General features: G+C 29.1%; 2 protein-coding genes across 5 annotated transcripts; one reads left to right on the top strand and one right to left on the bottom strand.

Annotated features, from left to right (window-relative positions):
• Window positions 1-18,095: 18,095 nt before the first annotated feature.
• LOC129988056 (uncharacterized) lies at window positions 18,096-23,051 on the bottom strand. 2 transcript variants are annotated; one of them, XR_008785623.1, is made up of 5 exons: window positions 22,791-23,051; window positions 22,217-22,339; window positions 21,970-22,037; window positions 19,095-21,615; window positions 18,096-18,400 (listed from the first exon to the last, which is right to left on the bottom strand). XR_008785623.1 is itself a non-coding variant. In XM_056096157.1 (4 exons), exons 1-4 carry the CDS (start codon window positions 22,896-22,898, stop codon window positions 20,997-20,999), a joined length of 918 nt encoding a protein of 305 aa, XP_055952132.1. In that variant the 5' UTR covers window positions 22,899-23,051; the 3' UTR covers window positions 18,854-20,996. The 2 variants fall into 2 exon arrangements, 1 of the variants encoding a protein (XP_055952132.1); XM_056096157.1 differs by lacking the exon at window positions 18,096-18,400 and having other exon boundaries at window positions 18,854-21,615.
• Window positions 23,052-23,059: 8 nt separating this feature from the next.
• On the top strand, window positions 23,060-31,110 carry LOC129988057 (gastrula zinc finger protein XlCGF7.1-like). Of its 3 annotated transcripts, none has more exons than XM_056096159.1 (2): window positions 23,060-23,466; window positions 29,587-31,110. In XM_056096159.1, the coding sequence occupies exon 2, from the start codon at window positions 30,070-30,072 to the stop codon at window positions 30,919-30,921; it is 852 nt and encodes a 283-aa protein (XP_055952134.1). In that variant the 5' UTR covers window positions 23,060-23,466; window positions 29,587-30,069; the 3' UTR covers window positions 30,922-31,110. The 3 variants fall into 3 exon arrangements, with proteins under 3 accessions (XP_055952134.1, XP_055952133.1, XP_055952135.1); XM_056096158.1 differs by having other exon boundaries at window positions 23,060-23,496; XM_056096160.1 differs by lacking the exon at window positions 23,060-23,466 and adding an exon at window positions 23,506-23,679.
• The last annotated feature ends 40,979 nt before the right edge of the window (window positions 31,111-72,089 follow it).

Genomic DNA, 72,089 nt, shown 5'->3' with positions numbered 1-72,089 from the left:
TAACATTACCAAATAAATGTATATGTTTTTTTAATTATATAGTTTTTATTATATTTTAAAGCTTTTATTTTATTTTTATTTTTCAAATTTAAACTTTTTTTTTCTTTAGCACCTGCAGTCTTCTTTTAGTATAATTGTTGTTAGATGTCATTTTCAATCTTTTATTTCCTGATTTACATACTTCAACAAGATATTGTATCATGATATAGAATTCTTATCCTATATTATATTGCTTTTACAATTCTGATTAGTTCAATATGATTTTCCAGTGATGAAATGTCTTAAAAAATAAAACGCCATATTTGAGAAGATTTTTTTTATTTTGAGCTAGTTGCTTCAGATGATCAACTGGCTTGCCAGGAATATTGATTACATTTGTTTTCAGATAAATTGTTTAAATGTAAATTCATGATTTTGCCAAATTGTTTGACATTAGAATCGTATTATTTTAATGTCTCACTTTAGTTTGATTTTTGAATATGGGAACCTTTCTGATGGTGAGAAGTCCCATAACATCATAGGACTATTAAAAATGTAAATATCAGGTTCATCTATCTTTTTAATTTCACGATACTGTAATTCTCAATTTTTTTATTTGTCTTGTTAACAAGATAGGATTAAACACAATCCTACCTTTACATTCACCACTGGAAGAAAATCAAATTATTAACTGTTAGATGAAAAAAGGTAAATGATTTGAATTTCAGAGCAACAATGTAATCTGTTAAAAATTTGGCAAAAAATATATTTTTTAAAAATTACCCAAATTGAACAAAATTTTTTACTATTATTAAATTGGTAAAATTAAAAAGATTTTTTTTTTTTTTTTTTTTTGAAACAGTGTAAAATTCATTTCTGTACTGTAATATCTTGTTTTTATTGCAGAAAAACACCAACCTTCAGTTTAATTTTTAATTAATTTAAATTTTAAAATTGGTAGTTAACTGTAAGATGCTCTTGTCTTATTTTTGCAATTTGGTAGCTGTATGTCAAAAGGTCTGGTCTGTAGATTGTGCATGTGCATGACCAATACAAACATGCACATACACATTCTTCTTTTTTATTTGTTTTGATTTAATCTACCAGATTAATTTATGTTTATTGGCACAGTTTATATAAAAAATTGATCTAAAATGCTTTGATGTAATTCCACGTTAACTTGCTTTGTGCCCAGAATAAGATTGATCATATGAATTCTGAAGGAAATTTTGCTCTAGAAACTATCTTTGTATGTTGGGAAGGGGTAACCTGTTTTTTTTTATGATCTAATTAATAAATTGATTTATTAAATTCTGTATTTATTTAGGGATTCTTTTATTTGTTACATATGTATTGCATTATTAAATTGTTTTAAAATATCACCTATAAATGTCATAATTTTATTATCTAAATATCAGTTTTTCCTATTTTTCTCTGACATGTTAATATAACTTGAATTCTTCTTTGTTCTAAAGAATTTTATGAGAAGGGCATAAACTTCAAATTATATGTTAAATTGCAATGTTGAATACTTATTGCTATTTTAATAAATCCAAAATATTTAGAAATAAAAGCTAGCTATTAGTTATCTGGTAATGAAATTTATGTGATATTTGAAATTCTAGTGGATTTAATATATATATATATATATATATATAATACTTTATTATTTAATGAATAATTGTTATTATTTAATGAATTATTTCAGTTACTAAATCTTTGTGTTGCAATGCATTTTTATGGAAACCAACAAAAAATATTCAGTTGAATTTTATCGTTTCCTCTTTAAATTTATTCTCTGATTATTCATTGATATATTTCCTTTGTAATTGGGATTGTACACAGTAAAATTATTAGTTGGCTGAAAATATGATTGCTAAAAAAAAATCTAGAATGGCAATATTATATTTTATCTTATATTTTTTTAATGTTTACAAGAAGCAGATTATTCTTTCTATCATATATAGACATTTAAAATTAATAATACAAATAGGGAATAATATAAGAATGATTGAAAATGATATTAAATCATGTTACAAAACCCATTCCAGTATTTCTACCCCTCTTTCAGCTTTTATCTGAGCAGGTAACAAGTAATACTTGCTTTGAAATTCGTAATTGACCATGGTAGCTATTGATTTGTGTCACTCTTTGATTTCAATGGGGAGTCATAAATCAATGAGGAAAGCATTGTTCTGATCCAATTTTGCATGCTGTGGTTTGCATACTCAAGCCTTTCTTAGATTATGGGTAGTATATTTGTCAGAAAATTAATCAGATATTAAAAGCACATATAAGCATTTTTAGTCTATATGCTTAGAGCTGTTGTAGAATATCAAAAGTTGTAAATAATAATAATAATAAACATTGAGACCAGATAATGTGGTTTTAACAATCAAATGAACTGCCAATTAATAGATTTTATTTTCAGATAGTAGGATGGCAACATTTATTCCTGACAAGGAAATCGTTGCTCCCATCAAATTTTTTTATGAAACAAATATCTAAATGCATCAATTTCTTGTTGCAAATCTTGATTTAATTTAAACTTCCCTTAATTTTAATTACAACTTATCCAATTAATTAACTAGGCAAATTAGGTTTATTTGTAAAGCTTTATTCAATTGCAATCTCAAAAATATTTTGATGTATCAGTATTTCGAAAATTGTAAAGTATTAATTCACATTATTGGTAGATGTTCGAGTTAATAAAACACACTGGAAAAATTTATTTTTCAGTTAGTTTAGATTTTTTTTTTTTTTTTTTTGTTACAGGAACAATTTAATTAAAATATTCTAATATATTATACTATTAGGAATATAAGCCATTAGTTTTATTTATTTGAAGTTAAAAGCAAATTTTAAAACTCTGAAAAGCTTGAGAATTAAAAGGTACTTATATTTAAATCATTAAAATGCAAATGATCCTTGTCAGAAGTCATCCTTTCTGGAAGAAAAAAAAGTTATATGATATTTTACACTAAATAAATTAATTAATTAAATTTTAGATATGAATAGTAAAATTTAATGAAAATAAGTTTTTAATTAAGAAAATTGCATATTATTGTTATTAATTAATGAAAATTATTGTTTTGCTTATATTGTTAAAAAAATTGGTAATGTCTTCTTGAAAGTATTATTATCAATATTGTAAAAATGATTTTTTTTTTTTCAAAATTGTTTATCACAATTCACAGAAGGAATACAAATCTTTATACATAAGATAGATGGCAATATAATTGATGTGGAGATTATAATTGACGTAAAAGCGACAATTAATATTAAGAGATGAATACCAAAAATGCATCTTTTACAGTTGAAATACTGACAAGGATGTGACCGCTAGGGACAAAAAAACTTTTCTCATTCATTCATGAAGAGCGTATAAAAAACAAAGACGAGTTGTTTCAAATAAATAGCTTATCCGTAATTGGAGTAGTTTTGTTACCATGACTTTTCCAAAATATTTCTAACCGTAAAACTTTCTAATAAAACTAACCGTAAAAAAAAAAAAAAAAATACTGATGCATTTTTTTTCTTTCTTGTTAACATTTTTGAAGGCTTTGATTTCTAGAGAATGGCCGAATACGACAAGCAATTGTAAATTTGTGATCCCAATGTACATTATTAAAATGCGCCACATTGACTTTTAGGATTTTTTTTTTTTTTTTTCTAAACCTACTCGTTAGAACTTCTCGATTGAAAAGCTTCCCTGCAACGTGGATAAAACTCGCATAACCTCCATTTCCCAGCAATAAACTGGCAAATTTTGGAGACTTGGAAAGGACATTCATTCTTAAGCATAGAACGGTGCGAAAATAAAAGCTCCTTTTTTTGTTTTTCAATTGATTTGGGGCACTGCCACTCTATGCCAAAATTAGCATTTTTTTTTGTTGTTGTTGTTGTCAAATTTTGGATTTTGCAAGCGACTGTAGTTTTTGACTCTTAGAAAAATCAGTAACAAGGGACTGCAGAATCAAAAATTCTCCAATAAGTAAATCTAATTGAGAACAACACACCAGATATATGACATATACACTGAAGAATCAGAAAAACTGGTACACCATTCTAATATCGTGTAGAGCCCCCACGAGCGCGCAGAAATGCTGCAATACGGCATGGCATGGTTTCAACTAATTTGTGAAGATATTGTTGAGACAGTTCACACTATGATTCCTGCAAGGTAGTCCATAAAGCCATGGAAAAACGAGGTGGTGGAGATCTCCTAAGGACAGCACATTGCAAAGCATCCCATATATGCTCGATAATATCCATGTGTGGAGAATTAGGTGACCATGAGAGGAAAGGAAATTCAGAAGAATGCTTCTCGAGTCACTCGGTAGTTCCTGTAAACCTTTGGGGTGGCGCATTATACTGTTGGATTTGTCCACGTCCTTCGGAATGCATGCAGGTGATCAGAAAGTATGTTAACGTACCGCTGATTATCATGGTTGTGTCTAGACGTATCATCAGTCTCACTTCATACCAACTGCAGAAACACCATATCATTACAAAGCCTCTACCAGCTTGAACAGTTTCCTGTACGCAAGAGGGATCCATGGGGTTTTCTCCACGTCCGTGCACTACCAATCGCCCTATACAATTGGAAACGTGATTCGTCAGACCAAACAACGTTTTATCTGTCATTAAGAGTCCAATGACGGCGCTTGCGAGCCCAGGCGAGGCGCAGAGTTTTATGCCGCTGTGTCCACAACGATGCACGAGTTGGTCTGCGGCTACGAAAACGCCTATCAATTAGGGTACATGGCACAGTACATAAACTGACACTTGTTGATGTTCCTGCATTCAAATACGCAGCAATTTGAGGAAATATTGAATATCTATCTCAAGTATCGATTCTTTTCAGCCGTCGATGATCAAGTTTTGTCAAAGTCCTTTTCCGGCCGCACAGCTGTCGGAGACTTGAAGTTTTCCTAGAAACCTGACGTTCGCGGCACACCCTTGAAATGATCGTACGCGAAATTCCAAATTCCATCGCTACTTCGGAAATGCTATGCCCCATCTTTCGTATGTCGGGGATTAGTTCCCGTTGAAAATCGTTTAACTCTTGATAACCTGTCTTTATAGCAGCAAGAACCGATGTAATAGCCTCCTGAGACACCTGTTGTCTTATATACACACTGTCGACCGCATCGCATTACGCTGATTGGGTGCATATACCACTATTATTTGCTTGCGATTGGCAGTACCAATTTTTCTGGTTCTTCAGTGTAAGTCATACATCTGATCTCCGATGAGGCGTACGGAAAAATTACTGGATGACCGGACCGCCGCTACAGCAACACTGATGGGAACTGTGGTTGAGTCCTAGGGGCCATCCCCGGCCACGGTACAACCCACCCCGAAGGAAATACGTCCCGTCATCGATGGGAAAAGCCAGATCCCCCATCTATTTGTGTACCCGCCAAGGTGGCGAGATCTAACCACCATGCCGGAAGCTTCTCATCCTCATTTCGAGGTGCCACCCACCCGGGGGTTGGTTCTGCAGTGTAAGTAAATAGTCGTTCCGTAGATAAAAAGGGAAGCTTTTCGAGACTTATTACGAAGAGAGAGTTAAACTCAACGATAATAGTTGGTAGCAATCACATTACATATAATGAATTGGACAGATTTCCGCACCACCTGATATTTTTGAAAACTGTTTGACACTCCTTATATTCAGTTGAACATGCACTTCATGAGATCTTAAGAAATATGGCGCTTTAAAATTGCATTACTCGTAAACGAAGCAATTTGTATGCTAATTACTTGAGACTACGTTACATTGGTCATCGAAATTCTGATATTCTGTATTCCTGTCTGCAGCACAGTATTTCTTCAGAATCGCTTGTGTAGTGCTTACCTTCATTTGAATGCAAGACGAATGCCTAAAATGCATTATTTAAACCGTGTAAAGATAGAAGCGCCCAACATTTGCAAAGAGACTTCTATATTCTTATACATTTGTGTTTTTCTGTAATATTACGTCAAAATTTGAAACTATTCCTTTAAATCCATTCTCAGCAAAGTTCTAGAAAAAGAAATCGTTTCTTAGAATTTCTTAAGATATTTTCAAATCAAATTAAATAACAACATTTTTTTTGTGTGTGTGTGTGTATAAATTACATTACGACATATTTTGAAAAAAAAATATCAATGCCGAAAAGAATGTAACTATTAATCTTGCTAAATAAATTAGACTTTACAACTTCTCGCAGAAGTTCTTTTACTGAAATAAACTCTTCGATTTGTTTTGTTGCGGGAAGTCGTCAATGTAGTTGCCACACTAATTGTTGTTGATCTGTTTTCATCTTTGCACACATTTGATTATTTTCAATAAATCCGAATGTAAAATTTATATGAATTTTTCATGTTATTTAGGTTTTGAAGCTCATTGTGAGGAACCTTGATGAAGGGAACAATTTCTCGGAAGTGTGTCCTGACAATCAAAATGGTTACAGGGAAATAACTTGTTTTCGTCAGAAAGTTGCAACAATGAGAATGTAACATCGATAGAAAAACCATAGATCTGGACTGCAATATTTCTTGGATGGATTGCTGGATCACAAAATGAAAAATTCCAATTACTCAAGTATATGTGTCTACAATATTTGATTTACACGATTTATTTTTGAGTTTGTGAATATTTTTATTTGGATAAACAAAAGAGGGAATTTATACTCATATCTCATTTAAACTAAGAGGAAGTTGTATTGCTGAATTATAAATTCAAGTTTTCGCCTAAGGAATTGCTAAAAATAGACATTACTTAAAAAAAATTACAAAATGGAAAAACCGTACGCCTGTGGTTTATGTAATCAAGCCTTTTCTCAGGTGAAAAATTTAAGGGAACATTTAGTGACTCATAGAAAAAAGAAACTGTATGCATGTGGCATATGCAATAAAATTTTAACTCAACGGAATCATGTAAAGCCACACTTGCGAACTCATACGAAAGAAAAACCCTTTGTATGTGACGTATGTCATAAAGCATTTTCTCAAAAATGGAATCTGAAAACACATTTACGTATACATTCGAAAGAGAAACCGTTTGCATGCGACATGTGCGATAAAACATTTTCTCAGAAATCGAGTTTAAAAATACATTTACGTACTCATTCGAAAGAGAAACCGTTTTCATGCGATATTTGTAATAAAACATTTTCTCAGCAGCCGAATTTAAAAACACATTTACGAACCCATACGAAAGAGAAACCTTTTGTGTGTGACATCTGTAGTGACAAATTTTCTTATCCAGCAGCTTTAAAGCAACATTTGCTGGCACATACCAGAGAGAATGATTAAACTGTATACTTGAAGCCTTTACTAATTCTAATACAAACCAAAGGGAACTATATATCTGAAAAATATGTTATTTAAAGATCTTTTCATGAATCATTTGTATAAAACGTAACATAGTTTTTAAAATGAAATAATTTATAAATTAGTAGATTTCCATTTTTCCTTTCGATAATATGACATGAGGGCGCTTCCATCGTTCTATAGCATTGCAACCTGCATCATTTTGCTGCCATGCATTTCATTTACCTCAAATAATATAACACATTGTGAAGTGTAAATATTAAAAAACTGGCTTTATTTTTTCTTTAATTTTTAAATAATTTCATGCCAGGATTTTCTGATTATGCATTCATGAATTGACTCTGGATAAAAACTAAGCATCTGTGACATGTGCATTTATAAACTTTTCTCGCGGGAAAGTAGTGAGGGCCAACTGAAAGAAATTTTGTGACAGATGAATATTATATGAAATTTAGGCTATTTGAAGGAAGACATGCAAAAAGTGTTTCCATTAATATATGTTTGCTGTACTTAATTCCTTCTGCGAAATCTCTGATTGAAAATTTCTGTGCTAAATATTTAATTTTATAAAAACCAGTTTATTGAATATTTTAAAATTAAAAATGTTTTATGCGTATGGATTTACTGCTATGTAAAAAGGTTTCCTTCTCTGGCATCTTACACCTCTGTGATCTATATTTTACTATAAAATAAATAAATGTAAGATTGGATTGGATTTTGGGATTTTTATAGCACAAGCTAAATTTTTGTAGGATTTCCCTTAGTAGGTTCATAACATATATAGGATAAATAAAATGGTTTTATGTTACAAAATATATTTCGTTTTATTAAAAAGGCAGATGATGTAACGGTGTTTATTGCTATGAATTCCTTATTATTTCTTACTTTTTTTGTTCTTAGCATTTTATCTTACAAATAATAGTATTATACGTATCTATTTTACCTCTTTCACATTTATTCCCTGTTTTATGCAAAAAATTTACTTTAAGATATTGTCAGCTTAGTTAAGAATTAAATTTTTGATTGTTATTCATTAAATATTGAAGATTGTCTTGCATGAATGTATCCAAACATTATTTGATACCATGATTACTAAGCGGGCAAGTCCAAAAATTGTATGAAGAATTGATTCACCATTAATTCACTGGAAGAGATAATAATATTTAATCGAAGTTTCAGATTCCACATTATTAAAATAAATATAATATCTGAATTATCAGTAATAGTCCGACTTTAAAGAGTTAACATCTAGCTATACCGAAAAGTCGACCGATGGCACTGCAAGCATCACTCATCACATCATTAATGTGTTTAAAACTCAATGGCTGTTCTTCACTCGCCTTCTGTTGTGGGTCTTAACTTGTGAGAATTAAATTTCGGTTATCCCCATTAAAATAAATCCAGTACAAGTTAGATACTAAGAGTATCAGAGAAATACAGATATCTCTGTTTCTACGACTCGAGGTTCGGAAAAATTACAATTCAAAGCAATAATTGCAATAGTTAAGATTGTAATAAATGTATTCATTAGAGTAGTCAAGCATTGATGTATTTCTTTCTTTGTTTATGCAATATTTTTTAGAATTGTTTTTTTTAACTCTAAGTACTTTATATGTAAAGAGTCTGCCTCACTTTATGCTGGATATCAATTTGTGAATGTTTGTATTATAAATATTTCATTTTTGCAATAAAGGTATCTTTAGAACAATTCGTTTCCTTTTTGTCATTTTTTTTTCTTTTTAAATAATATTCTTGTATGGAGTCTTTATTAATTCTTATTCTAATCAATAAGAATGGCTTGTAATTAAAGAAAATTACTTTTGTTTGTACTATTTGTTTAATATATATATATATATATATATTTGCTTTTGTTAGTCCCCTTTTTGCGATTAGCTGGTTCGTCAGAATCAATTGTTACTTAAATTTTTAATTAAATATTTTATATAACTTAGTAATGACTTTTTCAGCAAAATATTTCTAAGTTTCAATAGCGAGACATATAATTCTCTCATATAGGTTTGTGACTGACTCATAATTCTGTCCAGATGGAGTCCGCTTTACTAAGTCAAAATGATGATAAATTGTTTTTGAATGAAGTATTGGGAGAAAACACGAACTTTTAAAATTCTCAATTCTATAATAAAATTGAATCATACAACTATGTTTGTATTGTTGTGTTTGTTTGCAGCACGAATATATGCTGTTGTTTGAATTGGTGTCCACGCGACGAATGTAAAGCCGTTTTTAGTATAATTTTATGAGTATAAAAAGTGTAAATACAATTGAAGTTAACCTATTCAGAACTTTAACACAGGTTATTAAAATAGTATATATCTATAGCTATATACTTCAAATAGTATATATCTATAGCTATATACTTCAAATAGTATATATCTATATCTATTCATCTGAGATTTATGAAATTCTACACGTTTCTTAATGAAAAGATGCAAAAGACATTTAGCTGAAAAAGAAAATTCAAATTGTAAAAATAGCCACCAGAGGACGTGTTATTAACTGTTAGAAAAACTCGGCAATATTATATTGTAGAATGAGATCTAGGTAAATTGCACTCGGCATATTGGCCATTATTCTCAAGAAATCCTTGAAATCATAAACATTTATTCAACAGTCATTCTCAGAAAATTTTCGGATATATTTTGTGAATGAAATATGGACCTTGAGTTCAGGCAAGGTTTTTGAGTTGTTGCAACCGACCAACTTTTTTAAATGTTCACAAAACTAAAAGTCAACGGGATCCGTATCTATGGATATATATACTATATATCAGGAAAATGATAATATATTATTCTGTAAATTGCCTTCAAGCTTAATTTTAGCTCAAAAATGTGGGAGCTCCGTCCTCCATGAAGATGGTTCTCTCAAAACATTCACGCGCTTGCAAGGACAGGACGATGCATTACGTTCTCCAGCTACGGATATGTCGATAGGTTTCTCTAGGTTAATATTTTAAAGAAAACGGATAGGTGTCAATGCTAGGGTGAATTCATAACATACCTCTCAGAATTCAATCGAGTAAGGATTTTCTTCGCACCAGTTGTGCCCCATCCAGTGGACCGTGCGCTTCACTGAATCAGTAAATTATTTCTTCATCTATTCAAGGAATTGCAGTCCGAATATTAGACGAGTAGGATAGTTAATAGACCGCAAATTCGAAACGTGTCAATTCGCTAGCATAATATTCGAAAGTCCCTAACGAATAGTAACACTCTGCCGATCCAATTCTGTTCTAACGTTGCGGGTGCTTCTGCTTTTTCGCCATTAAAACATCTTCATTGCCCTCTGCTGCTCTAAGCTCCAGTTTCCTCGAATTTTTTTTATCAGTTTTCTTTATCCGTATGAAATTATTTTACTTCTGCAAATGTGCATCAAATTTAGAAACAGTTCAAAGCTTCTGTCGCTATAAATGTAATTTTGAAAAAATAAATAAATAAATAAAATAAAATTGCAGTTAAAGGGAAATTTTGTAAATTGCACTTTTTTTTTTTTTTTTTTTTTTTGAAAAGGGCAGGGAAGTGATAAAATATTCACTGCTGTTTTTGTTTCATAATTTTTTTACTGAAACCGCGCAAAGTGATTACTACTATGTGCATGTTTTATCACAAAATGTCTCTTGATGGCAGTTTTTGTAACTAAAAAGGTTTTGCAGCTGAGTGTATTTCTCATATCTTCGCTAAAAAGCTTGCCAATTAATTAATTAGATTTTTTCACAATATAAACTGCTGGAAATGGTATCACAAATTAATAATATGCCTTGCCTATCATACTCTTTAATAAATTAAAGGAATATGACATGCAAGACACATAAAAACATATAACTTACTCAAAAATATTAAACAGAATTTACTCCTAGATTCATTCTTTTTATGTAAATTAAGCAAAGAAATTCCAGTTTTTCTACATTGACATTCACAAGGCAAAAGTGAAATTAATTTTTTTGTTACATATAGTTAATTTTTACAGCTAATTTCTAAATTATTTAGGTATATAATTCTAATTATAAGGATCTATTAGAAGAAGTAATGGAATTTATAAATTAATGCACATATTTGTAAATAATGACACTGTCCTTTAAAACATGAATATTTTAAATAAAAAATTAAAAATATTATATTTATATGCAAGCATAGAGGAAAAATATACACATGAATACAAAAAATACCTCTTCCTTAAACTTGTTAAATTCTCTCAGGAATTCATATTTTTAACATAGTTTTAAATAATATTTAACTTAAACCTAATGATGCTGCTAAATTTAAAAAAAAAGCATTATAATAGGAAAGAAAAATATCAGATGATTATATTGGAGGAGTTCATGACTAGTAACAAATTAGTTAAAAAATTTGCTGTTGAGGATTTTGCTTCGGTCTTTCATTTTTTGCTATAAATTTTTTTTCTGTTTATATGTTTGTTTAGTGGAGCTTTGGATACTTCTAATATTTCCTTTTCAATTATGAGAAGAAGTAATTGAAGTACATATAATCTAAAAGCTTTAATTTTTAATTCCGTTTTTGGAGGAAGTTGTTGGGTGTCTCATTCTAATATTGTTGACTCTCATTCCCTTCAATACTCTATCATTCGTCTTTTCCTAACGTTTATGTGTTCAAGATTTTGAAGAATTGGAACTATCATATTTTTTTTCTTTCACAAACCTGCTTTTCTTTTCATTCTTCTGTATGATTATTAAATTGCCTTCAAGGTTGTTTCTCTTTATTATTATTATTTTAGATTTATCAAATTTTTGTGAATTTGAACATAATGAATATGCTTGCAAATTAAAAAAATACAAAATAATCAATGCAGGTGCAATATATAAAGTGTATGGATACATTACATTTATCATATTTTATCGGGAGCGTTCTGTAGCATTTACCTTTTCTACATTATGAGGAAAAATTAATTCATCAGTTGTTTTTGTAATTTAAATATATTTTTATTTAATTGAACAGAATCATCCTTCATTTTTGTACTGCTAGCATGTCCGTTTCGAATTAAAGCTAATGTTTGTGTCAGTTTTTCTCTTTCTCTTGATATGCCTCTTGCCAAAAGTTTCTTTGTAACGGCATTCCTAATGATTGAAATAGATTTATCCAGTATCTTAATTACAATTCACTACTTTCTTCATATTTTATCATTTTATCTACGGGGGCCGCTTTTCCAATTTCATGTGCAGTATTAATTAGCTTTTTCTATAATTATAGGTTCACTTTTCTTGTTTTCTTTGTAGGTCGTTTGAAAATATTGTACAAAAGCTTTACCAATTTCTTGTTTAAAATTTTTAACTATGGCATTAAAAGTTTTTAATGTCAGTTTTCTGCTAATATATCAGTTAATTCCGCTTAAATATATGCCTTATTTCCAGTTTTCACTTTTGAATGCATATCCTGATTGATATTTCTATTCACGTGCCAAATACATAGTAGGTGAATGGGTTTCCCTATTAGCACAAGATATTGTATGATAATTCTTTGATGGTGATAGAGGTTTTGAATGCCGGCCAAAGTCGGGAAGATATTGTAACAATGTTGTTCAGCAAATTGTGCTAATAGCGTTATCTTCAAAAATGGATTCCTAGGTTGTTAAAAACAAATGCGCTTATCATCTTTCAACAGAATTTTGGTTATTAAATTTAGAAAGTGTTTTTAAATACTACAAAAAAAAATATTGATTGCAGTTTCCGAATGAAATAATGCAACTTCTGACAAATCTTCGTGTCTTTTATTGTGCACTACTATCGTTTTGAGCTGAAAACTATATTAGTTCTGTAAGTGAAATCAGTCATTATTCATGTATTCCCATTCATTTCAAGCAATTTTTTGGGGAGCATCCTTCATCAATTTCAGTAAAAACAATTCTGATGTATAGAAGTAATATATCCTTTCAGATCTTTTCAACTGCTTTATAAACGAGTACATGATTGTTCCTGTCATTTCTCAGTTTTTTTTTTTTTTTTGTTTTTTTTTAAATCCAGTATGTCTATATAGTTAAGAAATGAATGGATGTAAGATTACCTTGGTGTAATTTAAAAACTTTAGTAATGTTGTGCAAATTTTTCTGGATTGTCAAATTGCGATGTCTTGGAGGAAAGTTATCTTTGTTATGTGTGTCCCGAGATGAAGACGTCACAAGATTTGCTTTTTCTTCCTTTGACAGATGCAGTCGCTCTGTCTTTAATTCATATCCAACCAGAGCAGATAGATATAGTAATTTATATCTGGAATACCGATGACATTTTGCTTGAGCTTTCATGATTGGAGTAATAGTGTAGCCAGATTTAATAGATCCAGACACTTCCAGTAGTCGAATTCTTCCTTATCTTGATTTAAAGCACTCACTATAATGACAGATATAGCAGAACAGGTTATATATATATATATATATTTTCGAAAGAATTACCAAATACATAAAATGATCGAAAATAGCAATCCAACAATAGAACTGTTTTATGTAATACAGCTAGATGTTATGCAAATTGAAACGTAACTTTGTTATTAGAAAAGTTTTTCTGTGTCAAAATCTCTACCTACATGAAAGTTCATCTTTCAATGGACTTGTCTGTCTCATACTCAGTGACGCAGCATGGTCATGGTCAGGTTTGGCTTTTATGCGCTTAAAATCCACTTTCAACTCCATCTCATACAAGATGTTATTGAGAATTTAAATTACTACTCAGCATTAAATGCTATTTAATGAATAATTGTTTCACTAAAACTTTCTTGAAAACTAAGATTGCAAGCAGCATCGATTATTCATTGTTCTTTAAATTCACTAATTGTATTTCTAAAAATATCATGGAAACTCTGAAAATAATTAAAAAGGTGTAAGTAATGAGAAAAAAGTTTTGAAAATATGAGGGGAAAAATCTTTTTCACCTCCAACTTATTTAGATAAATTTTCATTTAATAATTGTGAAATCGCTCTACAATGTATGAACAAACACTAGCTCCTTTAACGAATCAAAAACCTTTAAACAATGTGGAAAGGAAGCATTTGATTGGACCCAAATAGCTCGACATAGTAAAATTCGATTCTTTTTTTGTTGTTCGTTCCGGTTAAACAGCTACTGTTCGCCAACGGATTCTGAAACGACTCATTTCGAGGATTCCATCTCATTAAGGGGTGAGACGCAGAATAATAAGCGCATTTCTGTTATTTATCTTTGACCTGAATTTCCCCCATTAGATACTTTTTAGTTCAATTTTTTTCCACATGTATGTGAGTGTTGTGCTATTTCTGACAGCATTTTATTTTAACTCAAAATTTCGTATTGATATGGGTAGCCAAAAGCGGTAAAAAAGCGTTCAGGAATGGTACGAAGAAAATTTTACATAATATCATTAAATATTGTGATCAAGAAGCAGAAAACGGAGAATTAAAATATTGCTGAAAACGTTTAATAACACATAAAAAAGAAGCATTTTATTATAAAAAAGAGCATTATTATTTTGTAAAAAAGAGTTTACCAAATTTTAAGAACAAATCTTTCATTTATTCTTCATAATTAATGTTTATACCCCTTACATTAAATATAAATTGCTCTGAAATATTTTACTGTACATTAGGACCTTTTTCCTTATGTATTGATAATTATCTGTAATGTTTACGTCTCATAATACAGCGAGTCTTCATTGTTAAATGTAAACATCTCCTCCTTTCATTTTTCCTCTCACTCCTATTTTATCGAATGAAACCCACCCTAACGCATGCGCAAAAGTGTAGAGGGTTTTACAATCCATTGTCAAACAGTAATTCAGTCCCCACAGAAAAAGTAACGTAATTCCATTAAACTTCTATTTACCACAAAAATAATCTAAATATTATTTTAAATTAATAATTATAAAGTTAAATCTAATAATTCTACCAAATTTCATGACGTTAGAGCTTTATTGCGCTCGTCCAAACTAGTTTAATTAAATTTAACTTTCCCTAAACTTACAAATTAAAGTAATTATTCCAACTTATGATGTGGAGGTGCTCGTGACCACTTTGTCACACCGTGGAACTCCGAAACATCACATCGTTGCTGTCGCGAGTTCGCAAATTGTACAGACTAAGTCTATGGCAAAGGGTACCGACGTGCTCTGATTGGTTTAAGCCTTGGCATTTTTTTGGCAATGTTTTGCACTCATAATAGTGTAGTTATCGCTTATTTGGCTCACACCTTGTACCTTTTATTAGTTTTATAGAAGATACGAGTGAATATCAACCCGATCTAATTTTTGTTAATATAATTGTTTTCTCTAAATATTTGTTTTTAATGAAACATTATTTCAAACCAAATAGAAAACTATTTCAATCGTGAAAAACGTTTCTATTTCTAATTTATGAAACTAGTAATACAAGTAACTAATGTTATTAATGCACAGAAGTATAAAAACTATATGAACGGAATTATTCAACATATGATGCAGCAATTGAATTATTCTTATTTTGCTATGATTTTCGTGCCTTTATTAGATAATTTATGCAGTCATTGAAACTTGTCGCTGAACGTTTGTTACTTTCCCATCAACTACATATGGGGAGACGATTACTTAATGCCCAAAACGTATAAATATGTAAGCTTTAACAGAATATGTGATATCATAGCTAATATTTTTAGTTATATCAAAATAATATTAAGAAGAAACACACACAAAAAAATATTTTTAATAAATTGTAATTTTTATATTTCTTGAATTTAGATTTCAGGATTTGATCTTTTCAGCTGTATATGTGTTCCAGATTAATATTACATGTAAACCGTAAAAAATAGGGGGGGGGGATAATTTTACATATTTTATTTATTTTTATAAAAATATATTTCGGAGTAATAAATAATATTAAGAAATTTAATATAATTTTCAAAACTTTTATTAATTATTCCAAAATTTTTATTAAGAGATGTTAAAAAGAATTGTTTTAATATTTATTTTGCAATAACTAAAGTCATATATCCCCAACTCCATTTGAAAACAATTTCTTTGGACATTCAAACAATTAAAATTTTATAAACATGTGTCTTTAGTATTTGTAACTTAAATATATTAGTTAAGTTCTTACAATATTTTTTCTATTTCCACAAGCGAATACAGTTTGAATTTTATCTAGAGCAAATAATATATCTTCATTCCCTCAACAATGAAAACAGTTTAATAAAATTACAAAAAATGGCATAACATGGCATTAAAGTCATTGCTATGTACTTTAAAATGAAAAATAAAATTTTTATTTTTTAGGAACTTTTTTAAAAACTCTTTTCAATTGGAAATTTTCTTATATTTTGCAATTTATTTATTTCAGTTGGAGTAATAGTAGATACTAACTATCAAAACAAAATAGATTTAGTACAGATTTTACTGTTCACATAAATTATTTTATTGAAAAAACATATGCTGACTTTAAACATGAATATTCTAAATACTTAGTCTATTTTTGCCTCCTTTGTGAACTATATTTATGGAGTATATCTAAAAACCTCAAAATGAAAAACTTATTTAGGACATGATCTCTTTTTACAAATAAATTAAAACATTCATTATAGTTTGAAGACTTTTGTACCCATTTATGTTTTTAAAAATGATTTTTTTTTTTTTTTTTTTTGTATTTCTCAGTAAAAATAATTCATATGTATAAAATGTTGATGGTAGACTTGCTTTTTAATATCTCATAATAATAGCATAATACTGATTATTTTTACAATTCTTAGAATGAAAGATTTTGTGGATTAGGAATACATTTTTCCTAATGCTTTTTCTCTCTTTGTTTAATTGATAGATTTATAAATGATATAGAAATACAGGTTTACAGAAGATAATAAAAACTATAAATACTTCATATATTTCTTTTTCTTATATTTGAAATTTAAAAAAAATTAATATTCTCGATATTCTAATATAAAATGTTCTTATCATTTTTAAGTTCAGGGGCTATGTTAAATCCCTTCTTCATTTCACTTTTCATCCGTTGGCATGACTAGTCAATTTAATTATATGGATAAAAAATTTTTTAAAAAAACTCTAACCAATTACATTAAATAGATTTTTAATCATAAATATCTAGTGTTTTATATTTTAAATAAGTACAAACTATGTTTTATGTAAATAACTACTTCAATTTTCAGCCGGAAAGGAAGATGCAAATCCTTTCAGGCTATGTGCTTCCTAATGCTTTTTAATCCCTAGGAACTAATTTTTCAACTTCTATTTTTTATGATAAAAATTAGTCTCTTTTTTTCTTTGTTTCTTCTATACACTGCTTAAAATCATGTACTTTGAAAACAATTTATTCCAGAAGTTTGAAGTATTGCAGAAAATAATAAAAACTAAGGAAAAGAAAGTGCAGGAGTAGAATGAGTAAGTTTGTGAATGAGTTCAATGCATAGGAGTAAGTTTTAGAATGCACATGTAAATAATTACTTTATGAAAAGTTTGATGTATAATAATTTTATGAAAAGTTTGATATATATGAATACATATAACATCAATAAAAAAATTCAGGACTCTTTGGTTTTAAAGGTATGTTTTATTCATCTTCTAAAAATGTTTAAATATACAACAGAGCAACTTGTTAATACTTTTTCAACTTCTTTAGTATTTAATATATAATAAGCTGAAAAATATTTAACATACAACAGTTTCATGGAAGTGCTATTTAATACCATAATAACATTAAAATTTTATATCATATTAATACTAATTATTTTAACACCATACAAATCCTGTTAAAATGTTCTGATACATTTTTAAAGCATGTACAAAAAAAAAAAAAAAAAAAAAAAAAAACAAGGCACATATTTTTTTAAAAGCATGATAGTAATAAAATAAATATAAATTAATTTGGAAGAGATACATTCTTTTCAACACAATGCGTCAAACTATGTTTTGTTTTTCGATGTTTTTTTGGTAACTCAGAGAATATTCCATAAGTATGTTCTTTTAGGGCAGGTGGTAATGCTCGTTTAACTGGCCTTCCACCAACTTGAGTTTTCCTACCAGAATAAATAGATTTTCTTCTTGCAATTGCTGTAGGTTGAACAGGAATTTGATTGCCTCTCCTTCTGCTGCACTTCAAAACTCTGCTTGAGTAGTTAAGGTTTCTAAAAGGAGGGGAAAACAAAAGAAGAAATCTAAGTAAATTTCTGCCAACTTCATCATACAACCGAAGAGTTTACTGGAAGTAAGTCCTACATGACATTTTAATAAATTAAAGAAATTTAGCTTTAGAATGTATAAAAATATCAGAAAGATACTTACAAAACGCCTTTTCATACTGAAACTCTCTTATTAAATTTTCTATAGAATAATATCCTACCATATTATAAATGATGAATGTATAAGTTTTTAAATTGTTATTTGACACTTTCTTTCGCTAAACTCTTTAAATGTGGTGTAAAAAAAGTTGTTAGTATTAACCCATAACATAAACATTAATTATACTTTAGAGAACATTAAAATAAAATTAATAAAAACCCATACACTGTTTAGCTAAAATTTTAACAATACATTTTTAGATTCTTGTATTGAATGTATATTGTAGTAAATCTATCACTCTTTCAGTTTCAATTTTTACAGCAATAAAAATTATTAGAAAAACATTAAACAATTAAGAAATCTAAAGCTAAACACCCTTCAAAACTGGATTTAAAAAAGTTTAGTCTTTAAAAATAATAAAATTAATTTGCTACAATATAATATAAACATTAAATTGTTACACATTAAATCTTATTTTCTATCTTGCGAATTTTCTAATGTAAACTTAACAAGCCTACAAAAATAAGTTTAAAAAAGTACCTTCCAAAGTTATGCAAGGCAGACACCAATCCAGTTTCTGTTTTTCCAAACTTGTTAACATTCTACACCATTTTTTTTATTGCTGGCTTAAAAACATCAGGATTATTTTTGTAACCGGATGTAATCCGATTAATTATATCATCAAATTTTTGTAAATAATCACCATCATCATCATCTGTTTCACTGTCCGAGTTTTGACATGTAGCTGCAATGGGCTGTGAAGTAGTGTTCAGGGGTGTTTGTGGGACCCCAAAAAATCCCCTGAAACTTTTACGGACTTACTACCGACATTTTGGAGTTTCGAGAAGGGGGGGGGGAGAAATGAAAAATTACGATTATGAAGTATTGAATGACCTAATTATAAAAGTTCAATGAATTACTTTTTTGCAAAATTAATAACCATTAATTTTGCAAAATTAAGACCTTTGAACCCAGGTCACGTGATCGCACATCTGGTCGAACGAAGTCTCTCCCTTTTTTTTCTGCCGCGCCTACTTGCCGAAAAGAATCCAGAAGAGAATGTCCGAGAACCGGGGGAATGAGTCATAACTCGCAATAAGGAAAGAACAAAAAAGAAGTTTTTTCCCCCTTTTCACGCATTATCACTGCCTTTGGAGAAAGAAAGGAAAAGTTTTCACCACACACACTGACCTTGCGTTTTCTGCTTTCAAAGCAAACAAAATTACCCAGATCAAAATAAATAATTCATTATTATTCCTACTTCCTTTTGAACGACGATCCCCGGAATTTCCGGGTATCGAAGTTCAAAATCCCCGGAATTCCGGGGTTTCCCCGGAGCACAAACACCTCTGAGTGTTTATAGTTGGTAGAACCATGTTATATGATTGCAAGGCTGTGAAAATGTGTCAATATCTCTAGGTGAAAGCGTGTCATTTGAAGAATGTTTAAGTGTATTATTATTAAATTGTGAAAGTATATCGTTAGATGAATTTGGAAGTACCGTAGAAGAAAATTGTGGTTGTAGAGCATCATCAGACTGAGAAGAAGGAAAATTGTGTGATGGGTTAAAACTTAAAGGTAGCAAGAGGGTGCTATTTGAATCCAATTTTTTCCCAGTAGCCACTTCATACATTAATTTTCTACTTTCTAGACAAATGTTGATTGTTTATTTTGTTCCAAAATCACAGAACTTAAATGCTTGCAAAGCTTTTCATTCATGCCAACAAAGCAAGTACAAATGGAACTTTCCAAATCAACAAAATGTTGATCAATTTCAAAATAAGTGTTATCTTTATTTAGTGATCTGATGTTCTGAATTATTCCTTTATCATCAGGCAAAAACCTTTTTACTAGTTTTTTGTTAGAACGACCAAAACTAAAATCTAAATATCTACTATGTAGATACTTCTCAAATTTTGTGACAATGAAGTCCAATAATTGAACTGAGCTAAATGCTTTCACTCGTCCAAGTATGGTCTCTTTTAAAACTTTGAACAAACTTTCAACATAGTTTGTTGTATTGTTTCCCCTGGTTAAAAGCATTTTTCTATGACAAGTGCACCATAAATGCTTTTTGGAGAACAACTTGCTCAAATATATGATGAACTTGTCATATTTCCTGACTGTACTATTCTCCAACATATTTTGAAACAACTCTTTCAGTTGCATTTCAGTTTCTGCATACATCAATGATTTAAAGGAAAAATATAATTTTTGACGGTGCTCTTTTAGAACTTTATTTTCACTGTTCATAAGCATCGCCACACTGCTTTTAGCACATGAAACTGACAGAGTAAGTAAGTAGAATTCAGCCATATTTTACTCAGAACTTCTCTTTCCTTCAGATCATCATCTGTCATTACAATCAGTGGCCCATTTTGCAATAAACAGCATTTCTCAGGGAAACACTCACAGAGAAGTTTCACTCCTTAACGAAAAATATTAGTTAACTTCTGCATTTGTGATAATGCAGCCAATAGGTATTCCACCAGCTACACCTGGAGAAATAAAAAAATAAACACGATGATTTAGTCTGTCCATGTGGCTAGATGCATCAAGCATTATCATTTCTTGAACATTGCTAAGTAAATCTATACTTCGCTTCATTATCGGCGTCACTACAGCAATCGCCAAACTGTTCTTTACTTTTGGAAAAGCAGCTTTACAGAATGGCTGTTGATTGTATGAGGAAATATATTTTTCAGCTTCCCTGTCAATATCACTTTCTCTTCGAGATCCATAGATTTTCCTAAATTCATTATTTAACAAGTGATTTACGACAGATAATGAAGGTAGCTTAGAACTGTCCATGCATGCTTCTACATAATCTTCATTACTCTGAAGCTCTAATTCCATTTGCAACATCTGTCTTGCAGTAGCTGCAGTATGTCCTAATTCAAACAATTCTATCAGACGCTTTTGCGTTAGGTTTGATAATGGCCTGAACTTTTTAACAGCAGCACTGTCAAGCAAATGATTATGCAAGTACAGAAGCTCACATAATGCAGGAAACTCTATAACTTCTGGGAGTGGATCTTTGTGTTTTGGCAGTGAAAAATACCTGTAATCAAAATAATTTGAATATTTTACCATGGATATATTAAACATCTAAAATAAAAGCAAAGAAAATATATAAGCTTTCCAAAATATGATAATTCATAATAATATAAGAAATAAAAAATTATTATTGAAAATATAAGAAATAATTATTGATACTGAAAAATAAATAAGTAAATGAAGATATTAGGTACTGACACATATAAAGAAAAATGTAATCTATTTTTTAAATTAGTTTTATAAGTATGTAAGTGACAAATAAATCCAACAATCACACTAAATAAAAATATTTGATTACACATTATTATATATGTTATTTGTTATTATTATTAATCAAATTTAAATAATTAAAACTTACCTTTGAATAGTAATTTTAAGAACTGCAGGGCATCCAGTATTTTTACTTTCTTTCACATGTTTTGATACCTGTAAAAATAATCTTTATATAATTATCAATAATGAGAGCACTGTGCCAATGAATTTCAGTAGAAGCTAAATAAACTTTAAATCTAACCTTGTCATTATATAAATGATAAAACATAAAGTGTCTAAAATAACACACATAATGCATTTGAAGCAGTAAAATATAAAATATTAGTTATTACCTGTTGCACATTGTGCTGGCATCTAAAGTCACCTTTATAAACATTAAGGCGTCCAGTTGATTTATGTGTTCTCTGAACACGCCAAACTGTTTCCGATCTTTGTTCATATTCTTTAATCCATTCCTAAAATATGTGTTACAGAAATGCAAGAAATAAGTATTCAAAAGAAATGTATAAACTATTTACATATTTATAAATCTTAATATTAAGTTAATAACAAATATCAAGATTAATAATTAGATTGTTAATAACTATGTGAATCTAAATATCTTAACAAATATAGCGCATTTGCAGATAGACATCTAATGGTAATAATTTGAATACAAAATTAAAAAATAAATATCTCCTTGTGTTATTTTATTTTACATGAATATTCAATAAGAATTATAATGATTTCTATTCTGTTTAATGTCATCTAAATATCTTAATAAATATAGTTCATTTGCATAAAAATATTTTATAGTAATGATTTTAACATGAAAATTTAATTAAAAAATTGGCCGATCATTTCCCGTAAAATGAAAGCTTGATTTGCAAGTCTTATTTTAATAATACTTCACAGAAAAATTGCTACCTGAGCTGATTCTTTATTTACAAGATCAGAAATGCAAAAAATAGCTCTATTCTCATCAATCTCAATTATTTTATAACTGTATTTCTCTGGAAGATTTAATTTCTCCATTTTGAAAATTGGCAGGCAAAAAAGTACGTACAACTAAACAACAATGTAACAGGGTTGCTACAGCATAGAAAGTCTGTGCGAAAGAAATCGACCAATCAGAGCACGTCGGTATCCTTTGCCATAGACTTAGTCTGTACAATTTGCGAACTCGCGTTGCTGTCGTTCCGGTTAATAGCTTCTGTTGATATTATGATCCCATACTGTTTACATTCAAGTTCAAAATCGCAGAAGTAACTAAACATAATCATTTTAGACAGCATAAATTGTCTGACACTAAAAATACTTTCCATATTTAATTCCTAATATCATTACTACATGCAACTTTATGCCAATGTGGAAGTACAAAACTGGATTAAAGCGAAGGCAAATAATAATAAGGATCTATTTACTAAAACGGATTTAAAAGAACCGCATCACACCTAACAGATCAACGGATCATAACTTTCACTTCTCTGTGATAACTTCATAACCCTCGCAGGGAAGAAACGAATGGGTAACCGACGTCGGTGAGTTATCGCTGGTTTTGTTTCCTATTTGGCGATAACTCTTAGCAACCATCCTCAGTAAGGTAAAAACACTCGAATAGTCTATAAGACAGGTAATGGGTCTTATTTTTCTTACATTTTGTGTCATTTTACTTATCTCTCGAAAATTGAAACACCTTTTTCTAAACTTTCCCATTGTTTATGTATAAATAAGTAGAGAAGTAAAAATAGTTAAAAAAAAAAAGATTTAGTGTGTCATTATTAATGAAACTGAGGTACCATTCTACCGAATTCCGGTTTGTACTATGTTTATTTGGTTATTTTTATTATTAGGACTTTGTTTGGTAATATATTGGTTATATTAGACATACGTACGGAGTACTTTTGTATGCGTATTGAAGTGCGTAACGTAATATTACAATTGAGCAGAATATTACAATAGAATAATATTATTCAATGTTAGATTTTCGTTAAATCAAGATCATGTACTAACCACCATTAGATCTTCCTTTTCTTTCCTTCTTCTTCTTTGTTTAGTTATTATTTTATTTAATTTCTTGAATGTATTTTAAATCTTGAATATCTTTCTTGTAATAAGAAAAATAAACTTACTCATTTATTTAGTAATGCAGCTTATTCTGTCAATCTTCGTGAATAAAATATAACTATTGAAATTAATGTTTCAGTTGTGCCCTAATAAAAAAACTATCTTTATTGAAAAAAAAAAAAGAACATCCATAATGGTATTTTGATATAGATAATGATTGAATTAAATTCTGTAGAAGGAAATTCTATTTAAATCTATACAAAGTAGTTTTTTTCTTTCTTCCCTTTCTCTTATTTTTTTAATGAAAGTATTTTTCTGTTTTTATTCATCATATTTTTTTCTTATTAAAATTAATATCTGAATTCTACAAAATTCCAATTTTAAAAACTTTTTATATCATGAAAAAATTTTGAAATGTTTAATGAAAAGTTTATTTATTATTATTAAATTATGCGTTATGATTCTTTACAATTCGAATTGAGTTAAATTTCCATCGCACTATGCAATGATATTTTGCATAGTATCATAACATTTAATTGAATTACTTAATTTATGAACCTTTTGTGTGTCTGAGCAGATTTTCTTGTTTCTTATGTTCATTTCCAAGGAAGATGATATATATATTTCATATTTAGAATTGTCTTAAGAATTTAGTGATTGATTAAATGAAAAAAAAAAAGTGCAGCTTAATCACTTTAAAACTTTTAAAAACTAACTTTTCAGACCTTAGGATTGTTGGATTAACTAAGTACTTAGAGAAAATATTAATATTTTATATAAGAACTCGTAAGTTTTGTATTATTGCAAACATAACATAATTTTTTTTTTATGTATGTTCATTTTAATAAAATACAAAAACCATGAGAGGACAAAAAGAAAAGAAAAAAATCAAACTTCCTATGGTTTTTAAATTGTTATATGTATTGCTTTATTTTATTTTTGTTGTTTGTAATATTTAAGTAATAAAGATAAAAATATTTGATAGTTGTAACTTGTTTACAAAGGAGCTGCTTAGTGTGAACTCTCAAATAATAGCTTTATGTTACCAACATTTTCAAAATGATTCTGATTTAAGAATCTAGAGATTTCTTTTTATCGAAGCAAAAGAAACAAACTAGTGCAACATATACAATATAATTTTTACTTTTCAGATGACCTAAATCTGAAAATGGAAAGAAATATAATTAAATTTGAATGTATTTGAGGAACAATCAAATTATTTGCATATATTCTTATACCATATTTACACTTTTCTTTAGATACTCTGTATAATGTATATTTAGTTTAATCATTTTCCTTTTTCATTTCATAAAGTATGTGTGTGTTTTAATGGAAACTAAATTATTATATAAGAAAAGTATAAAAACCATTAAAATAGAGGAACTCTTAGAAATGTTATGAGCATAATAAAAATTGTTAATTCCTTTATAAATTCCAATTTGTGAAGATAATTTAAATATGCAACTGAGAAGATAGAGTTCCTATCCTCGGACATTTTCAAGTATTTTATGAAGATAACTTAAATTCCAATTTGTTTAGAGGTATTTCTGTCAGCAACTCAGTTTTTTTTTTTTGTCTGTTAATTTTTAGGATACTTATAATCATGCTTATAATTTTATTTATTTATTTTTTCTTATGAGAATTGATGGCTATTTATTTATGAAACATATTTGATTTAAAAAAATGTTTCATAAGCTTTGAAACAACAGGATCAGTTGTTTTAATAATTTTTTCATTAATTTTCTTAACACATAATGTAACACACACACACACACACACACACACAAAAAAAAAAAAAAAAAAAAAACTTCATTTTATTAAATATTTTAGGGTAAGTAGGATATAAAGTGGCTCTAAAAATCAGTTTTCTTTCCCAAATGAATTCTGAAAATTATCAGATACAATGAAAAGACAAAGTTTTCTCTGCATAATGGTGCAAAACAATGTGCTAATCCTGCACAAATGAAAAATGGTTTTTAGTGGGTAGTTATTGCAATCAATTTAAACTTTTGTTTTAAAAAGCAACCACTTTCTATCATAGAAGGTAGATGCATCTTTCATGGGAAATGGAACTCATTTAGTTTATATTTTGTTGAAGATTTGTTATAGATTTCAATATTGCAATTCAAACTTATAACATACGACAAACATTTCATGCCTGCTGTTTATAGTAAGTCAATCAGTTTATAGTAGTTTCTAAAAAAAGTTAATTTAAATAAATGCTATTCCACTTATGTAAAAGGAAAATACTGTACAATAAAGAAATTATTAAAAATGTAACTAAGATGACCTTGTAAAATGCTTTATTCTATCCAAATGCAAATTGACATTTTTGCATTTTCACAAAGTGAAAAATCTTATTTTTGTGATGCATATAGGACATTTTTTTAAAGAAAAGTAATTTATTTAAACACTAAATAATATGCACAAATTTTTTTTAAAAAAAAACTTTTTATTATTATTATGTATGTAGTGAGGTGTTTTTCTCAAGAAGTGTTATTTAAATAAGCAAGCCTATTTTCGTTTCTTATTCTCATGAAATATGAAGTAAATATTTTTCCTGAGAAAAGTGATTTAATCAACTTTTTTGCACTTGTTCATATAAAATATATAATTCTTTCAATATATGTACTTAATAATTTTCTCTGAAGAATAATTGAAATAAACATTTCCATTTTCATACCAAGAACAATCTGTGGTTTGCGATATGTATCATGTGGCATTTTCACATAAAAAGAAAATTGAATAATATGTACCAATATTATACAAAGAATAAACGATTTTTTTGGTCAAAGAATTTAGTTATTGATATAATTTGAATAAGTCTTCTCCTACTACAATTTTCTAATCTGTGTTCCAAGTTTTTATAAATGATAATTTTGAATTAATGTTTATGAATATTTTGCTATTTGAAAGTGTTATGATTCCTGAATAATTTTATGTTCAAAACTTGATTGCTGCATGCATTTAGTGATCTTGCATTCATTATAGAAGTCTTAATATTTGATTGAATTGATAATACTTGTTCTTTTAAAAAATGAGCTTAGATACTTGTACATTTAATATTGACTTTCCCACTATTCCCCCCCCCCCGTTCCTTTATATTAGAAATGACATGGTTGTTCGGATGGCTGCCCAGCTTTGTTAAACTTTGTATGCTTATTATTATTATTTTTTTCCCATTCCTTCAACACAATGTTCGCGTTTGCTCACTTTATTCGTTGTTCGTTTTTTCTCTTTGATTATTATTTTATTCTGGTTTTGTTTTCACGTTGTTCCGGCGGAAACTCGCTTGCTTTAATTAACTTTTATTTTCTTGGTTTGATGTTTCTAAACGAAAAAATATATGTTGATGATTTTCTGAAATGCACTTTAGCGAATTGCAAATAAAATGTTTGGTCTATTAGAAGTAAATTTCTTTTCTTTTTTTTTAGAATTGTAATTTCCGTGAAATATTTTTAGTAGCAATGCTTGTTTCTGAAAGTCGCCACTGTTTATATCTAGAGCTGATTTAAATGACTGTGAATCCAAAAAGTGCTGATGGAGGATAATTAATTTATTATAATATTTTTTAAATGAATGATTTTATTAAAATAATCCTATTTAATTTTTAAATCTCGAGATAGTTAAAACTCTGTTCATAAGATAAAATTATAAGTTAAAGTAATATTCCGTCACATTCCATTGTATGCATTATGTTGTAATAAGGTGCTGAAAGGTGAAGTTCCTCTCCGTCTATTTTGGCGAAATGTTTGTTTTGGATATCAGCTTGGGCATTTATGTCCCATTTTAAACTGATTGTGTTAGCAATTTCGTTTATTTCGTTTTTTAAAGAATTTTTTATTGGAACTGAGCAAATGACTTGCTCTTTTGTGTTCTAGTCATATTGTGCCAAGATACCATAATACATGTGTTGGTAATCATTTGGATTTGTCAAAATTTGTGATTACGAATACAAATTTCGCTTATACGAATGAATGAGAACTTAGTTGAATCTTTTCTTCTGAAATAGTATTTTAGTACCCTCAAAAGAAAAGCTGCTAAAAGGGCATACAGTTAAATTAAGTGTTTGGTTGTAGGATATTGGTGAAATTTCTCTAGATATAAGCTGTGGCATGTAGGTTTACGTTGCTCTGTTAATGAATTATATATATTTTTTACGTTACATTATACATGATATTCTTTTTATATTATTCCAAGCGTATTCTTCCTTTAGAGTCTTAACTATCCAGTGATTTGCTTTAAATAACATCGATTGTGAAATAATGAAAAACATTGGAAATTTGATTATTTGTAGCTCATGGGACAACAATAAAAATTCGATACTTAATTTTTTAAAATTAAAATGAGATTTAAAATTCAGTATGCTAAATTTTTAATAGTTGAAGATAGTTTTTAAAAAGAGAAAAATTATTTACTAAATGAACGCAAATTTTAATAAATAATGTGATAAAAAATAATTATATATATAATATATATATATTTAAGAGTAATTTCAGCTGGAAGACCAATTTCCTCTTAACGGATTTTGGTCGAAATTTGATAGAAATCTACAAATTTGGTACCTTATACCAAATTTCGTCGTCTAGCTCAAAGTATTTTTGAGTTATATTTGCCACATGCAGACAGACATAATGTGAAAATCTCGAGTTCCAATTTTTTAGAGATTACAATACTTTCTCTTTTCTAGGCACGAGAAAGTAAAAAAGCTGATCTAGGATAATCTCAGTTTTGTAAGTTTCTCTATTGTGGGGAGATCGTTTATGAAATCAAATTGGTGTTAGTTGCAAATCTGTGTCTGTACTGAGTTTAGCTAACTAAATCGAATCAAGCCTGTAACTAATCGTTTTGTGTATTTTCTTTCTTTCTCCCTCTTTTTTCGAAAATCGGAAAGTTATTGTTTTGTACTCGTAGATTGTGGTTGAGTTTTAAAATGCTATTCATGCTATTTGCTAATATGAAAATCATTTTAATAAAAAAAATTTCTAATCATCATTTTGTTCATGGTTTGCCCTTTTTTGTAGGCTTTTATAAAAGAACACATGGTTTCAGTTATTTTTAAATGTTTTAGTAAAGATTTTACATTATAATATTGAGATTTTTAGTTTTATTGATATATTTCGATTCTCCTGTTTATCCGACCACCATGCATTTGTGTCCTCCCCATCCCCTTCCGTAATGTCGAAATTTTTGAAATGATTTTTTTTAAATTTACATTAACTTAAAAGAAAGAATAAGGAAAGAGACAGAAAATACTAAGTATGCTAATTAAATTTTTAAAGACATTGAACCAAAGCAACTGCATATTTATATACATCGAAGTACGGATCAAAATTTCAACAACTTGAAATTTTTAGGGGAAAAATAAAGTAAAAACAGTAAAACTTGTCATTCAAAAGAACACTCTACTAACAAAAAAAAAATCTTTATTATGAAATAGTACTTTGCAGTGTTTCTCTTAGAATGATTTGTATTAATGAAAACTAAATTCTTTTGTTGTAGGGTTGTACATTTTCAAATATAAGGCATTCTTTTTTTAATCACTAACTAAGCTCTTGTTACTAAGCTCTATTACTCTATTTAATCATTGGATATATTTGGTGCTTTTCAGTAACTTGGAATGAAAAATTGCATTCATTTATTTTACGCATTTTAGATTTCAAAGTTGCATTTTGAGGAGGGTTGACGTAAATCGAAGTGTGTCTTGACAAGAGTGGTTCAAATCACCTTTTTGAACCGAAGGTGAGAGTCATTTTGGCTGCAACATAAAAGATATCTTGAATGGAATCCAACATTCTGTAATGGGAAAGGATATCTCCTATACATGTATTAAAAATCTCCAATTCATCTTGTGTTTTTCATTGTCTATTGATATATATATTTTAAGTTTTATATAAATGCACAAATAAGAAATTTTATGTTTTCTGAATTCTCGTATAAAAGCATGTTTCTTTTTATCAAATTTAAAAACAAGTCTTTTGATTCATGAAAAATGAAATGATATGTCTAAGTACATGCTACAAGAAAATGAGTGATCCTGAACCTTTCAAATTTCAGTTGCTAACTGCATGTGACTAATGAGCTGAAGATTTTTCCAGAAAGAAATGTTTTAAAAGAGGCATTTTCTTATACTTGCGCAATGGAAATGTCATATGAAAATAATTTATGTAGCCAAGTATTTTCTCGGCAGGAAATTTTAAAGGAAGATTTAATTGATACGAAAGAGAAATTGTATGCGTGCGACATTTGCACCAAAGCCTTTTCTCAACATTCTTATTTAAAGTCACATTTACTGGCACATGCAAAAGAGAAGCTGTTTGCATGTGAAGTTTGTCATAAAGCCTTTTCTCAAAAGTCGAATTTAATAACACATTTACGAGTACATACGAATGAGAAACCTTATACATGCGATGTTTGCAGCAAAACATTTTCTCTGTTTAGTTACTTGAGAGTACACTTACAGACGCATACACAAGAGAAACAACATGCGTGCCACATGTGCAATAAAACATTTTCTCAAGAACCGAATTTAAAAAGACACATGCGGACGCACACGAAAGAAAAACCCTTTACATGTCATATATGCAATAAAGCATTTTCTGTAAAGTCGAACTTAAAACAACATTTACGTACACATACGAACGAGAAACCGCATGCATGCCCTACTTGTAATAAAGTATTTTCTCATTCGCCGAATTTGATAACACATTTGCGGACCCATACGAAAGAGAAATCATTTGTATGTGACGTCTGTAAAAAAGCATTTTCTCATAAATCGAGTTTAAAAAGTCATTTACGCATTCATACGAAAGAGAAGCCGTTTGCATGTGATGTTTGTAATCGAACGTTTGCTCAGCAAAATCACTTACTAACACATTTACGGACGCATACGAGAGAGAAGCCGTTTGAATGTGACATTTGTAATGAAAAATTTTCTTATCCAGCAACTTTAAAAACACATCTACTGAAGCATGCCGTAGAAAAAGTATGAACCATATTGCTGTGAAATTCGGTATAGTGCTTTCTCAACAAGAAAATTTCAAAAGACTTTCTTTCACACTCCAAAGAGAAGCAATTACATTTGTGATACATATAATGTGATGAATTCTTTAAAATAAATCATTTGTATAATATGTATCATCTGTATATTACATTTTTTTAAATAAATTATTTATATGAATTTTATCTTATATCTTTGTATAAAAATAATAGATAAAATTTAAAACGAAATAGTTTATAAAATGATTCAAATTTCATTGCATATTTTGACTTGACAAACTACAAGAGACAAGTGGCATCTTGCTGCTACCACCATTGATTTGTTTAAAAATAATAAAATATGTTGCCAGACACAAATTAATGACATTTTTTTATTATTTTTAAAAATATATGTTGCAGCATTTTTTTTTTTTTTTTCAAAATTTTCAACAAAGTATTCACAAAACCATATAAGAGAAAAACCAAAACCTTTAAAATGTGCATAATAGCATGCTTAACCATTTATTGCCAATTTTTTAAAAAAAAAATTTTGGCTGGATAAATTATATGTATGCGCAAAAAGTTATATAATAATGTAATTATATTCATTTTATGTTTTGTTTCGAAATTATTTGGTATTTTTGAAAAAGGGTATCATTATAAAATGATCAATAAAATCATTTCACTAAAAAAAAAAAAAAAAAAAAAAAAAGACTGAGTTAGTAACAGATCTTTACTGTAATCGTTAAAGTACATATCTGCGTGCGGTATTTCATTATAAACTATAACAAGTAATATAAAAAAAAAATTAAGTCAATTTCTTCTTTTGCAAGAATTGAACTCGCATTCTTCACCTTCACGTGAAAAATACTGAAATCCTAGCATTTTACCGATTGAGCTACTGCCTGTTGATTTCAATTTTTATTACAAACTGCTAAAATTCTATTTAAAGTATTAAAAATTAATTAAATTTAATAATTAATGAATTAACATTTGAAAAAAAAACTGTATTTACATTAAGTGTCATCCACTGCAAGTTTAAAAATATGTATTTGAACTTGAGTGGATGAATAAAAAGTATTTTATTAACGATTGAAAATTTGAACAAGATATATAAATATATATGTCAGAGTGCAAACTAAAAGAGGGAATTGAAAAAAAAAAAAAAAAAAAAAAGCAAACCAAAAGTATAATGCTTCAGATATGACAATTCCGTTCCGTTCAATTTAGTGACGAATCTCAAATTATTCGCTTGTAAAGAAATAAAACACAGAATACACGCTTTCTGCTATATACAATATTGACTGATATATATACAGAATGAAACTAAACTGTCAAGCATATAAAATATATTTTTGGCGCCGAGTGTGTAAATGAAATTCTTAAATCCCCTAATGGGGATTGTGACAGCTAATGGGTTGATGAAGGATAAATGATTAGCATGAAATTTTTTTTATGACGTATGAAAAGTGCAAATTTAATTTTAATCTATATAGTTAAAATGAAGATATATTTAAAATTAATAGATATGACTCAGAATAGGAAATTAATTTATATTTTAGTGATTTTTTTCATCAGTGAAACGGATATTTACAAGTGGACTGGAGATGAAAATAGTGTTGCAGTGGCGTGGTCCATTTCTCTCTCACACTCATATATATATATATAAGTATATGTAAATCGATAAATTAATATAATTTATTCCCAATGTAAAAGAAATGTTAGATATATCCCTATTTACTGTATGCAAATACTATATATATTTGCGGATGTAAGGAATATCGAATATAAATGCAAATTAATATTGAATTTCAAATTAGTCTTTGATAGGTGTGAAGCTATATTGTTAGCTTGAGATTTTTTTAATTCAAGTTTAAAATAAAGTAGAATTTATATACCAATTTTAATATTTTAAAAGAAGATTTTTTATTGTTGGGAAATTAGCAGCTCAAAGGTACTGAAGTATATTGCATTAAGAAGCATTTTAGTTCTCTTGATGTTTGTGCAAAGCTACCAGTAACTGTTTCTGCTTTCAAATCATCCAACAATTCCCTTTCACTTGAAAGCAACGCATAGGATTTCAATTTCTCAGACAATAAATTTTACTTATGATCTTCAGAACTTAATGATCTTCAACTTTGAAAATGACCTACCACCGTGCACTTGAGTGACAGATAAGTTGCAGACGACTTTATAAAATTCACATTGGTTGCTATATGCTTTATCATGAAGCTTGTTTGATGCTAAAATCCTCAAGATACCTGCTGTGTAAGCGCTATAGTTTTCAAAGTTATTGCAACTAAGATCCATTATGCTCTCGATGCATTTAAACTTACCAATATCCGCATTTTAAATCCACCTTAGAGAACCACTCATTCCTGTAAAGTGAGTCCAAGATATCATCAATTCAGAGAAATTGATAATTGTTCTATTTGAAATGCCATTCAATAGTTTACACAAAATCTTATGAAGCCTTCCTTGTATAAGATAAAACGCTAGAAGACCTAACTTTTACCATTACACGTATCAAAGGAAATGGAAGTAACGTCCAAAAATGGACTCGCTGCAAAAAATTTTCGCGATCACTTGATTCTGAAACTAAAGCTTAATTGTAAGTAGTGGAGAAAAAAAAAAGCAAATCTAAAACCTATTCAACAGAAAAAGAAGCCGAATTTTCGCATCCTGATCATTAACAGTAAAAAAAAGAAAAGCCAAGATGAAATGTAAGTAGCCATAATGGAAACTATTTGAGCTTCATTTTAACAATATATATGTTAATGCCAAAGCCCGAAATCGGCCAATTTGCGTTTTGGCCAACGTTGCTGTAAATGTACCGGCCAATGTCCGGTCTTTTCTTGATTTCGGGCTTTGGCCGGCCAATTCGCCAAGTGGCTTGGGACTATCGGCCTAAGTAGGAAGAAAGAAATCAAGAGCAGATTGTTTTACACACTGTTAAAAATGAAGTATTTAAAAATGAGTACTTCTGTGTACTGTTTTTTTTAAGTAAAGTTTTTTTTTTTTTTTTTTTTTTTTTTTTTTAAAGTAAGTAAGTAGTATTATTTCAGAAACGAGTTTAAATATAAGTGATACCTATGAGTTAAAAATAAACTTGTAATATATAAAAATATGATCTCGTGTTATTCTGTTCTCATATTATTCGGTGAACGTATATGCTGTAACAACGTGATAGCGTGAAGATTATATTTGCGTCCTTAAAAATGACGAATTATATCTTGAGCAAATGCGGTGCGTATCGTGTATGAATACAAATACAAAATGAGTATTCAATTTATCTACTACCTTTAAGGGTGACCCTTAGTCTTTTTCTGTTCCATAGACCTAATGTTAAAGATTCTAGATCACATTGTCTCCCGAAATATCGCTTCAAAAAATATGAAATTTGCCGCCTAATGGTCAATCTACAATTATCACATCGCACTTGGCCAAGGATTCCCAGCCACTTCACGAAATGGCCAGCCAAAGTAGAATATACAATATTAATTGCAAGTACTTCGGACTTTGGCCAAAACGCGAATTGGCCAGCCAATTCGTGAACTGGCCGAACTTCGGGCTTTGGCCGTAACATATATAATTGTAAAAAATGCCTGAAAATATTTTTTAAAGTTGATTAAAAATATTTTTAAAAAACGCTGAGGAACTTGTATCAATGAAGAGATGATTTTTGATTTATAAAATGATGCAATTTTTATTATTGTGTTGTGATTATTTTTTGAAGTTATGGGAACAAACGCCAAAATTTTGTCTCAATCTGTTAATAATAAAAGTTTTCTAAAAATCGCTCCGAGGTGCACTCCAAAGGCATGTGAATAATATTCGCCATTACTTTTGCATTGTGCCCATTTACTTCTATGTTCGATCATTTTATTGTTATTCCGATGCGATATTATCCGAATTCCACCGTTTTAATTTCTTTTGTTGCCGATAGATCATGACTGCTCCATTGGAAATCTGCTCGAAAGAGAAACAACAAGCAGTGATTCATTTCCTCTAAAAAGTGGGTGTCAAAGGTGCAGGCATTCATCCTAGAACATCATCACACTCTAGTGATGATGTTCTAGGACAGGGATGGCGAACCAGTGGCATGGCACGCGACACAATATTTTGGGCACGCAGCCGGTCTAAACGGTTTGCATTTTAGTTCAAAATAACAAAGTTCATTATAAAGTATTACGAACAAACGCGAGTGATCGGACGCGGTGCGCGAGGGAACTGTTCCTATTCCCTACCCTATTTCATGTATGGAAGAAAATCGAGCAATAGCATTGGTTCGCACCGTCACGCAGTCTTCAAAGATAGTGTGTTAGGCTGAGAGGTTGCTAAAAATTCGCTTGCTGAGAAAGGAATTGATTTGAAACGAATTGTTTTAGTAACAACTAATAGTGCTCGAAATGCGGCGTTCAAAAAAAAAGGGGGAGGGGCTTTATTTGTTTATTTCAAACAGACGTAGGACATTCGATTCTTGAATTTCACTGTATTATTCACTAACAAGCCTTGTGTGCTAAAAGTGGTTTAACATCTCATAATGTAATGGCGTTAGTCATAAAAATAGACAACCTCATGTCGTCACAGGCTTTAAATAAGCGAAAGTTTAGTGCTTTGTTGGATGAAGTCAATTCGGTGTATGATGACTTAATGGTCCAACAATAATAATGTTCGCTGGTTGAGCCGCAGGAACTTGCTTCAAAGATTTATTGACTGCTTGGAAGAAATCAGACTGTTTCTGCAAAATGATAGGAAAATTGAACAATACCCACAGTTGTTGGATGTTATGTGGCTATCAAAATGGATGTTTTTTACAGACATGTGTGTGAACTGAACATAAAGCTTTCAAATCATAAATAAAACAATTATCGCCATGATGGATCTTTCGCGCTTTTGACGCTAAACTGTATGTTTTCAGAAACGATATTATTACAAAAAACTACGAGGACTTCACAAATCTGAAAAAAAAAAAATATTTAGATGTATACATGAGAAATAAGATTATGAAAAAGTTACTAAAGAATTTACTTTCGTAATTGATTTTTCAATCAAGAAATTTTCAGCAAGATTTTTTTTCAGTTCAAAGAATGATCGGAAACGCTCAAATTTATTATGCGCCCTGATATGACTTCATTTGATAAACTGAACTTGTACCAATTCGGTTAGAATTTGAAGTGTAACTAATTGATTTCCAGATTCAAAAACGTATTGAAAAAAGGAAAAAAATTAGAATTGATTGAAACAAAAAGATTAACTAGCAAAATAAGTAAAAATGCCAGTAACGAAATTTTGGGAACGTTCGATTCAAACATTTAACTGTTCGAAGAAGCCGACTCATGCTATTTTAACCATATTTTCGTCTACCTATGCCTGCGAATCATTATTTTCAGAGGTGAATAACCTTAAAGACTCGTTTAGAAACCTTTTGGCAGATGACTCCAATGCAGCATGCATTCTGCCAAAAGTAACATCTTACAACCCTAATATAAGTTATTTGTCATCTAATCTGCAACAACCGAAATCATACTAATGTTACGTTAATTCGACTTACACGTACAATTAAAACATTTACTACTATACAGTGCGGCACATCTATATCTCATTAAACATTTCTTTAGAGAAAATGGCGCGTTGATCTATAAAGGTTCGCCACTCCTGTTCTAGGACGACCAGAGACTTGCCGACGGAGTGGGGGGGGGGCAAAACAAACCCGACAGGGGGCAATCACTGTTTCTCTAATTTGATTTCAAAATAACTCATACTAATTAGTTTTTACATTTAATTAAAGGAAATTAAGTATTTTTTAGCTTCGTTTTTGTTCAGATACTGGCTTTTTCTTTTATTGCTAAAAATTTACGAAAATATTTGTAAAAAAAAATTTTTTTCAGTGTTTTTTTTTTTTTTTTTTTTTTTTACACCATCAAAAGATTGTCAATATTTGAGTCCATTTTTTATGAGATTCTTGAAATTTTCGTGCACTAAGATCTAATTTTGGAAAAAATACAATTATATTTTATTCTAGATTGCAGTAGATAGAAATACAGATTACGCCAGAATGATATGTCATGTTAATTGAAAAAAAATGATAGTTTTCATCGTGGAAGTTATATAAATGGAATGTTGAAATTATATTCAAAAAGTTTTATAAACGAAATTTTTTAGAAATCTAGCATAATAAATAAAAAAAATATATATATTCAGTGTTTTCGCCAAAAATCGATTTTTTTTTTTAGTATAGTCTCCTATAAGAATTGCAATAACGAGCAGGAATTCAGATATATTTCGAAACCGAAGCAAATTATATATTGTTTTCTGTTGTATATTTGTTACTGTATTTAAATTAAACATTAAAGGAAGTCAATATTTACGAATAATTTCCTTTACCAAGTATTATAACTGATAAATTTAGAATGCGTTAAAAACGGACTTGTACAACAGAAAGAAGTTTTTGCTAAAAATGCTGAAGGTAGATCATTTTCCGCCACACACTACTAAAAAATATGCCAATTAGTGAAAATTGGTTAATTTATTTGCAGCAGGTTAATTTATTTGAAAACGCAAAACTCGACATTTTTTTATATACTATTTTCAAAAAAAAAAAAAAAAAAAAAAAGGGAAATGAACAATCTACACTATTATAAGTGGCTATAATAGCTGGAGAAAACTGTCAATTGTAATTCAAAATCATGAATGTTTTATTTGTCATTTTAATTCCTTTCTTGGTTGGAAAGAATTACGAAATAGATTAAAATTGTGTTTTACTGTGGATGAAAACCAAACAAGTAAATATAAATAAAAAAAAAATGGAACGACTTAAATTACTGAGAATTGTTTTTATGATTCTATATTTTTTCACTTCGTGGAAACCATGAAAATTATAGGAACTCCTAATAATGGAAATTTTTGTTTGTTTAATCGAATAATTTAGTAAACGACTTTGTGCTAATAAATCATATAAACAGAATAAAAAAATTCGAAAATTAGAATTGGGCATCATTTAGCACTGCGATCAAATGAACAAAGTATAAAAAAATCCTTAGCAAAATCAAAGTCTATTCAAAATCATCCACATACAGCAGTATCCAGATGTATTATAATCTTGATTTTTCCCATTAAGAACAAACGCACTTCAGCCATTATTAGGTATGAAAATATTGAAGAGAAAAGATTAAATATAAATGAGTCGTTTATAGAGTTTATGAAAGTAATCAGTGTGACTGGAGAAGGACTAACAAAACCTCTGTTGGAAACCTTAAGTGAGCTAGATTTAAATATTATGAATTGTAGAGGATAGGCGTAAGGCAAAGATAGCAACATGAAAGGGAAGTACAAAGCTTTGCAATTTAGAATAGTTGCTCTAAATCCACATGCAATTTATATGTCTTGCACATCATACTTTTTTAATTTATTAATTTGTGATACCATTTCCAGAATATATATTATAAAAAATTTTTTTTTTGGATATTGCAACTTCTATATGCTTTTTTATACCTTTTGGGAAGTCAGAATGGAGCAATGTATACACAGCAAGCAATGTATACACAGTTTGAAAAAATTTGTAATATCCTAGGAGAATTTATTGAAGCAAATAGAGATAGTACAGCGGTATCCGAAGTTAAAATATTTGATTCAATAAAAGAAATGCCATTTATTTTATACTTAATACTATAGTTTTCAATATTGCCCAAAATTAACACTACCAATGAACTAATTCAAGTAAAAGCAGTTGTTTTTTTATTCGACTTTTAAATTGATCAGTAAAATTAAAACTGAAGTTCAAAATTTAAGTACAAAATTCAACACATTTTTAGACGAAGCAAAAGTGATGGAATGCAATTTGAATATTTCAGAAAATTTTCTTAAAACACGAATTCAAAAAAGAAAGATTATATTCCGAAATAAAAGAAGATGAAGTTAAAGAATTTGAGTATTAAAAATACCATAGTAATTGATACTGTCATTGTACAGATAGAAGATAGATTTATTAAATGTGTCAACTTAATCACTGATATAAGAAATTTCAAATTAAATTCAGCAAATTAAAAGTAAGGAAGAATTGTGGTTGGTCAAGGTGTGAAGAAGCTTACAAGCATTTGCTATACAAATCATCGAAAAAAAAAATTGTGATTTTTTTGAAGTAATTAAAAGCAAAAACAAAATCATTTAACAGATATACACGCAATAGTATTATATATTATGTTTGTATATATATATTTTCTTTTTTACTTTGCAAAAAACTTGGGGCTACAAATGGTTTCTTGCACCCAATCTCCTTTATAGAGAAGGCCGGCTCTGATTATAATTCAGAACTTATGTACCATATATGAAGAAGAATTTTAGAAATTTTCTAATCAAAAATATTTCGCAGCAGATATAGTTTTTAATGATGTAGTGAATGAAGAACAAGTACATGATTATGGCAAAGGCATTTCAGGACATAAACCAGAAAATGTTTATAGATTAGTAATCTGGTCTGCAGTCAATGCATTATTGAATAATTACATGATAGTTTGGAAAGCTCTTCTAAAACCGGAAAGGAAAGAAAATTTGATAAATTTAGTAAAGATATTTCTAACAAAGTAATGATAAAATATATAGTTAAATAAGAAGGCTCTTCTTTCTTGGAGTTGACGTCACGGCAAATATTCATAAAACCATTTTTGTATGGAATTGTTTTGAAATTAATCAACAATTTTTTCATTCAATTTTTGCTACATAAATAGTTTTATATCTAGGGGAGATACACCTACTGGGAAATCTGCCCTGCACATGATGCAAAAAAGGTAATGCATACCAAGCGCCGTACCTCCAGGATGATGTGGAAAGCGACTGCATTTTAATTATTAATGAATTCTGCAATATATGTGTGTTGAATTGCATGATATGGAAGCATATGAAATGATATTAACAAGTGAAAAGTAATTTCTCCTGACTCTCTAGCGCGCAGGGACTAGGGATGACGAATATTTTAAGAGCGGTTATTACGTAACCAATATCAAAAAGTCACGAATACAAGTGATCAATACTTTTCAAAGAGGGGTGTGATTCAAATCCTTGATACGATCTTACTGGTGATATTTCGATTACAGGTTTTGGATCACGTTAGAAAGTAACAATCGATACGATATCACTGAAATTTGCCGGAACGGTGACTTTACTGGAAAGTAACAATCGATACGATCTGCCCAATGGAAGCTCTCGAAAGAAATCTGTGATTGGATTGAAAAGTGAACGGACCGGTTATTGGAATTATCGTATCGTATCATTGAATTGCATATCACTGAAATTTATCGGAGCGGTGATTTCCCCGGAAAGTACGAGGCTTCACTGGAAAGTGCGAAGTCACCGCTCCACTTTACGGGAGTGACCGATATTCGTATTTGATGATCCACTATTCCATACAGATCATTTTTAATTGCTCGTGACATGATTGACTTTGATTGCATGTATTCTGCTTACTTCTGGCGCCATCTATTGGTAGAATATAGGACTAAAGTAAACATTTTATAGAAATGATATATATTTTTAACTCACCTTTTCCTGAAAATGGTTCGCTATAATAAATAAATTAAATAAATAGTTTTGAGAAAAAAAATTTAAGAAGTAAGCTGAAACAGATATATTAATTCAATCACACTTTACTTAAATTAGTAAATTAAGTATTAATTACAATTAATAAATTTTATACTTAATATTAAGTAATAATTATTAATTAATAATATGATTGAAATAACAGATATTTGGAACGCATATTTAAAAATAACAATAGCAATATTATTTGTTATCCAAAAAATCGAGGATTATGCATCTCTAGCAGGGACTTACATTAAGGGAATGAAGTGTACCGTCTCGTTGTGACGTCACGGAAGCCCTCAGAGGCCTTGTCTATCGAGGGTTGTGGATTTAGCCGCTAGTCTAAAACCCGTATGCACGGAATAATTTCTCGATGAACTCGTTATGGGCTGCACTTACTACTTGGCGATTATTTGACGTACTATGTAAGATTTGGCGTAAAGGAGACATGGCGCAAGAAATGTTTTGTTTACTGAATGAGAACGACTGGAGTGCTTTTAAGTAAGGTTTAAGCAAATCATATTTTTCTTTTGTTTTAAGAGATGAGTATCTTTTCTATAAGTTGTGAGTGTTACATTTTATACAACAACTAAATTGTTCAAAAGATTAATAATTTAGACATTTGTATCATTCCGTTACGAAATAGAAGGGGGAACGACAAATATAGTTAGTAGGGAATAAAAATGTTGTTATTTTGAGTGTTTGACGTCTCTGGAATATATATACAGAAGATGCCGAGATATATTTAAAAGTATATACGACGCAAAATGATTGCTACTGCTTTCATATTGAAATTATATTTAAGGCAGTATAATCAATTTATTCCAGACATATATATAAACTGTTTTTGAATAAATTGATTATATTGTTTTATGAAATTGAACATTTTTGTTATAGTGAAAATTTATAGTTGATTTATTGTGTATTTTAATGTTTAATTGATTACAGTATTTTTAAAAATAAATGTTTTTGCTCTAATGAAAATTTATTTATTGTGTGTTTTAATGTTTATTGCAAGGGAGGCAAAATTTCTCAGTAAGCTGAGAAATTTCATGATAAAGAATTCTGTAATAACTAATTAAATAGATTAATTATGAGCAATTTATTTTAAAATTTTCTTTTTTTACTTTTGTCATTTAAGAACTTTTTGAGATGAGATGATACAATTAAATATATATGTATACATTTGTTATAATCATATACATATACATAGTGTAGGAATATTGCATTATTGCTATGTCATTTGAATTATTGTTTAGGTTTTTATCAGTTGCCATTTGCATATATATATATATATATATATATATATATATATATATATATATATAAATTTGAAATCCTGTTGACTCATTTTCAAATATTAAGAAAATATGAACAGAATAATAGTTATATATAAGTTTTTATGAACTAAGTTAGAAATTCAGTTTCTCAAAAAAAGTGACATTAAAAATTATTATTCTAAAAAGTCCAAATAAATATTATTAAATATGTTTTTTTAAACTTTTATTCATCCTTTTCAAATTATTTTACATGATTTTTTTAATTATGCAGTTTTTAATATATTTTAAAGTGTTTGTTTTTTCAAATTTAAACCTTTTTCTCTTTAGCACCTACAGTTTTTTTAGTATAGTTATTAAGCAAGATATTTTATTATGACATAAAATTTTTGTCCTATCTTGCTTTCATAGTTCTGATTAGTGCAAGATGATTTTCCAGTGATGCAATGTCTTAGTTAAAAAATAAAACACCATATTTGATAAGGTTTTTTTTATATTAAGTTAGTTGCTTCTGATGATCAACAGACTTGTCAGGAATTTCGATAACATTGTTTTGAGATAAATTGTGTAAATGTAAGTTCATGTTCATTATTTTGCTGAATTATTTGACATTAAAGTAATATGATTTTAATGTCTTACTTTAGTTTGATTTATTGTATATGTGAATCTTTCTGATTGAAAGAAGTCCCGTAACATCATAGGACTATTAAAAATAGAAATATCAGGTTCGTCTACCTTTTTAATTTCATGATACTGTAACCTCAATTTTTTATTTGTTTTGTAAACTGCTTAGATATTAAACACAATCCTTCCTTCACTTTCACCAAGGGAAGAAAATGAAATTATTAATTATTTAATAAAAAAATGAAAATGGTTTGAATTTCAGAGCAACAATGTAATCTGTTAAAAATTAGGCAAAAAATGTGTTTTAAAAATTGCCAAAATTCAACAAAAAGTTTTTTCATTATAATATTCACAAAATTAAAAAAGACAATTTTTCATAGTTTAATATAATGTGAAATTTATTTCTGTGCTTTAATATTTTATTGCTATTGCATGAAATAAATAAAAATAAAAAAAATACCACACCTTCAGCTTAATTTTTAATTAATTAAAATTTTAAATAATCTCTAAGATGCTTACTTCCTATTTTCGAAATTTGGTAGCTGTAAGTGAAAGGATCTAGCCTGTAGATTGTTAACACATGCATGTACATAGGCAATAGTAATATGCTTTTATGTAGTTCTACATCAACTTGCTTTGTGTTCAGAATAAGATTGGTCATATGAATTCTGATGGAAATTTTGTTCTAAAAACTCTCTTTGTATGTTGGGAAGGGATAACCTGTTTGTTTTATGATTTAATTAATAAATTGATTTATTAAATTCTGTATTTATTTAGGGATTCTTTTATTTATAACATATGTATTGCATTATTAAATTATTTTAAAATATCACTTATAAATGTCATAATTTCATCTAAATGTCAGTTCTTCCTATTTTTTTCTGACATATTAATATAACTTGAATTCTTCTTTGTTCTAAAGAATTTTATGTGAAGGGCATAAACTTCAAATTATATGTTAAATTGCAATTTTGAATACTTTTTTAATAAATAAAAAATAAAATGATCCAATAATAATTTATTGGATAATCCTTTTTTTGTCAATATTTTTAGAAATAAAAGCTGGTTTTCTAGTAATGAAACCTATGTGATTTTTGAAATTCTAGTTTATTTTAAACATTGCTATATTACCTTATTATTAAATGAATGATTGTTATTATTTAATGAATTATTTCAATGATTGAATTTTTGTATTGCAATGCATTTTTATGAAAAGAAGCAATAAATATTCAATTGAATTTGATCATTTCCTCTCTAAATTTATTCTCTTATTATTCATTGATACATTTTCTTTGTAATTGTGTGCAATGAAATTGTTAGTTGGCTGAAAATATGATTGTTGAAAAAAAAAAAAAAATCTGAAATAGCAATATTATATTTTATCTTATATTTCTTCAATGTTTAAAGAAGCAGAATATTCTTTCTTTCATATATAGACATTTAAAATTAATAATACAAATAATGAATAGTATAAGAATGATTGAAAATGATATTAAATCATGTTACAAAATGCATTCCAGTATTTCCTACCCCACCTTCAGCTCCAGCAAATAACAACAAACACAAACAATTTAATTAAAATATTCTAATATATTTTCCTATTAGGAATCTAAACTATTAGTTTTATTTATTTGAAATTAATGGCCAAATATAAAGCTGTGAAAAGCTTAAGAATGAAAAAGCATTTACATTTCAAACACTGAAATGCAAATAATCTATATCAAATGTCATCCTGGGAAAAAAATAAAAGAAATTATATATTTTACACTGAATAGTTTTTGTAAAATTTAATGACATTAGCTTTTAAAGAGAAAAATTGCATATTATTGTTATTAATTAGCCTAAATTATTGTTTTGCTTTTTAAAAAAAAATTGGTGATGTCTCTTACAAATTATATTTTTAATAATATAGTATTTGAGTTGATGCATTTTCTTCTAATGCACGTGAATCCGTCTTGGTTACGTTTTTGAATCTAATATATTACTTGTAGAGAAAGAGGTTGTCACATCGCATTTCTTTGTGAAATAACGAGCATTTAGATTTTTAGTATAGCATATATAGTTATATTTCTCCGTTGATTTAATTCATTTTATTTTTTTTTGTCGCATTGTCAAAAAGTTATTTTAAAATAATTTTAGTAGCGATTAGTGATAATCTTTTTGAATTTATTTTACCAAAAAGCTAAAAGCTTGTATTAAAGCTAAACAATATTGTAAAAATGAATTTTTTTTTTCTTTTTTCAAAATTATCTTTCAGAATTTATAGAAGGAATACAAATCTTTATACATAAGATAGATGGCAATATAATTGATGTGGAGATTATAATTCCCGTAAACGCGACAATTAATATTAAGAGATGAATACCAAAAATGCATCCTTTACAGTTGAAATACTGACAAGGATGTGACCGCTAGGGATAAAAAAACTTCTCATTCATTCATTCATGAAGAGCGTATAAAAAACAAAGACGAGTGGTTTCAAATAATTAGCTTATCCGTAACTGGAGTAGTTTTGTTACCATGACTTTCCCAAAATATTTCTAACCGTAAAACTCTGTCACTGGTGTGGTAAGTGATCTGCTGCACTCTTTTTTTTTTTTTTTTTTTTTTCTTGTTAACATTTTTGGAGGCTTTGATTTCTAGAGAATGGCCGAATAGGACAAGCAACTGTAAATTTGTGATACTAATGTACATTATTAAAGTGCGTCACATTGACTTATAGGATTTTTTTTTTCTAAAAAAATATTTACTATTAAGAAGTTTTCGATTGAATATCTCCCTTGCATCATGGATAAAAGTCACTTCATCTCATTTAAAGCTGAATTTTTACGGGCATTAAAATGTGTTATGTAACATTCGTCCCTTAATTCATTTAACAATATGTCGGAAATATTTTCAAATCTGTTCATTGAAAGTGAAATAACTAAAAAATGTACGTTAAGCTATACTGAAATGTTGCAACTTATTTGTTACGGATTAGATCCGTTATCTTCATGAAACTGATGGCTTAAATTCTACATAAATATATGCCCAAATACTTGAATTTGCAAAAATGAATAAATAAGTAAATAAAAAAAAATCTTGCTTTGTAATGTTTTTTGTTAAGTAATCGTTAAATGATTTGTATCATGATAACAAAAATATTTTGTGTTCTATTTCACCTGAGTCCTTAATTTTGTGCGACTTACAATTAAAGAGCATGAGAGGTAATATATGTTTTGTGTTGCAAAATTATTGATAATAAGTAAAGGTAATTTTTTTTTTCTGTTTGTAAATATAAAACTTTGTTTAATATGCTATTATTTCAAATAAAGTTACATTGTTTCTTCCTTTTCTTGCTTTTTCCACTCCTTAAAATTATATCCAATTATAACTAGCACATGAGTGCCCGTTTTACATATGTACAGGGAAATACGGGGAATATTTTTTTTTTCCAGTTTTGAGTGGTAACCCGGTATTTAAGACTCCGTTACATTGATCATCATACATTGATATTCTGTATTCCTGATTGCGGCACAAAATTTCTTCAGAATCGCTTGTGTACTGCTTACCTTCATTTGAATTGAAGATGAAGGTTTGAAATGCATTATTTAAACCGTTTAAAGATAAAAATGCCCAACACTTCCAAAGAGACTTCTATATCCTTATACATTAGAGTTTTTCTTTAATATTACGTCTAAATTTGAAACTATTTTTCTAAAACCATTCCCAACAAAGTTCAATATAAAGAAATCGTTTCTCAGATTTTTAAAGATATTTTCAATCAAGTTGAGTAATCCCCGCCCTTTTTTGGTATAAAACACAATACGACATATTTTGAAGGAAATATATATATAAATACCGAAAAGAATGCATCTATGAATCTTGCTAAACAAATTAGACTTTAAAACATCCCGCAGAATTTCATTTACTGAAATAAACTCTTCGATTTGTTTTTTTTGCGGGAAGTCGTCAGTGTAGTTGCCACACTAATTGTTGTTGATCTGTTTTCATCTTTGCACACATTTGATGATTTTCAATAAATCCGAATGTAATATTTATATCAGTTTTTCATGTTATCTAGGTTTTGAAGCTCATTGTGAGGAACCTTGATGAAGGGTGCAATTTCTCAGAAGTGTGTCCTGACAATCAGAATGGTTACAGGGAAATAACTTGTTTTCGTCGGAAAGTTGCAACAATAAGAAAGTAACATCGATAGAAAAACCATAGATCTGGACTGATATATTTCTTGGATGGATTGCAGGATCACAAAATGAAAAATTCCAATTACTCAACTATATGTGTCTACAATTTTTGATTCACACGATTTATTTTTGTGTTTGAGAATATTCTTATTTGGATAAACAAAAGAGGGAATTTATACTCATATCTCATTTAAACTAAGAGGAAGTTGTATTGCTGAATTATAAATTCAAGTTTTCCCCTAAGGAATTGCTAAAAATAGGCATTACTTAAAAAAAAAAGAAAGTTACAAAATGGAAAAACCGTACGTGTGTGGTTTATGTAATGAGGCCTTTTCTCAGGCCAAAAATTTAAAGGAACATTTAGTGATACATAGAAAAAAGAAACTGTATACATGTGCCATATGCAATAAAATTTTAACTCAACGGAATCATGTAAAGCCACATTTACAAACTCATGCGAAAGAAAAACTTTTTGTCTGTAACGTATGTCATAAAGCATTTTCTAAAAAATGGGATCTGGAAATACATTTGCGTATACATTCGAAAGAGAAACCGTTTGCATGTGACATCTGTGATAAAACGTTTTCTCAAAAATCGCGTTTAAAAGCCCATTTATGTATTCATATGAAAGAAAAGCCATATTCATGTGACATTTGTAATAAAACATTTTCTGCTAAATGGAATTTAATGAATCATTTGAGGACGCATTTGAACGAAAGGCCATATCCATGTGATCTGTGTAATAAAGCCTTTTCAAGCAATTCGGATTTAAAGAGACATTTACGTATTCATTCGAAAGAGAAACCGTTTTCATGCGATATTTGTAATAAATCATTTTCTCAGCATCCCAATTTAAAAATACATTTACGAACCCATACGAAAGAGAAACCTTATGTTTGTGACATCTGTAGTGACAAATTTTCTTATCCAGCAGCTTTAAAGAAACATTTGTTGACACATACCAGAGAGAATGAATAAATTGTTCACTTGAAGCCTTTACTAATTCTAATACAAAAAAAAAAAAAAAAAAAAAGAGAGAGAGAGAGAGAGAGCGAAGGGGGGGGGGGATTGTATACCTGAAAAATATGTTATTTAATGAATTATTTGCATAAAATGTAACATAGTTTTTAAAGTGAAATAATTTATAAATTAGTAGATTTCCATTTTTCTTTTTGATAATATGACATGAGAGTGCTTCCGTCGTTCTATAGCAGAGCAACTTGGATCATTTTGCTGCCATGTATTTTGTTCATTTCAAATAATATAATCCATTGCCAGGTGTAAATATTAGAGAACTGACTCTATTTTTTCTTTAATTTTTAAATAATTTTATGCCAGGATTATGCATTTATGAATTGACTCCGGATAGAAACTAAGCATCTGTGACATGTGCATTTATAAACTTTGCTCGCGGTAAAGTTGTGAGAGCCAACTGAAAGAAATTTTGCGACAAATGAATATTATATGAAATTTAGGGTATTTGGAGGAAGACATGCAAAATGTTAAAGCGTTTGCATTAATATATGTTTGTTGTGCTTAATTCCTACTTTGAAATCTCTAATTGAATGTTTCGGTGCTAATTATTTAATTTTATAAAAACCAGCTTGTTTAATATTTTAAAATTAAAAATATTTTATGTTTATGCATTTACTGTCATGTAAAAAAGTTTCCTTCATTGACATAAGGTAATTTAAGATAATGGTGAAATATAATTTTTTGTAAGATTTCCCTTAGCATGTTCATAACATATATAGGATAAGTAAAATGGTTTATGTTACAAAATATATTTCGTTTTATTAAAAAGGCAGATGATGTAACGGTGTTTATTGCCATGAATTCCTTATTATTTCTTACTTTTTTTGTTCCTAGCATTTTATCTTACAAATAATAGTATTACACGTATCTATTTTACCTCTTTCACATTTATTCCCTGTTTTATACAAAAAATTTACTTTAAGATATTGTCAGCTTAGTTAAGAATTAAATTTTTGGTTGTTATGCATTAAATATTGAATATTGTCTTGCAGAATTGTATCCAAACATTATTTGATACCATGATTACTAAGCAGACGAGTCCAAAAATTGTATGAGGAATTCTTTCACCATTTATTCACTGGAAGAGATAATAACATTTAATCGAAGTTTCAGATTCCACATTATTAAAATAAATATAAAATCTAAATTATCAATAATAGTCCAACTTTAAAAAGTTAATATTTAGCTATGCCGAAAAGTCGACCGATGGCACTGCAAGCATCACTCATCACATCATTAATGTGTTTAAAACTCAATGGCTGTTCTTCACTCACCTTCTGTTGTGGGTCTTAACTTGTGAGAATTAAATTTCGGTTATCTCCATTAAAATAAATCCAGTGGAAATTAGATGCTACGAGTATCAGAGAAATTCAGATATCTCTGTTTCTACGTCACGACGTTCGAATAAATGGTAATTCAAAGCAATAATTGCAATAGTTAAGATTGTAATAAATGTATTCATTAGAGTAGTCAAGCATTGATGTATTTCTTTCTTTGTTTATGCAATATTTTTTAGAATTGTTTTTTTTAACTCTAAGTACTTTATATGTAAAGAGTCTGCCTCATTTTATGCTGGATATCAATTTGTGAATGTTTGTATTATAAATATTTCCTTTTTGCAATAAAGGTATCTTTAAAACAATTCGTTTCCTTTTTGTCTTTCAATTCCTATTATTAGTTCACACTCTCCCTATTTCTATATTGATATATCTTGTTCAAATTTTGAATCGTTAATAAAATACTTTTTATTCATCCACTCAATTTCAAATACATTTTTTAAACTTGTTGTGGATGACACTTGATGTTAATACAATTTTTTCAATTATTAATTCATTAATTAAATTTAATTAATTAATTTTAGTTTTATATGGACGAAAAAAAAATAGACCAATATTTGGCAGCACGTCATATTGACTAATAAATCATTTTTGTTGTTAACATTATTTTAAAACAAATAATTATTAAAAAAAACTTGCTTCAATGAAGGACATATCAGTGGATATGATCTTTTAATGGACGTCTGATATAGCTTATTCATTGCAAAAAAAAATCTTTTATATAAGATATTTAGCATGATATAAATTTAGAAATAAATAACTTCAGTGGCGAAGCGTGTAGATCGCTATAAAAAATTATATAACATATTTACGGATAATTATTTAAAAAAGTAACTAAAATAAAATGTGTCTTTGTTGATCTAAGTAGGAATTGACTTAAATTTTTTTTTAATTACTTGTTTTAAATGATATTCTTGCAAAGAGTCTTTATTAAATGTTATTCCAGTGAATAAGAACTGCTTGTATTATTTAAAAAGTATTCTGATGCTTGTAATTAAAGAAAATCATGTTTGTTTGGTTTTATTTCAATAGTTTATACAAAATCTTATGAAGTCTTCCTTGTATAAGATAGAACGCTAGAAGACCTGATTTTTATCGTGACACCTATCACAGGAAATGACAGTAGCGTTCGAAAATGGACTTATTTCAAAACTTTTTCGCCACTTCTTGATTCTAAATTAAAGCTTAATTGTTAAGTAAAAAAAAAAAAAAATTATTAAAAGCAAAACTGAAACCTATTCAACATGAAAAAGTAGCTGAATTTTCGCATCTTGATCATTAACAGTAAGAGGGGGGGGAAGAAGAGATGAAATGTAAGTAGCCACAATAGAAACCATTTGAGCTTCATTTTAACAATATATATTATTGTAAAAAATTCCTAAAAATATTTTTTAAAGTTGATTAAAAATAGAAAAAAAGATCGTTCAGGAATTGATATCAATGAAGAGATGATTTTTGATTAATGAAAAGATGCAATTTTCATTAATGTGTTATGATATTTTTTGACAGTTATGGGAACAAACACCAAAATTCTGTTTAAATTATTGATGATTAAAATTTTCTAAAAATCGTTCCGAGGTGCATACCCCTAGCCACCAAAGGTAGGCGAGTAATATTCGCTATTACCTTTGCATTGTGCCTTTTTTTTTTTTATCCTCGAATATTTTATTGTTATACCGATGTGGTGATACGAATTCCGCCGTTTTAATCCTTTTATTGCTGATAGATTATGGCCGCTGCATTAGAAATTTGTTTCAAGGAGAAACTACAAGCAGTGATTCGTTTCCTCTAAATAGAGGATGTCAAAGATACTGAAATTCATCACACTCGAGTGACTTGCCTATTCGTTAGAACTCTTTCTTCAGCTTGCTGGATATTATGAATATGTTTAGCGGAGGTTGATGGTTGTCTTGTATGCGGTAAACTTATTTCAGCCACCTTTTAACTTCTCGATCCACAGAAACACAGTTATGTGTGATATTATATTTCCCCCATATTGCGACAATAGACTACGAGGATTTTCTAAGTCTTTGACAAATTTCAGTTTGAGGAATTGGATCTCTCTTCGTTGTTTGTTTGAAACTTTTAATGGTAGGTATAATCTATCTGCAGAAGAAGAAGAAAAAATATTTTTTAATTAAGATAAAACTTTAAAAACACCATCACAGCAGTATAACGATAAAATAGGAGAGAAAGAAGTCAGTGTGCATATTATAAGAGTAATATCAAAGGTATAGATAATTTTTCTCAAAAATTGTCCACACTTTGGTAGTTAGTTCTATCTCAAAACCTCTGTTTTGTAGGCTGTCAATACACTCATGCATTCATCGTTGTTATTAGTAAATAGAAAATAATATTTTATTCACAGTAAAAAGGATTTATACTGCTTAGTGTTATGTACTAATAAATTCCATGAGTCAAGAACTCAAAGAGGGTGTCAGCAACTTCCAGTGTTTCCAGGTGAACGGCATTCAAAATTATGACTCGAGAATGGTAGAGTTATCCGGAGCACTCGCCTTGCGTGGCAAGGCTGTCTCCATGATCCTTGTTAATGCGAAGCCTGGCGTCATAGAATTCCCTTAACTTTGAGTGTAGATGGTGAGCTGCATCTGAGAACTGGTCGAGGAGTCGTCAGCATGGGTCTAGAGAGGAGAGTGGAATGAGCAGAGTCCTCCGAAGAAATCGTCGCATAGCAGGTGTGGGAGAGAGAGTGTGAAGTCCTGACCAATAGGAAGGCAGTTGTCAGGGGAGTGAGAGAGGGTGATGCAGGAAGGTTTGCTGTGTTCAGTGCGGGATAAGCTATTGTTCGTGGGCGTCCAATCAGGATGCAGGGTTATTTCAGAGGAATGTCTTAACTTTTGGAGGGACTTAGTCGATGAGGGCATTGAGGATAATCATCTTTTTCTCTTCTTTACTATTAGTTTTTCTTGCGAGTTTGGCTGCTTCTATTAATTTGGGGAATTCTTTGAATATATCTCTAAGTTCTCTTAGTAATTCCATAATTTCTTGGAGAGAGGGGAATTCTTCATTTACTGTCAAAGTGGGCTCCGCGTTCTGTTTTCGAGGTGTAGGGGTGGGATCAAAATTATGACTCTATTGAACAACACTTAAATGCGATGATTAAATGAAATCCATGACTGGCGAAACGGACTTTAATGACAGTTTAACCGCAGGCACTGCAGCAAAAAAGCCTGCAAAAAGTGCTATCCATGAAAGTCAAAGTTTTAGTTATTATCATGAGGTTAAATTTTCTCATCATTTTCGTAAAAGTTTCTTTTAAATGGTGAAAATTTCAAGAATGAGTTTTCTGCATTTACTGAACGAGGTCTAATTTTGAAATAGCATCAGTATTAAAATAAGTGGTTTTCTCTGCTTGCAAACAGCAGAGGATTTAACTGGAATGTTATATAATAACAATCAATGAAAAACTGTACGTTTCATTTGCTTTGAGCTGCTGTAACGGTTTCACTGGTGCCTTTTACCGCCTTTCCCTGCTCACCGTATCTTGCATCATAATATTACTTGTTCCTATCCTCCTGCTCCTGATAAATAGTTTTAACACGTTTTCGAAATAAAAACGCACCTCGAGAAATATTTTGCTATGAAAGTCCCAACAATTTTGAAAAGAGTGGGAATAACGAGACTTCTTGATATGAACTTAGAAGATAACAGAACAAAAGAGTTCATGTACAAAGCTCTAAATCAAACTTTTAACAATAAGTATCTTGTATTCATCTCGTATAAAAAAGAAATTTTGGTACACTCCAATAAAATCTACAATTTTGCTGTCGAGCGTATATCAGATTTCATTTGCAGCAAACCCATGCAGATTATTGAGGTTATGTTACAAACAGATTGCGCACGCGACAGAATCACATTTCGAAAAGCTGTCTCTCTGTGAGAAAACTGTTTTGAGTCCAATTCAAATTTTTAAATAATGAATGTATTTTAACCAGTAATAATGGTGTAATTAGACGGGGAAAATAAAACGAATGCCGATTGAAAAGATTTTTATTCCCATTTAATAAATGCATGATGTAATTATTAACCCTCCAAGCGGCAACCCCGGAAAAAGACGGAATCTTTTCTCCCTTCAAAACGGCGGACCCGTCTATAGACGGAAACTAAAACCCCCTTAAAACTGTCACTGCCCGTATTTTTACGGGTTCCAGTTTTTCCCTACCCCCATCTCAAGCTGTGAGATAATGAGAAGGGAATGTGAGATAAGGAAAAGTGAATCGTTATCAGTGGACGATATGATTGATGTCTTCCTGCTCGCGCCCTTTTAAGCATTTTAAAATCTCGCTTACGTTCTGAGGCGTTACTTTTGAGATTTTGATAATAATTACGTATCCAAAATGAAATTTACATAACGAGAATAAAATTGAAAGTATGAAAATATATACCTGGAATGAATACATACATAAACGTATTATTATTAATAATTTGAAACATAAGATTTTAAAGCTTTCTAGCATAAGAAAATAGTTAATGTAAAAAATAAATAAAAAATATATAATTAAAATTTGACAAGTTTCTTTTTTATAGCGTGCTTTCATTTAAGGATTTTAGAATTGACATTGCTTATGCAACTTATTTTTGGAAATACGACACTAAACTTATTTACAGAATTTACTTAACGAACGAAACTTTTTAACTTTTAATGAATTATTTTTTTTAGTGTTCATTAATAAGTGTATTTCAAAACGGGGAGATATATAGAACCAATATATTAAAGTGCGATTTTTCGGAAAGATTAGTATTCGTTACATTAAATCCTTATTTTTATAACGTAATAAACTATATATGAAAATTGAATATTTGTTTCTTTCTTTAAACCTTATAGAATTTCACACTCTTTGACGAATTCGAACAAAAATGTAAGCATTGTAGAGATATAAGTTTCATTGTTTTTATATTATTCCTCTGGTTTTTAATAATATTTTCAAAGTTAATATAAGCGCAGTTTTTAAAGGTTCTATTTTTTGTATCGAAATATTAATCTTATTTCACTGTACAATCTTATATATACATCGCACGATTCTGTTTATATGAAAGTGGTTTATATTGACATTTTTACTCTTAATGCTGAGTAATTTAATCCACGAATTTTAATCCACTTGAAAGTGAGTAAATGTGTGAGTTAAATGTGAGAATAAATAATTTTAAAATTGTTGCCATTATTTTAACTCTTTGATCTAATTTTATCTCATATGTTAGCATTTAAAAATTTTTTAATGCGTACAACTGGCATTTAAACTATTTTCTCCTGTTTGGTCAGTTCGAGTTCACTGGATGTGAATTTAACAAACAAGACGGGATATGATCTTTGTTTTATTTTATTTTTGATCACGAGGGTAAAAAAAATTCGGAAACTCCCAATTCCATGTAATTTGAAATTCTTTATTCTTAATAACCTTTAGCCTCACATTTTCATTTTTTAAAAACAGAACTATTTTGAACAAGGGTGTCAGACATGAAGGTCGCTTGCGAATATTTCTATTAAAGTAGCGAATATCTCTAATTATAATGAATATGAATGTTCGTATTGGCGATCTCCAGATCAAACTGTTTGACTTAGAGCGAACGCACTTCGCCATTAAATAATTAAAAAACTGTTAACGTTCACCTCGAGAGGAAATTTTCAAAATTTTAATTAAAACTTCTGTTAATTAAAAATTATTTAAAATTTTACCATTTATCAGCGATAAAATACGAAATTATTCTAATATAATTTATACAATGTGTCATTTATATATTTGAATGTATCACCAAGAAAAATCATACTTTGAGGTAAAAATAAGATCTTGAACTTTTAGTGTCTTATTTATTGAGATGCTAATTATGGAGCATTCTCTTCAGCCACATGGTTTATTTGTATTTCAGTAAAGAAATTTTTACCCCTTTGCTTTTAGCTTAGATCTTTTTAACCTTTTAACTAAATCATCATCAATGGGTAAAAAGCCGGAATGAAATATAAGGATAACAATGAAAACGTTTAGTTTCAATTCAAAAATAAAATATATTTTTAAAATATGCTAAAATATTTTTAATTTAATTAAAAGTGGGGGGAAAAATTTGAATTCACAATTAATGTACAAATTATTTTTCTACTGTGATATTTTCGAATGAACTTTAAAATTTTAATGATTTTTATTAACCCTTTAAAGGGCCTTTTTTTCCTAGTCATGTTGGAGTAAAATGCTTTTAAAATTAAGATTGGCCTAGGAAAAGTAATTCATTCAACTTATTAGATCAGTTTAATTTGATTTATTAATTAATTTTTCCCATTAATAACTAAGAAATAAATCAAGACACTTCATTTTATTTGAGATAAACAATTTAAACCTCTAACCTACAATTGAAGCCTTACTGAAAAATTCGTAAGAATTTATGCCAACTTACATAACTTTATTCAAAAATTGTTGAATTTGGTGATGAGCATACTTCCCTTGTCCCTTGAAAGGGTTAATTAAAATTTTAAAGAAATGATTCCCACTGTCCAATGTATGTAGATGCAGATTTCGGTAATTCTATTTCAAATTGTCTGGTCTGAAAAGTACCAATACAACCAGACAAGTAATGACACACACACTTGTCCATCTTTATTATTAACTTAGACGAATGTTTGTGCGTGGCGTCTATTAGATCTTCTATATATATCTTAGTGGAATATGCATCTTAGAAAATGAAAATGTGTAAAATGTTTTTTTTTTTTTTTTTACTTCTGAAAATTTTTAAAAATTATGAATTAAAAATAAAATGAGGTTTTTGAAGTGTATTCCATCATAACTTTCAAAATTATTACAGAATAAGAAGAAATTTTTGAAAATTTTTACTGAATAAGAGAAATGAGAAATCATCTGAGTCATTTCAAAAATTAAAAAGAAATATTCAGTATATACATAAAACTTTATTGCTGAATGATTCTATTCCCTGCATTTAGAAATTTAATAAGCCTGATTGGTTTCAACAAAACAGGTTTTGCATTAATTGAAGTTTATTCACTCATGTTTTAAATTAAGGAATTATTGTCGTGCAACTGACAGAAAATTCAAAAAATCTGCAATACAGAATGTTACAATGAGTTTGCAATAGTATGAATTATATGACTATCAAAATTTGAAATTTCAAGATGTTTTGCTAAAGAAAACATTTAATTAAAAATTTTATATTGGCTAGTAACCTCGACGTAACACATGTGCTGATCACCGAAAGCAGTAAATAATGTAAAAGTAATAAGTAAAAAAGATCAATGCAATTGTATTTGCAAAGCTTTTAAATTCAGATTTTTCTTTTTAATGATTCGTTTACCCCACGGTTTGTCGTTATCCGATTGCAAAATAGTAAGAGCTTTGATTCTAACCCGAAAAACTTAAAACTGAGATTTTTCAAAAATTGTAATTTATTTTAAAACAGTACTTAATATTCTGTAGGAACTTGATTTGAAGGTATTCAAAAAATTCCAGTTGCAAATGGTTAATTATGAGTCTAAATAATCTGTATTATTTGAGTCATTTTTCCAGGCCAAATTTGTATCATGAATATTACAAAGAAAAATTTTGACAATTATTTTTATTTGTTACAGTCATAAGGCGCATCTACCAGTTATTTCAGCATTACTGAATAACTGGACAATTAGCTTTGCCAATTAAATATTGTAAAGTATATTTAAATATAAAATTTTAATCATGCAGATAAATACTGAAAATCGATATATTTGAAAGTGAAAAATCGCATGAAATTCCCTAATTACACAATTATTTTTTTGAATACTGAAGAAACAAAGTTACAACGTAGTGTTACTTATCGCAACTAATGTCTTAAACACGCATTTTAAAATATTAAAATAAATTGGCAATGCGCTGAAAGGGTTTTTTTAAAAATTAAATCACTTGCACGTAATGTCGAGAAATAATTTCACAGTACTACGGAATAAAATAATTTGCGAAACATATTGCAATGAAAAAAAATATTAGATGAGGACTTTCAATTTATAAAAACTAGACTAGTATCAAAATAAACATGATAATAACTCATTCCTAACATAAATTTTATGTATTGTTTTATAAAATAATCGAAAAACCTCCAAAAAAACCAATCACATTTTCGCATTTTCAATCGATGTTATTGTCAATCTCTTCCTAAGCACTGAAAGAAAAATGCTCTTAGAAATCGAAAGACTACGATAAGAAACACCTGCTACTCACAGCATGAAATTTGCTAATCACTTCCCACCTGCAGCGCTGAACTGACCGCAAAAGGGGAAAGCAATCCTTTTGACCAAACCGCGACATTTTTAAGGTTGAACCTGTTATTCCGGCGTGCCGCTTTCGGTAAGGATAGCAATCTGAAAGCCGCCGCCAGGAGGGTTAAAATAATCAATGGAGAATGATATTCTAGAAACTTTCTTGCATACTCTCTAAAAAAGTATTATTCACTCCACAAAAGATTGCCCACCTTTGGTTAATAACATAGAAGCCAGGTGTGCTCAGATTTTTATTTTCATAGTTTTATAAATGTTATTTTTTACTTTGTGGAACAGTAATAAATATAAAGTATACGCATTTTTGATAAAAAAAATTTTGTACCTGTCAAAACCAAAATATGACATAGGACAACAGTTTTGTAACATACCAAATTTCGTTTATCTAAGCTCTTGCAGTTTTGAGTTATCATGTTTATGTGTGTGTGAATGTACAGACTTGCAGATAATCAACCCGTTGATTTATTACTCAAAATTCAACATGAATCTGTACTTTAGTAGCTGAAATTATGTATGTGTTGCAGCTACGTGCAAAGGTGTCTGGCTCCTTTATGTGTTGCAGTTAACGTATTCATTTATACTCGGTGCGAAAGAGAGACAAGCCTCCTGTGAATGGATTTAAAAAAAAAGAACGAGAATGTATAAATTTGATATAACGACCTAATATCAAATTCCGTCTAGATTCTAATTCATCCGTCTAGATCAAAGTATCTGTGCTACTCAGTAGATATATAATTCTCAGAATGTGTTTTAAAAATGCTTTTACTAGAAAAATGTGATTGTTTTTTTGTTTTTTTATGATCTGAGAATAAAGTCCAAACTTCGTAGATTCTAAAACATACTTTGTTTTTAATATGTGTAAAATAGATACAGTAGTTACAATAATACGCAAAGAATAAAAATGAATTCGGAAACAGTGGTATTTTTAACCGAAAATGAGTGATTTATTTTATTTTTACCATAAAATTCTCCAAAATAATACTTGATATGTTTATATTAACCCTCTACCTGGTCAGTCGTAATTTGCTAATTTGTGGCATTTTTGTTAAAAAAGTGAGAAAACTACATTTGTTTCCAATGCATATGGATGAACTAATTTACAAGTATAATGTCTATACGCATTTTCTGATAAATGAATAATTTCGCTGTGATTGACTCGCGGAAAGCATGATGCCATCAAAAACATAACTTGCAAAAAAAACCAAGTCTCGCAACTCAGTTCTTCTATCGTAAAAAGTTGTGAGATCCATGTAATACCAAGTCGGTCCATTTATTCAGTCCCTACTTAAGGGTCCTTCTGTCTTAAGTTATTACGTAATTAGCTAACCTAACAACATCTTATGGTGACCATATCAATATTAAAAATCTTTTATGGTTTAAATAAATAGATTGACTTGGCCATCGCATGAAAACACAATGTATCTTTACATTAAATTAGATTACATTAACATATTATATTAAATTAGATTGTTTAGTGCGATTGCCAAGTCAATCTATTTATTTAAACCATAATAGATTTTTAATATTGATATGGTCACCATAAGATGTTGTTAGGTTAGCTAATTACGTAATAACTTAAGACAGAAGGACCCTTAAGTAGGTACTGAATAAATGGACTGACTTGGTATTACATGGATCTCACAACTTTTTACGATAGAAGAACTGAGTTGCGAGATTTGGTTTTTTTTACAAGTTATGTTTTTGATGGCATCTCATTTCTTTTTGTAGATAGTCCTTTTCTTATTTATGTATGTAGTCTTCCCCTTTTTCTTTTCCGGTACTACTTCTTGAGATTCAGCCACAGTTTTTCTCAAAGCAAAGTCTCTGTCTCTATGGGTTTTTCTCGTAAGCTTTGATGTTACAATTTTTGACAAGTCTGGACGGTAAATGCTTCTTAGTCTTTTGTATTCACAAATTGAGGATTCCTGCGCTTTAATACTTGCAAAGTCGACATTTATTAGATGTAAGCCGTCCAGACTTGTAACTCTCGGAAGTGCCACGTAAGCTTGACCGGATGTGAATGCTGCAGAACCAATATCCATCAGTGCATTATTTAGACTTAGACCGTGACTTTTGTGTATAGTTATAGCATAGGCTATACATATGGGAAACGGTTCGCGATGAACATAAGCTCTATTAATAATTTCAAATTTAGTTTTGACCGGACCTAGCTCGTAAACATGTTCTTTATTAAATGCAATTTATATTTTCTTAATTATTTTTTGCATTTTCCTGATCAACCTTTACTCTTTGCACTATACCGATAGAATCATTAACTAAACCAAGACTCACGTCAATATTTCGCCTTAACATGACTTTTGCTCCTGTTTTTATAATTATGTTCTCTTCCAGGCCTGCAGTCATAGAAGCATCGTCTTCATATTTTTTTATGCATTCACGAGCTCTTTTTGTTAGGTATCTGGGGAAATTTATGCTATCTACAGCTGTAAGTTTTATTTTGGGATGTAGAAAAGATTTAAGCATTGCAGTATTTCATTGTTGACACATGTTTTTTGTAGATAATAAGCAAACATTATCATCAGGAAGTTTCGAGAGGTGTTCAATTATTTCAATTAATCTGTTTTCATTTGAATTGGATTTGAGAGTTATTAATCTAGTCGAGAGTAAGTCGCGGTCTTTTTGTGTAGTCACACCTAATCTTATTCTATTTAGCATTTAAACAAAGTCAGAATCATTGAGCTGTCGCATGTAATTGTAAGTTCATCGTATATGAACAGTTCAATCCAGATTCGGTATATTATGGGAACCTAACAACTTGTTTGTTTCAGCATTTGATAGTTTTTCAAAAGGGGACTTTTCTCTTACCGGCGGACGCTGTAAGAGATCTCCGAAAACTACAAGATGTTTTTTTCCAAACTACCCATTCTGATCGTCCTTGTGTCGAATATTTCAGATAAGCGTAAGTAAATATATGTTAAACATTGGATATCATCGACACTTCGTCTATTATAAACAACACTACTTCTTTCAAATCTGATCTCAGAAGGAGCACTTCATCAGAAAGTTGTTTGTACTTCGGTATTTGCTTGTGTTCTACAGGCAGTTGCAATAGTCTATGTATAGTCAATCTATTCTATGTATAGTCAGCTATTCCTGTTGGAGTACTAACTGCCACTTTTTTTGTTTAAATAAGTCTTAACCCAAATTTTCACAGTTTTTATTAAAAAGCTCTTTCCAGTGCCACCAGTTCCACTCACAAAACAGCTTAAAACGTCAGTGTTATTATCGGTTGTGTCCATTTTATTTGTGATCATATCGAATACTCTTTTTTGATCGACATTAAGTTTTGCGATCATACTTTGAAGATCAGTTTGCTTTCTTCTACCAGATTGATTTTCTGAAAGTCACCCATTGCGTTTGCAGCTTCCACAGCTTCAAATTGAATTATTTCAAATTAGATATTGTTAGAAACCTGTAATTTTGAGATTTAATTAATTTTTCCCAGCGAGAATAGTGTCATCATATGAAAGACCGTTTTACAGTAATCTGTATTAGATGCTGCCGGATGCCGAGCCAGTGATACGAGAGCTTGGTGACAAACTTGGCGACCATTTGGCGACGAATTTGCCGACAAAATGGATAATGCTCGAAACTTCGAAAAATTTATCGATCCGTCCATTATTACATGGATATTTTAGTTTTTCCTTGATTTATACACTAAACACTAATTGTATTCTAAATTTGAAGCTTCTATGTCTGCTAGAAGTGCCTTAGAGTTTTGATGATCTGTTAGTCAGTCAGTCAGTCAGTCAGTGACAAAATTCACAAACTTTGACTAGTTATAATTCTTAAACTACTGGTTCAAATTTAATGAAATTTGAAATATACCGTGTTTATATAATGCCTGCTTGGTTACTGAAAATTCAGGCTTCTAGTTTTATCCGCAACGAAGTTATAGGGGGTTGAAAATGGCCTGAACTGCTTCGAGAAAAGGATAGTACGGCCGTGCCGCTTGTTTTTGCTCGACTTGGCGGGGGCACTGCCGTGCCCCCAGATATCTCAAAATCAATTCAATAAAATTTCATAAAATTTGGTATGCATGAATTTAAAACCTTTGAGGGTGTGAAGACCGCGGATTTTAAGATAGCTTCATTCAGACATGTTTTATAGACACTTCAAAACATAGACAAATTTTTACAAAAAAATCATTACTTGCAACTTCAATGCTCATAAAATTTTTGTTTATTAAAATAATTTCTATTTTATGGTCTGTTACATTTTATGTAGTTTGAGCTATATACATGTGAAATAAAAATTAAATATTTCCAATATTTTTTTAACTACGCTGTTTTTCCTAACAAGGAAAATTTTTCTAAACTATCATTAAATAAGCAGTTTTTTTTCTTTTTTCCAAAAACTAAAGTCAACAAGTGTATTTTTCTTTCTAATAGCTGCCTTTCAATTCTGTTTTTGGTATTTTGTAAAATAAAAAATATTTATGATTCTTTTTAAAAATTCGTTTTCGAAAATAGTCGGATTAATTCTATATGAAATAATTTATTCATAGAAACAATATAAATTAGAACAACGTCCGCAGCACCCTAATATTACATAACATTTAGGAAACGTTGAATAATATTGTGAACATTTAATACCATATAACATTGCATAGTATGAAGCTACATTAAAAAGGCACGGAAATTTGTAAAAACCTTGATACAGTACAATGAAAGAACACAAATATTAGTCATAATTTAATAATTTATTTAGTTTGATATTTTATTTTAAAACAGAAACAATTTTTACATTAATATTTTATAATATTGTACAATATTTTGAAAACAATATTAAAAGTTCTACTTTTAATGATTTTGAACAATATTGTGAAAGCTATATTCTAAATTATAAATTGATCAACGTTTAACAATACTGATTCTACATCTAACTCTAATAAATTGCTAAATTGAAATTCAATTTATTAATTGATCAAGTTTCCTGTTAAAAAGAGTAAAATGTTATTAGGAAAGTAAAATGTAATTTTTTTCATCAGTTCTTTTTAATGAACAGTTTAAGAAATAACTTCTATTTCCAGCCAACACAAATAAATTATTAAGAAATACCAATGTAATTCTAAGCATTGTAAAACTACAACTTCATAATGAAATTTCTATATTCTCTAATATTAAAATTAAAAAAAACAAAAACTGTTCGAAAAGTAAGATTTTTTGATTTTCAAAATATAACTTTTTATTTATATAAAAATCATAATTTTCTCGTACAAGTTCAATTATAAACAGAAAGTAAAATCAAACTATACTTAATATATACTAAGTATGTAAAAAAATGTAATATGAGTTACGATTACACATATTCGCCTTTAATTGATTTGTGTAGTTATTAGTATGATAAATTAATTATTAAATCAAAATTATATTCTACATTAAATTTAGCTTATAATTTAATGTAGAATATAAATTCTATCGACAAATCGAGGCACACCTGAAGACATTAAAATTGTGACTCTTTTTCTTATATAATAATTAAAGTTAATAAAAAGTGATATACACCTTTAATTTAATACATTTAAAAATAAATTTTATTGTAGATTATTATTTATATAGAAGAAAATATCGGAGGAGATAAACGAACAAAAGTTTAGTTATTTAAAGTTAGTTAAACTGAAAAGTTTAGTTAATAATTATCAAAACAATGAGAAAAGATTATTTAAATAATCTTTTCGCATTGTTACAATTGAAGTCCCTTCAGGGTCCGGAACGAGAATGCACCTAAAACCCGTATGCACGGAATAATTTCTCGATGAACTCGTTATGGGCTGCACTTACTACTTGGCGATTATTTGACGTACTATTTTAGATTTGGCGTAAAGGAGACATGGCGCAAGAAATGTTTTGTTTACTGAATGAGAACGACCGGAGTGCTTTTAAGTAAGGTTTAAACAAGCCATATTTTTCTTTTGTTTTAAGAGATGAGTATCTTTTCTATAAGTTGTGAGTGTTACATTTTATACAACAACTAAATTGTTCAAAAGATTAATAATTTAGACATTTGTATCATTCCGTTACGAAATAGAATGGGGAACGACAAATATAGTTAGTATGGAATAAAAATGCTGTTATTTTGAGTGTTTGACGTCTCTGGAATATATATATTCAAGATGCTAAGATAAATTTAAAAGTATATAAGACGCAAAAAAATTACTACTGCTTTCATATTAAAATTATATTGAGAACAGTATATCAATTTATTCCAGACATATATATAAACTCTTTTTGAATAAATTGATTATTTTATTTTATGAAAATGAAAATTTTGTTATAGTGAAAATTTATAATTGATTTATTGTGTATTTTATTGTTTAATTGATTACAGTATTTTTAAAAATGAATGTTTTTGCTCTAGTGAAAAATTTTTTTTGTGTGTGTTCATGTTTATGACAAGGGAAGCAAAATTTCTCAGTAAGCTGAGAAATTTCATGATAAAGAAATAACTAATTAGATAATCATCATAATAATAACTAATTAGATAGATTAATTATGAGCAATTTATTTTAAAATTTTCTTTTTTTTACTTTTGTCATTTAAGAAATATTCGAGATAAGATGATACAAGTAAATATATATGTTTACATTATGCTATTAATATACACAGATGCATAGTGTAAGAATATTGAATTATTTCTATGTCATTTGAATTATTGTTTAGGTTTTTATCAGTTGCCATTTGCATATAAGAATATATATATATGTATTTAAGTTTGAAATCATGTTGACCCATTTTTAAATATTAAGAAAATGTGGACAAAATAATACTTATATATAAGTTATATGAACGAAGGGAGAAATCCAGTTTCTTAACAAAAGTGACATTAAAAATTATGATTGTTAGAAGTCCAGATAAATAATATTAGATATGTTTTTTTAAACTTTTATTCAATCTTACCAAACAAATTTATATGTTTATTTTAATTATTCAGTTTTCAATTTTTTTTTTTAAGTATTTTTTTTTCAGATTTAATCCTTTTTATCTTTAGCACCTACTGTTTTTTTTTTAAGTATAGTTGTCAAGCAAGATATTGTATTACAGTAGACAATTTTTGTCCTATCTTGATTTCACAATTCTGATTAATGCAATAAGATTTTCCAGTGATGCAATGTCGTAGTTAAAAAATGAAACACCATATTTGATAATAGGTTTTTTTTTAATTTTTTTTAAAATCTAGTTGCTTTAGATGATCAATGGGCTTGCAAGGAATATTGATTTCATTTGTTTGCAGATAAATTGTTTAATTGTAAGTTCATGATTTTGCCAAATTGTTTAACATTAGAATCATATTATTTTAATGTCTCACTTTAGTCTGATTTATTGAAAATGTGAAACTTTCTGATGGAAACTAGTCCCATAACATCATAGGACTGTTAAAAATGTAAATATCAGGTTCATCTACCTTTTTATTTTCACGATACTGTAACCTCAATTTTTTTATTTGTTTTGTAAACTACATAGGTATTACACACAATCCTTCCTTTGCATTCACCATTGGAAGAAAATCAAGTTATTAATTGTTTAATGAAAAAATGAAGATGGTTTGAATTTTATAGCAACAATGTAATCTGTTAAAAACTAGGCAAAAAATAGTTTTTTAAAAATTATTAAAATTTAACAAAAAGTTTTACCATTATAAGATTGGCAAAATTAAAATGACAATTTTTCATATTTTAATATAATGTAAAATTCATTTCTGTGCTGTAATGGCTGAATGTTTAGTTATTTAAAATTTTAAATAATCTGTAAAATGCTTATTCCTATTTTCAAAATTTGGTAGCTGTAAGTCAAAGTGTCTGGCTTGTAGATTGTCAATGCACACATGTACATAGACATTTTATTGTTAGTTTTAATTTAATCTACCATTTTAATTTATGTTAATTCACAGGGTTGATATGAAAAAATCATTCTAATATGCTTTTATGTAATTCTACATAAACTTGCTATGTCCAGAATTAGATTGATCATATGAATCCTGAAGAAAATTTTGCTCTAAAAGCTATCCTTGTGTGTTAGGTAGGTGTAACCTGTTTTTTTTTTTTTTTATGTTCGAATTAATAAGTTGATTTATTAAATTTTGTATTTATTTAGGGATTCTTTTATTTATAACATATGTATTGCATTATTAAAATGTTGGTAAAAGTGAATTTTAGTGTGCCCCTTGCTGCGCCAACAATGCCAAGTCCCCAATAAAGATGGCACTAGACCTTAAAGATAGGAAATGGATGAAATGATCCTTGATCCGAGCCAATGAAATTCACTCGAAATCGCACGTCATCATGACGTCAGAAAGAAAAAAAATACGAGAAAAACAATCAGGAGACTTGGTTGTGATCATTATTAAGTCATAATGGGAATGAGTATACTGTATTATTGAACTGATTAAATAATAATGGTATTTTATATGAAATTTATGACATAATTTATATGAAAAATATGTTGCTGAAAAAATTCTGACCCAGCAAAATAATAGGCTTTAGATTTATCACTCATGTCAACCAAATCATCAATTAATTTTGGCTTAACTGAAATTTTTAGGGTATATAACTGAAAATGTGTATAGTTTTTGGCTCCATATCATAAAGTTTATAGTAAATTTTTTTTTTTAGTTCATAAGTTTTAACTTAAAACGTTAGACTACTTTTAAAATAAAAGCTGTCATACTTTGAGAAAATGAATTTAGGAAAGAATAGCAGTAATAAGCTATTAATATATTAAAAAGAATTCCCAAGTTATTAACAATTACTTAAATCGGAACAGGCAGAATGGATGAAGGGTGAATGGATTATATTTTTTAAGGAGTTGATGAAGTTGGGAAAAGGGTGTTTGTTTGAAATTTTGTATGGAGAATGTTCAATTGCTTCTTTCTCCGTTCTTTCTTTTCTTTTGGTTATGTATTGTTCCTGTTGTCCACACAGTCCTTATGTTCAACGTGCTAGCGAAGCTACTAGGTTTCCGCTCCCGCTGCTAGCGAAGCCGTGGGATGTTTTTTTTAAGTTAAAAAATTCTGCCCGGTGCCTTCTACAGATGCCGATGGTATCTGTAGAAGGCAGCGGGCAGTCTTAAAAAAAAAAAAAAAAAAAAAAAAAAATACTTATCAGTAAAGAGTCCTAATTATATGGCGGGAAATGATAACATTAACTGTTCCACGGAAGTATTTGTTTATTTTGTCCGCCATCTTTATTGGCGACTTGGCATTGTTGGCGCAGCAAGGGGCACACTAAAATCCCCTTTACTTTTAACTTCAATTTTGTGAACTTACTATAAAAAGAGTGCTCTAAAAATTTAATACTTTTAAGTATCTTGGCCACAAAAATGAAGCATCTTTGTGTTTTTTGGCATATACTTCTGTCTGTCTTGTAATTATGCACAGTTTTTATTGAAAGTTATGCACATCTTTCAGTTTAATAATACCATATACTCATGTTACCGCCAAACCGTTGTTTTTTTTCTCTTTCTGACGTCACGATGACGCGCGAATTTCGGGTGAATTTCATTGGTTCGGATCAAGGATCATTTCATCCATTTGCTATCTTTAAGGTCTAGTAAAGAAGGTGGATAAAATAAACAAATACTTTCGCCATATAATTAGAACTTTTTACTTTTTTTATAAGTATTTTTTTTCCAGACTGCCCGGTGCCTTCTACAGATGCCGAAGGCAGAATTTTTTAACTTAAAAACAACTACAACATCATACGGCTTCCTAGTAACTTCGCTGGTACATTGAACATAAGGACTGTGTGGATAACAGGAACAGTACATAACCAAAAAAAAAAAAAAAAAAAAGAACGGTGGAAGAAGCAATCGAAACATTCTCTATACAAAATTTCAAACATCCTTTTTCCTACTTCATCAACTCGTAAAAAAATATATTCCACTCACCCTTCATCCATTTTGCCAGTTCGATATCAAAACATTCTCCACACAAAATTTCAAAGCATCCATCAACTCATAATCTATACTTATAATAAAGCTCAATGTGTGTGTGTGTGTGTGTGTGTTGGCGCTCTACAGGCCAGACAATTCAACCTACAGCTACCAAATTTGGCATGTGTATACCTTGGAGGACGGAAATGTGCACCTGGGGGTTATTTTTTAAAATTTTTAATTAAAATTTTATTTATTTAAAAATTAACCGAAATTTTGGCGTGTTTCTGTTATAACTTCCGAAAATATTACCGCACAAAAAATATTTTTACATGAAATAAAAGATCAAAAATTTATCTTTTAAATGATACCAATATTTTAACCTTAAAATTAAATTTCCATTTTTAATGAATTTTTAAATAAATATTTTAACTATATTTTTCAACATTTTTTTTCGTACAAAATAAAAATAAAATCTAAGCTTCACGAGCACGTTTCGCATTCATGGGAAAAAATTAGTTTTTTTCAAAGTGTTGCCATCACATTGATTAAAGCTCCAATTAAAAATAAATTAAATCTTTTTGGAAAGGAAATCTGCAAAAATATAATTTTCAGCACGTGTCTGTAGGAAATGAAACAAATATGAAATATTATTTTTTCTAAACAATAAATTCAAGAAAAATTATTTTATGATCTTTTACACTCTCTATATTATTAATACAATAAATCAATTTTATTTTAAGGCAAGTTTTGTTTAATATGAACAGGATATCCATTCAAATCAGGACCACACAGCTAATTTGTAAACCTTTAGTAAGACACAGATCTGCTAAAATGGTCTAAATGGAAAATGATTATATTTTATGTAACTTGATTCAATAAATACTCTAATAAATAACGAACTTTTGATTTTACATAAAGCTTCTGCTGTAGATATCACGAATAATAAAATGTTCTTGAAACACTAATATTTTAAATAAAAAGAGTTAATTTCTAATCAACTAAATCAATCACTTAAACTGACTGATTTATGAAAATTTGAATATCACTATTCAATAAAAAAAAGGATAATTTTAGATTTTCCATCGATCGTTTCTAAGAAAATACGCCAATCAGCGCGCAGGTTTCTCAAGATTAATTGGCCTAAGATTATGAAAATGTTGAGTTTTTCTAAATTTTTAACATTCAAAACTTCATAAATAAGTCTTAGTTGATCGTGGAAAATAGAAACATTAATTTATTTATTTAAAATTTGGTGTGTCCAGAATATTTCTCAGAATCTGATACCTTACTGAATTAAATTTAGACTTCATAATTTTTGAAATATATTTATAGACCGGAACAAAATATTTTTATTGATTTCATTTCAATCCTTTTGAAAGCAAAACTAAATACTGAATTTTATGCTGAATCTGAGAAATTTTTGTTGAATTATAGTTTGAGATATTACATAAATTATGAAAAATATTTTGTAGTTCACATAAGACTTAAATACCGAGCGATTCTGTTTGCAATACTCATATTCAATAATAATAATAATAAATAAGTAACAATAAAGATGATAAATAAGATAAAATGCTTGGTTTTATTAAAAAATATCTTTATATTAATTGCAATTTCATCATTTCCACTTTAAATTAAAGTTGAAGTTTTACCGGAAATGACAACAAATTAGCAATATATATATATAATAAATTGAACGAAACGATCTAAACAACAGTATAAGTTTGGTATGACTATCAAAATTTGAAGATTAAAAATGTTTTGTTTGAGAATCTATTAAGAGACCAGTTACTTAAAATATTTAATTGAAAATTGTAGGGAGCGGTAACACTGGCGAACCGGCTGGTTGCCAAAGGCGGCTAGTATATATATATATATATGTAATGATATTTTAAACTCTAATTTCAATTTAATTAATTTTCAAGGTTTTATCTTAATTTAGACCATAGTAACTTCATTCTAAAATATTCTCTTATTTCGTGATCCAATTCCACTGTCTCGACTTAATTAATTCAAGAGAAGCTTTGTAAAATTGCTTAATCAGCTAAACGCCGATACTTTCACACGCTCGGCATGAAGGGGTAAAAAATGTCCAGTAAGCACATTCTTTCTTAAAAGATCCCTGTGTTTCCCTTACATGTGATTAACATGCGTAAGAAGTCCCTTTCAGAATCTTATTAATATATTAGCACAACGAAGAAATATTTTCCCTATCAAAATCTAAGGTTATATAAGGCGAGGGATAATTTATTTCGGCCCTTCTTTTCCCCCACTTATGCTTCTGTGATGCGCTGTGGCGGGCGCGCAATGTCCGTGTCTTTGCTTGTAAATAATTATGCTTTCCCAATGGATATTAAAAAGATAAAAAGTCTCTTCACTGTCTTCAAACTGCATTCTGCTTCACAACAAATAATTGCGGAATTCCGTTATTCCTGAATTGCAGCAACGAAATGTCATTAGGGACATTGTATGGATGCAAGATGGGGGATCCTCCACACGTCGCCCAATGTGTTCGACCAGTGCTGCAACAACACTTTGCTGATAGAGTCATCTCTAGTAACTTTGCAGTTTCGTGGCCACCGCGATACCCCGACTCACTCCTACGGATTTCTGGTTCTGGGGTTATCTGAAATCTAAGGTGTACATGCCTGGTCCACGAGATGTGTCAGAATTTCAAGATGCGATAGCACGTGAAGTTATGCAGATTCCTCCTTTCATGTTACGTTCGGCATTGTTGTCCACAATCTCCCGAATGCAATGCATTGTCGCCTGCGAAGATGAAAACGTTGAAAACCTGTAATTATAACTTTCCATTCCAATAAAAACTTTTTTTCTCTTTCCTCTCTGTGTTCTCATGGCCGCGGTGGCCTGGTGGTAAGGTCTCGGCTTCGGAACCGGAGGGTTTCAGGTTCGAGACCCGATTCCACTGAAGAACCGTCGTGTAGGGGGGTCTGTTGCACGTTAAATCCGTCATGGCCAAACGTCCTCCCGCTGGTGTAGTGCGGTGTGGAGAGGGGGGTGCCAGCTCAGGTGTCGTCTTCGTCATCTGACCGCGGTTCAAAATTACGAGGTCCGTCCCAAAATAGCCCTAGTGTTGCTTCAAACGGGACGTTAATATAACTAAACTAAACTAAACTAAACTCTGTGTTGTCATTAGTCCTTTATAATGCTCTTCTTTGCATATGCTTTACGGCGGCAATTTTCGTCACACGCTAATCGTTCCAATGCCATTTGTGGTTTTTCAATACTCTGATCAATTTGCGCAATGAAAAAGTGGGTGTAGCCATTCGAAAATTTCAAAATTCTCTCACTGTAACCGTAACTGTGAACCCTGTGTTGTTTAGAATCATCACAATCTCCAGCGCATACCTTCAAACAACCATGTCTGAAATTTTGGTTCGATTGGTTGAGCGGATAGGCCGCTAGGGTTTCATATATAGGGGAAGTTTTTTTTTTGACCACTCTGTATATATATTTCACTCGCCCTTCATCCATTCTGCAGGTTCGAAATACTGTCTTCCCTCCCATTTACCAGACATCCATCAACATAATAAATTATGAAGGGAAGCAACCGTTAAAACATCAAAAGAATTACGAGAACTGCAAAGAATTCCATTGCAGCTGTTTTTTAAAGTGAGAATGCAGACGATTTTTTAAAGCGCATACTGACCATTAAAAATTGCAAAAGAATAAATATTTTCTGTTCTTATTCACATTTAAAAAAAAAGAAAGAAGGAAATAACTTTTAATTGTAAGCTTAACTTTCTTTATTTAATAAACTTTTAATTATAATAAAGAACAAAATTAAAATCTAATCAATATTTTTTTAAATATTTTTAATTTAACATTTTTCACAATATAGTTGTAGTTCATATACAACTCAACCACTGCAAAAAGTAGTAAACAAAACAGCATTAGGATTCCTAGAAGAGCGTTCCAAACTCGGGAGCACACTATTCTTCACTTCACAAATTGTTTTATAATATCGCTTTCAAATATCATAATTTGTTTCTAAATTTTGTTCTTTCCTATTTTTATATGCTTTATTAATATAACTTGACTTCTTCTTTGTTTTAATGGATTTTATGTGAAGTGCATAAACTTCAAATTATATGAAATTGCAATTTTAAATACTTATTGCTATTTTAATAAATCCACAATTTTTAGAAATACAAGCTAGTTATTAGTTATCTGGTAATGAACTTTATGTGATATTTCAAATTCTAGTGGAAGTAATAATAATTTAAAATATATATATTACCTTATTAAATGAATGATTGTTATTATTTAATGAATTATTTCAGTTACTAAATCTTTGTGCTGCAATGCATTTTTAAGAAAACAAACAAAAAATATTCAATTGAATTTTATCATTTCCGCTTTACATTTATTCTCTGATTATTCATTGATATATTTCCTTTGAAATTGAGATTGTGTACAGTAAAATTATTAGTTGGCTGAAAATATGATTGTTGAAAAAAAAATCTAGAATGACAATATTATATTTTATCTTATATTTTTTTTAATGTTTACAAGAAGCAGATTATTCTTTCTTTCATATATAGACATTTAAAATTAATAATACATATAGTGAATAATATAAGAATGATTGAAAATGATATTAAATCATGTTACAAAACCCATTCCAGTATTTCTACCCCTCTTTCAGCTTTTATCTGAGCAGGTAACAAATAATGCTTGCTTTGCAATTCATAATTGATCATGATAGCTATTGATTTGTGTCACTCATTGACTTCATGAGTGGCACAAATCAATGGGTCACTTTGATCCCATTTTGCATGCTGTGGTTTACATATTTAAGCCTTACTTAGACTATGAGAAGTATATTTGTTAGACAATTCATCAAATATTAAAAGCACATGATAAGCATTTTTAGTCTATATGCTTAGAGCTGTTGTAGAACAATATGAACAATTTAGTTAAAATATTTTAATATATTATCTTATTAGAAATCTAAACTATTGAAAT

The sequence above is a fragment of the Argiope bruennichi genome, chromosome 10, assembly GCF_947563725.1.
Source record: "Argiope bruennichi chromosome 10, qqArgBrue1.1, whole genome shotgun sequence".
NCBI classification, from domain to species: Eukaryota; Metazoa; Arthropoda; class Arachnida; order Araneae; family Araneidae; genus Argiope; species Argiope bruennichi.
Note: the sequence above shows the minus strand (reverse complement) of the source record. Positions and strands in the feature narration are given on the sequence as shown.

Coding starts and splice junctions, on each gene's coding strand:
- LOC129988056 (XM_056096157.1), bottom strand. CDS start 22,898: ATGGAGAAATTAAATCTTCCAGAGAAATACAGTTATAAAATAATTGAG. Junction 22,340..22,790: donor TAAATAAAGAATCAGCTCAG/GTAGCAATTTTT, acceptor CACATATTTTAG/GAATGGATTAAAGAATATGA. Junction 22,038..22,216: donor GCCAGCACAATGTGCAACAG/GTAATAACTAAT, acceptor TTATTTTTACAG/GTATCAAAACATGTGAAAGA.
- LOC129988057 (XM_056096159.1), top strand. CDS start 30,070: ATGGAAATGTCATATGAAAATAATTTATGTAGCCAAGTATTTTCTCGG.